General features: G+C 42.7%; 3 protein-coding genes across 3 annotated transcripts; all 3 read right to left on the reverse strand.

Annotated features, from left to right (window-relative positions):
• Positions 1-15,706: 15,706 nt before the first annotated feature.
• LOC134061746 (sodium/potassium-transporting ATPase subunit alpha-1-like) lies at positions 15,707-29,914 on the reverse strand. Its single transcript, XM_062517504.1, has 22 exons — positions 29,724-29,914; positions 23,907-24,020; positions 23,728-23,787; positions 23,331-23,534; positions 23,104-23,217; positions 22,845-22,979; positions 22,628-22,745; positions 22,181-22,449; positions 21,719-22,027; positions 20,938-21,072; positions 20,632-20,821; positions 20,249-20,424; positions 19,928-20,064; positions 19,650-19,800; positions 19,370-19,538; positions 19,029-19,183; positions 18,793-18,916; positions 18,164-18,309; positions 16,944-17,074; positions 16,731-16,832; positions 16,481-16,572; positions 15,707-16,052 (listed from the first exon to the last, which is right to left on the reverse strand). The coding sequence occupies exons 1-22, from the start codon at positions 29,733-29,735 to the stop codon at positions 16,024-16,026; spliced, it is 3,072 nt and encodes a 1,023-aa protein (XP_062373488.1). The 5' UTR covers positions 29,736-29,914; the 3' UTR covers positions 15,707-16,023.
• A 1,846-nt stretch (positions 29,915-31,760) lies between these two features.
• Positions 31,761-42,479, reverse strand: LOC134061747 (sodium/potassium-transporting ATPase subunit alpha-1-like). Its single transcript, XM_062517507.1, has 22 exons — positions 42,361-42,479; positions 42,120-42,215; positions 40,419-40,478; positions 39,547-39,750; positions 39,316-39,429; positions 39,089-39,223; positions 38,856-38,973; positions 38,435-38,703; positions 37,662-37,970; positions 37,069-37,203; positions 36,754-36,946; positions 36,243-36,418; positions 36,005-36,141; positions 35,749-35,899; positions 35,432-35,600; positions 35,191-35,345; positions 34,669-34,792; positions 34,401-34,546; positions 34,138-34,268; positions 33,743-33,844; positions 32,154-32,245; positions 31,761-31,934 (listed from the first exon to the last, which is right to left on the reverse strand). The coding sequence occupies exons 1-22, from the start codon at positions 42,370-42,372 to the stop codon at positions 31,906-31,908; spliced, it is 3,057 nt and encodes a 1,018-aa protein (XP_062373491.1). The 5' UTR covers positions 42,373-42,479; the 3' UTR covers positions 31,761-31,905.
• A 1,130-nt stretch (positions 42,480-43,609) lies between these two features.
• Positions 43,610-56,333, reverse strand: LOC134061737 (sodium/potassium-transporting ATPase subunit alpha-1). The gene is made up of 22 exons (XM_062517493.1): positions 56,322-56,333; positions 56,051-56,161; positions 54,836-54,895; positions 54,032-54,235; positions 53,834-53,947; positions 53,606-53,740; positions 53,409-53,526; positions 53,016-53,284; positions 52,484-52,792; positions 51,991-52,125; positions 51,670-51,862; positions 51,385-51,560; positions 51,147-51,283; positions 50,860-51,010; positions 50,445-50,613; positions 50,209-50,363; positions 48,682-48,805; positions 48,422-48,567; positions 48,158-48,288; positions 46,307-46,408; positions 43,942-44,033; positions 43,610-43,744 (listed from the first exon to the last, which is right to left on the reverse strand). Exons 1-22 carry the CDS (start codon positions 56,331-56,333, stop codon positions 43,716-43,718), a joined length of 3,072 nt encoding a protein of 1,023 aa, XP_062373477.1. The 3' UTR covers positions 43,610-43,715.
• Between the last annotated feature and the right edge of the window lie 15,505 nt (positions 56,334-71,838).

Here is a 71,838-nt window from a genome sequence, read left to right on the forward strand (position 1 = left end):
AGTTTTTGCCTATTGCTTACACACGTTTTGCAGAATTTGGCTCATTATTTCAAAACTCTACACACAGCTATATAACACATCACACTTGGGGATAAACAACTCACATCTATGCCAAAATTAAACACTGCAATCAAAACATAACACTCCTTTCTAAAAACTAAATTCTTGCAACAAAACTATACACACAAGCACCATTTGAATTACCCTTATATCACCAGTAACACACTGATGCACTCTATAGAAAACACTGCCGTCTGCGTTTCTATTTTTGTATTTTATTTGGTCATTTTCTCAGACCTCATCTTCTGTAAAAACTCAAAAGTAGATTTTCTGCAGTAATCAAAACAAGAGTTTTTACAAAAAACAAACATTCTTACAGATATAAAGATAAATAGAAAAGTCAAATATAGCAACAAAACAAAAGTAAAAAAAATGACTGGATCATTTGCGATTGAAAAAAAAAAACAAAATATATATTGGTTTTGTGTGTGTGTGTGTGTGTGTGTGTGTGTGTGTGTATGTGTGTGTCTGTGACTGTGTATGTCTGTGTGTGTGCACATGTGTGTGTGAGTGTGAGTGTGTGTGTGTGTGTGTGTGTGTGTATGCATGTGAGTGTGTATGTGGTGTGTATGTGGTGGGGGCTGGGGTGCAATATCATATACACATACAATGGGGGGGATTGATCCCCAATGTCTCCACATGCCTCTTGCCACATTGCCTGCAGAAGAGGTATGCAGGCGTGTGGTTGGCGATCATTTACTTTCCACCACCATGCAGAACTATTTCCTCAATTGCATTTAGGGGCTGTAAGGGGGCAGGTATACAACTTTTGACATATGAATTGTCTCCATGCTTGCAAAGTTCTCAAAATGGCTTACTGGAGGCCTATTTGTAGTGTTAAGGTTCAGACCGATTGGTGCTCTGTTTTCTGTGCACGTGTTTTCAGGTGTATAAGTAAGTGCCTACAATTGCCAGATGAGTTTTACATTTTGAACAAAGTGTTTTCCCAGTGATACCAGGGGATTTTGTTTTTGCACAAAGTGTCTTATGTAAGAAAACGTGTGTAGTGTTTCGCAAAAAGTGTTTTGCAGAATTGCAAACAATGTGCAAAGCAGAGAATGTGTTTACAGTTTTTGCCTATTGCTTACACACATTTTGCAGCATTTGGCTCATTATGTCAAAACTCTACACACAGCTATATAAGACATAGCACTTGGGGATAAACAACTCACATCTATGCCAAAATGAAACACTGCAATCAAAACATAACACTCCTTTCTTACAGTTTTTGCCTATTGCTTACACACTAAAATCAAATGCTTACACCAAAGCCTCAATACCTCAACCTCTTGTATTATACTTTACACACAATGTAACCATAGCTTAAACACATTCTCTGCTTTGCACATTGTTTGCAATTCTGCAAAACACTTTTTGCGAAACACTACACACGTTTTCTTACATTAGACACTTTGTGCAAAAACAAAATCCCCTGGTATCATTGGGAAAACACTTTGTTCAAAATGTAAAACTCATCTGGCAATTGTAGGCACTTACTTATACACCTGAAAACACGTGCACAGAAAACAGAGCACCAATCGGTCTGAACCTTAACACTACAAATAGGCCTGCCCTCCAGTAAGCCATTTTGAGAAGTTTGCAAGCATGGAGACAATTCATATATCAAAAGTTGTATACCTGCCCCCTTACAGCCCCTAAATGCAATTGAGGAAATAGTTCTGCATGGTGGTGGAAAGTAAATGATCGCCAACCACACGCCCGCATACCTCTTCTGCAGGCAATGTGGCAAGAGGCATGTGGAGACATTGGGGATCAATCTCCCCCATTGTACAGTATGTGTGTATGATATTGCACCCCCCCCCCCCCACCCCCCACCCCAGCCCCCACCACATACACACTCACATGCATATACACACACACACACACACACACACACACACACACACACACACACACTCACACGCACATGTGCACACACACAGACATACACAGTCACAGACACACACATACACACACACACACATACACACACACACACACACGCAAAACCAATATATATTTTGTTGTTTTTTTCAATCGCAAATGATCCAGTATTTTTTTTTACTTTTGTTTTGTTGCTATATTTGACTTTTCTATTTGTCTTTATATCTGTAAGAATGTTTGTTTCTTGTAAAAACTGCAGAAAATCTTGATTACTGCAGAAAATCTACTTTTGAGTTTTTACAGAAGATGAGGTCTGAGAAAATGACCAAATAAAATACAAAAATAGAAACACAGACGGCAGTGTTTTCTATAGAGTGCATCAGTGTGTTACTGGTGATATAAGGGTAATTCAAATGGTGCTTGTGTGTATAGTTTTGTTGCAAGAATTTAGTTTTTATAAAGGAGTGTTATGTTTTGATTGCAGTGTTTCATTTTGGCATAGATGTGAGTTGTTTATCCCCAAGTGCTATGTGTTATATAGCTGTGTGTAGAGTTTTGAAATAATGAGCCAAATTCTGCAAAACGTGTGTAAGCAATAGGCAAAAACTGTAAAACGAAATTCTTGCAACAAAACTAAACACACAAGCACCATTTGAATTATCCTACATATCACCAGTAACACACTGATGTGCTTTACATGAAACACTGCCGTCTTTGTATTTTTTAAAAAATCTTTTTTGGTCATTTTCTCAGACCTCGTCTTCTGTAAAACTCAAAAGTTGTAATCAATCAAGAGTTTTTACAAAAAACAAACATTCTTACAGAAATAAAGAGAAATAGAAACATCAAATATAGCAACAAAACAAAAGAAAAAAAACAATTACTGGATCATTTGCGATTGAAAAAAAACAACATACATATTTGTTTTGTGTGTGTGTGTGTGTGTGTGTGTGTGTGTGTGTGTGTGCGTATGTCTGTGAGTGTGTATGTGCATGTGAGTGTGTACAGTATGTGCAAGTTACTGTAGTGTGTATGTGGTGGGGGCTGGGGGGGGGGGATGGATCCCCAATGTCTTCACAGGAACTTTCCACCGCCATGCAGAAAATACTGTAATTCCTCAATTGCATTTAGAAATGGGCTGTAAGGGGGCAGGTATACAACTTTTGATATATGAAATTGATATGGTTGTTGAACCAATCTCAGACCAGAGCAGCGCTGATGTCATCTGAGACACATCTCTGCACTGGTCCTTGTCTTTGTCCTTGTCCTCTTCCACGTCCGACAGCTCTCTCTCCTTGTCCTCCTATACTTCTTACTCTCATTGGGTGCCTCTCATTTGGTCTTTTATACACCCTCCCTTCCTTCCTCGATCCTCGTCCTCACTGATCTAGATAAAGAGTGATGGGGTGACAACAATGGGATAGTCTATCCAGTGCTAGTTATAGATCAGTGGGAACGCCCCTCGAGGATCAAGCATCGAGGATCGAGGAGAGATGTTGAGAGGCACCCATAGTTCTCAAAATGGCTTACCTGAGGCCTATTTGTAGTGCTAAGGTTCAGACCGATTGGTGTTATGTTTTCTGTGCACGTGTTTTCAGGTGTATAAGTAAGTGCTTGCAATTGCCAGATGAGTTTAGCATTGCACAAAGTGTTTAATGTAAGAAAAAGTGTGTAGTGTTTTGCAAAAAGGGTTTTGCAGAAAGAAAATGTGTGTAGTGTTTCGCAAAAAGTGTTTTGCAGAAAGAAAATGTGTGTAGTGTTTCGCAAAAAGTGTTTTGCAGAATTGCAAACAATGTGCAAAGCAGAGAATGTGTTTAAGCTATGGTTACACTGTGTGTAAAGCATAATACAAGAACTTTAGGTATTGAGGCCTTGGTGTAAGCATTTGATTTTAGTGTGCAAGCAATAGGCAAAAACTGTAAGCTATGGTTACACTGTGTGTAAAGTATAATACAAGAGGTTGAGGTATTGAGGCTTTGGTGTAAGCATTTGATTTTAGTGTGTAAGCAATAGGCAAAAACTGTATTGGGTGCCTCTCATTTGGTCTTTTACTGTATACACCCTCCCTTCCTTCCTCGATCCTCGCCCTCACTGATCTAGATAAAGAATGATGGGGTGACAACAATGGGATAGTCTATCCAGTGCTAGTTATATATCAGTGGGAACGCCCCTCGAGGATCAAGCATCGAGGATCGAGGAGATGTTGAGAGGCACCCATAGTTCTCAGAATGGCTTACCTGAGGCCTATTTGTAGTGCTAAGGTTCAGACCGATTGGTGTTATGTTTTCTGTGCACGTGTTTTCAGGTGTATAAGTAAGTGCTTGCAATTGCCAGATGAGTTTAGCATTTTGAACAAAGTGTTTTCCCAATGATACCAGGGGATTTTGTTTTTGCACAAAGTGTTTAATGTAAGAAAAAGTGTGTAGTGTTTTGCAAAAAGGGTTTTGCAGAAAGAAAATGTGTGTAGTGTTTCGCAAAAAGTGTTTTGCAGAAAGAAAATGTGTGTAGTGTTTCGCAAAAAGTGTTTTGCAGAATTGCAAACAATGTGCAAAGCAGAGAATGTGTTTAAGCTATGGTTACACTGTGTGTATAGTATAATACAAGAACTTTAGGTATTGAGGCTTTGGTGTAAGCATTTGATTTTAGTGTGTAAGCAATAGGCAAAAACTGTAACGTGCATTTCTCAAAACAATTAGTGCAGCATGAGCAGTTGACAGCATTGTCGATTGTGTACTTGAAAATGTAAAATTGAAAAATGGAAAATAAAAGAAGACAGCAGACTATCAGTTGCATGGATGTCATAAAGCAGTCGCTGTTTATTAAAAATGGAGAATTTCAATTATGATCTGAAATATGCACTGAAGCAACTGAGCAAAGCTGTAATATGTACTGTAAGCACATTATTTTGTGTTTGGACACAGAACTACTGACTACGGAGTGAGGACTGTACGGTACCTGTTCCAGCAGAACCTTATCAGAACCACACTGCTCTAGTACTGGTTCTGTTGTGCCTGTAACAAGCCCGCTCTCTGAGCCCCCCCCCCCCCCCAGGACTCTCGCATCCGCTGGCTGTCTCTGCTGCTATAAAACACCACTCAAACACAGCCATCCCTCTTCCCCTGCTCCCAGTAATGAGGTTTGGGTGAGATTCTGCAGTGTCTATGCCTGTGTGTGTGTGTGTGTGTGTGTGTGTCTGTGTGTCTGTGTGTCTGTGTGTCTGTGTGTGTGTGTGTGTGTGTGTGTGTGTGTGTGTGTGTGTGTGTGTGCACGACGCGTGTGTGTGTGTGCGCGTGCATGTAAATGTGTGGACATAGCTGCTCTTTCTTCTGTGTACCAAATGATATCTCCATCCGTCCTCTCTGAAATTGTATTTCTGTGGGTGAATTGGTGTGTGTGTGTGTGTGTGTGTGTGTGCTCATACACATGTATGGTATGTGTGTGTGCGTGCTCGAAAAACAATACCGAGGCAGAGAGAAGAGGAGGAGGAGGAGGAGGAGGAGGAGGAGGAGGAAACACATTTTAATAAAATATTTCTGCCACACATTTCCTCATGCATAATTTACGCCTGATGCTCTGCAGTGCTGTCAGGCTCCCTGTTCTTTGACTACTCCTCCTGGAAGAGCTTGATCACTGGCTGATGGTTTCCCCCACGGAGGAATGATAAAAAAATAAAAAAAAAATACAAAAAAATACAAAAAAAGGAGAGGGGTGAAAAGATTGAGATTTATGTGGTGATATTAGGACTTCATTCACATTTTGCTGTGATTCAAGACCTGCAGATCTTCTCGTGCTTTTCTACTCTTCGATGTGCTTGCCTTTTGCTCAGCGGCCGCCACCACACATAGATCTGTTTTGCGTATGGCAGACAAACACACTGACCCACACCGCTGTTCTATCCTGTTCTAATTTAAACCATTTAAAATCAATGGGTAGGAGCTGATGCTCTTAATGTATGAGTGTATGTGAGTGTTTGTGTGTGTGTGTGTGTGTGTGTGTGTGAGTGTGTGTGTGTGTGTGTGTGTTTATGCTTGTGTATGTATGTGTATGCGTATGTGTGTGTGTGTGTGTTTGCTTGTGTGTGTGTGTGTGTGTGTGTGAGAAAGAGAGCGAGAGAGATAGAAGAGAGAGATTGTGTGTGAAGGGAGCAGAGGGCTGAGGGTCACAGGTGTCTCACAGTGGGATCTAAAAATAAACTGTCTCAGCATCATTGATCTCGCTGCTCTGGGGATGCATTGTATTCCTGTGCCTTGTCATCAGCGCTCACAGATAGTCCCAAGTCATTAAGGAGAATGGAAACAGAATTTGTTTCCTTTCGATGATGATATTACTGTTGAATTACCTTTATTTAATAGGATCAAATAAAACATATTCCTTTCTTGACTACATTAAGCTACATTATTATGTCATTATGAAGACTGAACTATATCTTTCTTTAACACAATAACATTATTGAATTACCAATATTTTGATATCATAAGCATATTAAACTGATTCGGTGCCAAGGCTTTCCTCCTTCATTCTGTTGAAAAAGGACACCAACAGTAATATTATCGCTCCTTCAATTAAGAGTCCGTTGAAATGACACCTGTTGATATGTAAAAAAATCACAGTCTGAGCTCTGCAGGTTTCACCTCAAAATAGTTGTGGTTGTAGTAAAAACATGGTTAAGGTCCGCATCAAATCCTACAATGAGTATGTCTGCGATCTTACTTGAAAGGACTCATGCACAAGGTGAAGCTTGGGCGAACAGTCGCTCTTAACCCTGACAGGGAGGCTACACCAGGTTTGCAACTGAAGTGCTCAGTGCACATAGTGTAATTTTTTTTTTTTTTGAAGTCCGGTTTAATTTGTTCAAATCACTATCACATCTGGTGCAGTCAGTTCCATTGATTATAGTGGAAGCTGGTCGTTCAGCAACTGAACATAGCAACTGAACACTCTTAAAATGAATGTGTTGAAAACAACACGATGGGGCAATTGCTCTGTCGCTAGTTTGGAGTTTGACACGGTTTTAAGTCTGGAGTTTGAGTTTGAGTTTAAAACCGTGTTAAACTTCAAACTAGCGACAGAGCAATTGCCCCAATGTGTGTTATTTCCAACACATTGCTTTTGTTATTTGTTACACAGTATGTGTTGAAAATAACACAACTTGTGTTGATTTTTTTTTAACACATCTCTGTGTCCAGATAGGGACAACAACCCAGTTTCTGTTGTTTCCAACACATTTGTTTTAAGAGTGAATGCTTCAGTTCCGTGTGTGTGTGTGTGTGTGCGCGCCCTGTGTATAGTCTCCCTGTGAGAGTAGGAGTGCTGGCTCTGGGCAGACTGTTTTGCTAATGCCTTCCACTTCACAGCCCTCGGCAGCATCTGAAAATGGATGGCAAACCTGATTTAAGGAATTGAATGAAGCGTGGGCTACCAAGAAACCTGGCCAACTTTCAGGGAAACGACAATGGGGGACATATTATCAAATGATGGACGAATGTTCCCTAAGTGTTTGTTTGTTTGTGTGTGTGTGTGTGTGTGTGTGTGTGTGTGTGTGTGTGTGTGTGTGTGTGTGTGTGTGTGTGTGTGTGTGATCATCTGTGGCAGCAGAGCAGAGGAGTCAGCCTGTCAGCTCAAACAGGTGAGTGGGAGTGTATTGGTTTCATCATTCTCTACTTTTCTTCGTTCCCACATTGCCTAGTTCAGCATATCAGTTGGTATCACTGACAAGGAATATCTTTCTCGTCAATTATGTACTACAGGAGTTATAGAAATCAGGTCTCTACCTTCCTATGTCTGTCTAAATATACTGTAGCCTACATCTTTCTGTCTCTGTCAGTGTAGAGTGGACATGTTCTGTACTCAACCCTGGGTACTGGATGGTCCTTAAGATAAAACGTGTTAATCCTGGTAGCTCTTAATGAAAAGCTCTAAATGACAGCTCTATAATGGCATCATCACTACTAATTCCCAATATAACATGCACTATACATGTTGCTTACTTTAAATTCTTTGCCCTTTACTGGCCTATGAGCTAATGTCTGGGTGTCCCCCCCCCCCATTTAAATTGTCTATATAGAAATGATCATGCTATCTTGGACCTATAAAGGATCTATCCCTTAGCTTAGTCATCAGTGGGGTCGTAACAGCCACAGCTCCCTACAGTCGCCTATTAGTAGTACATGCATGTGACAGAACATTTCCACATCAGATACGGGGCCTAATAAGGGACCTCACCATGGCCTCTGGTGAGGGACAAGGGTATCGGTCCTCAGCTTGATGAAAGGTCAGGCCTTGGGCACGTGGTGAGGGGGGGGGGGGGGGGGGGGTGGATGGAAAAGAGAACAATGAGACCAATGAAATTGGTTTCACCAGAAGGTCTGGATGGGCTGTTAGGGATGAGATTAAATGATCTAATCACGGCATTTTGACTACATGGCATTCCTCTTACAGAACTGTGAACGCACTGATGTCTTTTCAAGTGAGTCTGAATAAGCTACAGAATGGAAGATTAGTCTGAAAACCCAGCTGTGAGTCCATACTCAAATTGATCTGCTCATAGTTTGGTTGGATAACCACTCGTTCCTAATTGGTCCATCTTGAAGATCTCGGAAAACCCAGCAGCACAAGGTGTAATTTGACCAACTTATGATTCTGATACCAGCAACATCCAACATTTTAGTAGGATGGTATCCTGGATTTTGCTAAGAGACAGTGTCCAGAATGTTGCTAGGATGGTATCAGAATCTTCAATTGGTGAAGATAAAACGATTTTTCAGTGCACCATGTGGTGGATTGTCTTAGATCGCATCACATATTTCCTAACGATCAACTCTTTGCACACATCTTCTTTGTGACAGCTGACCTGCTATGCTCCCAGTCAGACTGGTTGTCTGACCATGTCGAGGCACAAAAAAAAAAGAGGTAAAAAGAGACTGTCTGGTCCGGAGTGCTGAAGGCTGGTCTCTTGCTCTGGAGCCGCTCAGTATAAGGCGTCTCGTTAGCACTGTAGGGAAGACTCAAATTAGATCTCGCGTCGTCCTCCTTGTTCCTCTCTTCCTCCCTTCCTGGCTGCGTAGGCAGAGCCCCTCCAGACTGAAGCTCGGCCGATCTGCTCCCTGACTTACTCTCTTCTGTGTGGCTCATTAAGATGGCCCAGAGTTGATACGAGCTGCCTCCGCTCTGCGCCTGTTCTGCCTCACTGCCTGACCCAGGCCCTTGAGGGCACTGTGTGTGTGTGTGTGTGTGTGTGTATGTTTGACAGAAATATATGTTTGGTGCGCTTGAGAGAGAGAGAGAGATAGAGTGTGTGTGTGTGTTGTGCAGCCTATATATCTAGATATTCCTTAACAAATTTGAGGGGGTGGGAGTTTCAGAGGTGATAATATTGATAAAACCAGCTCCCCTTGCAACGCAAGACCCTAGGAGACCAACCTTTGAACACACACCAGCTGGTGTGAAGGAGTGGATTTTGTGCACACTTAAACTCCTCATTTCTTTTCAGACCCTTGATTTTCTAGTATTTACTATTTCAAAATGGTTTACGTTTAAATGTTCCCTAATAATGTGTGCTAAATGACAAGTGCTGTTGGCTGTTACACTGTCTCCACCAACTCAAGTGCTTCCCTTAATAACAGCTAGCCAACATTTTTGGCAGTGCCTAAGATAAACAGATGTTAGTACAGCATGTGCAGCCACCACCTGGATGTGTGTCAGATACTAACAAGCTATCTAAAAGCCATACAGAAACCTTGCCTAATACAACCAAAAAACCCTGTTGGCGCTGATAGCAACGTGCTAACGTGCTAAATTGTGTTTTTTCATAATATGTCTAATTGACAAATGTGGTGCTCTGACAAAATGTCCTACATTTTTATGGGGTGCTCCGCCTTGGAACTACAGAGCTACACAGAGCATAGACTGGATGGCTAATGGGTATGAGTGAGACTATCTGTGCCACCAATACTTGAAGATTAGGCCTAGGCTACAACAAACAGCCGATTTTCCAATACAGAACTGTTTGTTGTTTATTCAATATTGGATATTTTTTAAGGAAAGCAATGTGTCATATTATATACTTATACATATTAAAGTCTTTTGTCCCAAAACTAGCTAGCCAACAAACTAATTAGCTCTATTGTTGTCCTTAACCTATACCATGACGTGTTACAGTATATGGTGTCATCCCTTGACTCATTCATGACACATTTCTACGCACCATTGTGATTTAAAAAAAGTTTTAAAAAGTGGTATCCTAAAACCCAACTCGTATAAGCTAGGCTACAGTAAGTGTGTGGAGAGCGTTAGTGGAGTGTGTTAGTGGAGTTGTGGGTCTACCAAGTTCATACACTGCCCAACTCACGTTGTGCACCATTCTGAATGCATGAAAGACCCAGGCAGCTCTTTTCCAGAATGGCGTGTAGTGTTTTTGCAGCCATCACCGAAGTCACTGCAGAGGATCATTGGCTTATTTCTCTCGCTCCTCTCCTCCATTAATTAGTGGCTTTCTTGGTGCACAAATGAAATGGCTGCTTTTGTCTCGTCGTTGGTGCAGATGTGCGAGCAGCTTTACGGGCCAGGCCCAGATGGGCTCATTACTCTCGAGCGCTGGCTCCCATAACGACCGTTCAGTCACGCCGACGACGACGGCTGTTGGCTGGCGGGCGTTTGTCTCCTGGCAATCTCGATTGGTCCCCTCGAGACGCGCAGTGACAACTGAGAAATGAGAAGAAATGGCCCTGTGGTCAAATGTTGACGGAGCTATTTTGATTTTTAATTGAGTTTGCCAAACCATTTTTAATATTGACACATAGGGTCCTTGTTGCTGCATATATATATATTTTTTACAACTAACATTCTGCCCTGGTCTTTGGGTGGGATTGGAAATGTGAATTGGTAACTTGGGAAGTGAATAGTAAAGGTGGATGGAAAAGGCCTCTCACAAATATTATGCAGAATTAAGAGTACAGACAGAAGTGTGAGTAGGCTACCGGTTCAGTATGTTTCCATTCTTACAGAGAAAAATGTCTGCAGGCTCCTGTCACATACAGTAGCCTACAAGATTATGGGGATAAACTTGGATACTATAATTGAGGGTTATATTACGATAGCAAGGTAGCGTACCCAGTTTGTCAAGGTAAATTCAGGAGTAGGCTGCACCACTGATCTCAAAAGAGCATGTCACTTTTGGAAAAAAAAAAAAAAAATAGACGCTTAGTGTCATATGTTCTTTTTTGAGATCAGCAGTTACTCCCAAAGTAACCTGGGTAAGCCTGTAACCTGGGTAGTAAGCCTGTAATCTCATGTAGAGCTCTCAGTTGGTGTTAACTTTTTTAAGCGGTTAACAACTGGATCCACTCTTCACTCTTACAGACCTGGAACAGAAATGCACGTAGGAAAATAGGTTCCTTATCAGAGGGCACTTTATGTTCCTTTAAATAACCTGACTAAGAGTTTTGTATATCAACTTTATGAATATAGTCCTCTGTAGAGCTTTTATGATCCGTTCAGTGAAGACAGGACCACAAGTATATGAAGGTATAAATAAAATCAGGCAAATTGCATGACAACTCCAGTTTGGAAGGCAAATGCATTTGGTTTATTGGTATCCATTCAAAACAGACAAGTAATAAACATATTTCCCTTGGACATTTCCAAAACAGAACGATGCATTTAGCTCTGCTCGTGTTGTCATTCGCTAATGGCAGGCTCTAACTGCTGTTGCCAGCGGTTCGCCGTAGTAGTACCACTTGCCTTTAGTCAGATTAAATGAGGCAGAGAGCATTGAGGGCAATCTGAACGCATACACTCCAAGCTTGTGGCCATTGCAAAGACTGCTGCACTCTCTCATCCTCTCCCGTCAGCCTTTCTCTCTCTCTCTCTCTCTCTCTCTCCCTCCACTCTGAAGAGCTCACTTGACTGTGGAGCCAGTGGCACTTAATGTACTGGAGAGAGGTCCAGTGTGCCCGTTACCGTGCCGACAGCCTCTGCACTCTCCGAAGTGACACTACAGAGCATTGCTGTCATGCAGAATCATGCACAGGTCACAAGCATGCCAGGCTGTGTCCACACGCACATAACACGTAACGAAGAGGAAAATCCAAAATGAGGAACGCGATACAAAACCAGAGAGCTCAGATTGTGTTGTCATCTATGAGTGAGCCCCACCCCCTCTACACAGTGACCCTTCCATGACCTTTGGGTTCAAACCTACACAGATGGTGTCAGCCTCTCAGTGACCTTTTTCCTTCTGTCCTTCCCTTGGGACATCATCGAGTCACTTCCCAAATCGCTTATTTATACATACATTGAGGGCTGCTGTCAGCTGGCCAAGAGAAAGATATGCTGGTTAATGCTTAACTGCCCTTAATCTTGGAGAAGTTGTAACATGTTGCTACTGTAAATGTATCCGAGGATAGACAGAAGTGATAGGGTTAGAGATTAAGCTCTCCCTAACTCTCTCCCTCTCTTTCCCTCTGTTGGCACTTGGCAGTTGTGAGAGATTTGTTTGTTTACTTGTTCGTCTGTTTGTTTGTTTTCCTCCTCAAGAAGAGGTGATCAGATGGCAAGTCCACCACTGGGTCGCAGCCAGACAGACAGACTGGACCTCAGGCAGTGTCAGCAGGTGGACAGACCCGGGCTTGTTTGGTGTACGTGCGGACTCTCATGACACCCTCTCAACCAGGGCATGAGAATCCAAATGAGTTCTGCTACCCTTCAGAGGACAAACCTCACTGTGAACTCAAGACTAACCTACAGGTACATATAAAGCTATTTGGTAAAACTATTTATCCTTCACAAATGCTAGCAGCATGTGCAATAAACAGTATAGATAGTACAAACATTGTATTCAGTGCTTGAAGTGGGAAAAAATAAGTGCAGGAACTCTAATTTTCCGACATTTAACATTTGTGCGGTGAAAAAAAAAACAGTTTTTAGGATGTGTTGGTTCAAAAGCTATTTTAATTTAATCATTCTTTCAAGCAATAACCTAGGCCTAGGCTACTTTTTTCTAATTCACAAATGGAATACTGAAAAACCATTAAAACAACATGAACCAGACCAGTGTGATAGCCTACTTAGGCCTAACAGACTGGGCTAAAGGCCCTAGAACCTTAAAGAAACCTTTGGGCTAAAGGCCCAGTTGAAGAAAACTGTGAAATTGGCTGTAGCCTACTTGTTACATTGATTTAATTAACAATATTAACAACTGGCCAAGAACAGAGATTCAAGATCAAAAGTCAGAACAAGAGAGTAAAGTGTCTGTAAGTGTTCTTTCTATTGCTATTTTGGGTCCTGAAATGGCAGCATCTGCCATGGCTGTACAGTATGACAAACACGGGGTCTGAATACAACTTCTGATATGAAAAATAAATTATTTTGAAGTGGGGGAAATGGGGAGGTATAAAAAAATGCAGAAATTTGATGTGATTTAAAAGAAATACTTTCTCGTGATTACCGCTATAACAGAGACATTCTATACGCCATTGGAATCAGTAGGATCTCCTGTTTATTTTGATATGTAGTTTGCCATAGGGCAGTTACGAAATTGTGAAATATTTCAGAGAAGAATGGGTATGACGCAAAACTGAATGTGACATTCATTTTTGTATGTAACTGTAATTTCCAACGCTAATTATCTCGCGAACCGTTCATCATAGAAACTAGCGGCTAACGCCATTGGAAAGGTCAGGTTCTGCAGTTTCATATGATATGCCTGTTACTTCTGTGCGAGAAATTCTTCGCGCAGCAATATGACCGAGAAGAATGGGTGCGGCCGCGGTCGAATGGTGCGTCTCTCGAAGAAGGCAGAGAGGGTCGGCCGGTGGTCCGATGGTAATTTCTCACAGGTAGGCTACAGGGCCGTGACCCATAGATTGATAGGGATAGGGCACTGGCGTAGCTCGTGGGTAATGTAGTCTTTCATCGGTCTTGTGATATTGTCTATTCTCGGGCCACTGTCGCTGCGTCGGATCAGTTTCAGTAAGTACCGGAACGCAGCAAAAAGTGGCGGAACCCAAAAGACGAAAATACAGAAGTTCCGGAACTGCGTTCCGCTGCGTTCCGGCCCACTTCAAGCACTGATTGTATTATTGTAAACCACAAAAGGACCGACAGCGCTTTTAACGAATACTACCAAAACAATAGCAGACCAATTCAATTTGCCTTCTTTAATGACATTTTCAGTCCACAGATAAATTGAATCCCAAAAAGTATCTAGCAATAAAGCAGTCATGTCCAGCTGCTACCATCACATTTCTTTTTGGGAAAAGGAAAGATTCTTCCAAGCTACCCTGTCCCTTCTATATTTCTTTCTACATATCAGGCCCCTTCTAGTGTCTGACAAACACAGTTCCAACACCATTTGGCAGTGTTAAATGCTTACAACTCACTCCAGTGATTATACAAGTATCCCAAGAGAGGTAAGAAGAGTACAAATGGACAATAAAGACTAGCTCCTATGATCCAGACAACTGGGAGAAGGTTCTCTAGAACCAGAAGTCCAGATTAGAACCTCTCCAGACCCCTTCTGACTTGCAGCATCTAAGCAGTTATCAGTTTTTACAGTTCTAAGGAAAAAGTTCTAAGCAGTCTATGTGTATAACCTTGGCAGGTTATTTGTTTTGTCCGCAGAGATAAATTCTTTAAGATGATAAGAAACCTTCTAATACAAATCTCTTCCAACAAATCTTTGAGACATTAAGCAGGACCTTTGAGAATTCATTTCTGAGGACAAAACCAAATTTTTTCCAAGAGGGGTCATCTCCTGCTGGCCTACAAAGAACAAGGGCTAAAGACAACAAGTCCCAAGGAGTAACATGATATGCAATATGGGAGCATCCAACTGTTTGTTTATCCCCCCGAGGCCAGCTTTGGATGTGTTGCTTCAGCTGGTCCTGAAGAGATATCAACTCATTTATTTTTGGCCGCTGAAGAGTGACATTCAAAAAGAGTCAACTCCTCTCAGGAGAAGGAACACTAGGGCTACAGCAATGGTTTATGTGCTTTCACTTTAAATACAGGGGGTTTTGAAAGACACTCATTTACAGGTTTTGTAGGCCTGTTAGTGCCAAAGCCTGTTTCAGCCAGGTCACTGCTTTGCACTTGTCAAGGCATGCCACAATGGACATTTTTTATATATATATATATATATATATATATATATATATATATATAAAGGAAAACTGAAGTATTGCACCAGAGGTTTCAAAAACAAAACACTTACAGCAACTTGAAAACTTTTATAACAGTCTTAACATTATTGAGTAGTGCTGACAACTTCACAATCGCTCTAGCCACAGTATGACCTGGAGAGTTGGTCCATGCCCCCTCCCAGTTCAGAGGAAGGTGGGAGGTTGAGAGGTAGGGGGCAAATGGTATGAGAACCGTGTGGGAGCAGGGAGGTCTAGGGAATGGGGTGGGGGGGAAGGGGCGCTCTGCCATACTTTCTTCCCTCACTCCAAATGAATAAACGACGCAGGATTAGGCATTCCAAACCTGCCGAGCATGCCCACTCTCTCTTTTCCGAGAGCTAAAACACGACTGCAGCTGTAACTTCACTCTGCTGCTTGTCCAGAAAAAACAGAAAAAACAATTCGAGTTACAGAGCGGAAAAGCAGAGACAAAGTAGACCGAGCGCCACATGCTTTTGTGATGTTATCAGCAAAATTCCCATGGTCCCTTTCAACTTAAAAGTAAAAAATTTACTTGTTTGTTATTTTTCTGGATATTATAATACAATTATTTACTGTTTAGCATACACCTAATACAATCCATGCACAGTGCTTGTGTGGTATAATTAAAACATCAATAAATATAAATAAAACTAAAGCAAACATACAGGCAGTATAACACGACAAAACAAATAAACTAACAAAAAAGGACACAAAATAAGAGACCTGACTGGGTTTTATTTTTGTCACTTCTAAAAACATGTATAAAATTGGTCCAACTTCAGAAACAAGGCACACAATGTCTTGGTTCAGGATTTCAGTGTTTGCATCGAGCATTCTATCCAAATATACCAATGTAATTTTTTTCCAAGCAGCAAGACAACCATGCAAAGTCATAACAGAATGATGCAGACTGGGCACTCTAGTAGTAGGTCTCTCTTTCCACCCAACCTGTAAGAAGAGATGAGGGGGGGGGGGGGGGGGGGAGAATGGTTTCAGACAGAGTCACATCAGAATCCATATAGATGGTAAAAAAACACACTTTCTGATCAGCAATCACCGATCAAACGACCATTCATCATGAATGTTAAAGGGATCAAGATGTTTATACAGTATATATGAATGAAAACACATTTTAAATGTATTAACTTAATTATTTTATCCAAATTGACTTACATAGGTCAGTTATAATATAAGGGTCCTTCTCCCCAGAGCAACTAGGGTTAAGTGCCTTGCTCAAGGGCACAAGAGTGAAAGCTGGGAATTGAACCCACAACTTTAAAGACTACTGCATGGTAGCCCAGTTAATTGCCACTATGTGACCAGCACCCTTAAAGACCACAATGACAAGAACACATAGATGGAGTTTTCCCCCTTACCTCCTGGGCTGCGTCGCAGGATAAGTTTACGGATTTCATCATAAATAAAGATAAGGAGTGAATATGGGAAGGCGCAGAACCACCAGTTTGGTCTAAAAAAAGGGAGAGATAAATGAGAATAAGAGATTTGTAAAACAACACAACAAATATCATCTTTGATGAAGACTGCAAAGAATTTGGCAATTCAGAAATGGCTTGACATTTTTTTTTGTTGATTCTGTTCAGAAGAGCAGATTTTGGCCAGACTTACTTGAGTGGGTACATTCTGAGGGCGACATCCATGCCTGGGCAGTATGACAAGAAGGCAGCCAAAGCTGTCTCCTCAAACAGGCCAAAGATGAGGATTTTATTTCTGGGGAAGGCAGGAACACACAAGATGTCAGTTCAATACTGTTCCCTTTTGCAGCACATTATCATTTTCATGAGACCTTTCACGGGGCCCGTTTAGTCACGCCCTACTTACTTCATGCCCTGTTGGAAGACTGAGTTTCTCCTGGTCTTACAGATGATCAAATCGGCCCATTGCACGACCACAATACTGGAGAAGAAGGCTGTATGGCAGGTGAACTCCACAATCTTCCTCTGTTCATAGGTCTGTGGCACACAAGTGACGCAAGTCAGGGGAGGATACAGGAGGCTGAACACAGACGGCCTGTTTTCTAGATAAAATGGGCTCTATGTTGGTGATTTTTTTTTTTTTTTGCTACTAACGAGCCAAATTTACTTTGCACTTTGGGCTTAATTTCTGACCCGAAGCAACAGAGAACTCAAATAGACTATTAGATTTGCCACAGGTTCTAATGAAATTGTACACTTACACATAACTCAAGTTGAACCACATAAAAAAGTCTCAAATGTCAGAAACATCAATAAAAGTTAGATGTGCTAAACAGCAATGCACTCTTTAAAAAATGGTTCTTGGAGTGCTATGTAGAACCATGCAGGCTTTTAAGAACCTTTAGGGGTTCCTTTGATGCACTATGCAAAATGATTTAAAGAACCATTTAGGGGTGCCATATATGAAGCATACAATAGAACCATTTTTGGTTCTACATAGCACCTTTTTTTCTAAGTGTGTAAGCAAACTTCTAAAGAATAAAAGTTCAGAGTTAACTTCTAGCCTAAACAGTATCCCAGGCTAGAGGCCATTTCAATCTGAGCTAACTCTGTTTTATCTCTTACTATGCAATAGGATTTAGGTCTGTCAGGGTTGGCTAAGTTGGTACGCCAAGAACCAGATATACATCGATGCCAAAATACATGTATACAAATATATTTCCACGCAAGTCAATTTTAAATTGCTACAGCAAAATTATTTCCATGTCTGGAATAGACCAAAATTCAATGATATTCCAGAAATTCCATAACCCATGGGAACCGTGCTCTGTTCAATTAAATTAAATGAGCCACAATATTATTGGTTATAAATAATATAGTAGCTCGGAAAACACAAATCCGTGTCATAGCCTCATATTTGTTCAAAGAATTATCATAGAATATTTGTCTGGATTGACTTTTGAGGTTTATAATGTGATGTGGCCATAACCTGAATATTAAACAATAACAGTATTTTTGCAATAATCATTATTTATTCTCACCATTTCATCATTTGCACTGATATACTGTAGAGAGACTGGTGGAGCTATGCCATTGGTAGTGGTACACTACAAACTGGACACTTACCCACTGCTGTCCATAACTGTCCTCCAGGTCATTAGTGAACTTGTCATCCCACCTCACTCGAATTCCGAGTAGTGTGGAGGGCAGGAACCCGTTTTCAGCCAAAATTACAAAATATGTGAAGAATCCTGCCAGGGCCTGGATCATACCTTTTAAAAATGCAAAAGATGGCGAAGATCAGTCCCTGAAGTCACAGCACATGAATCTTTGGCCAGAGGATAAGCATGACATCAGACAACCATTTAATACCATATGTCCTCAAGGGACACCGTATGGTAAATGTATGACCATCCTTAACTGGCAGATGGTCGCTTCTAAAGAGGCATTCATTGGTACATAGCCCAAATAAGAAGAATCATTTAAAAATGTGCAATGCTAACATCTGACCAGGCAGACTTTTAAATGGATCTTTTTAAACAAACAAAAACAAATAAATATGTATTTAAAGTTTTAACTGTATCTTAGGAAAATGTATGTCCTGATCCCATGTCATTGATTGAACTATTAGAATATAACTTCAGCTCACATTTTCCTTTCATGAGATACTATATAACAAGGCTGTACTCCATACAGAAATACACAGCATTTCACATTTCATCTTGAGTCAACAGCAAGTGAAACGGAGTTCTCACCGATCTGCCCATAGGCCATACTGATAAGCCTCTCGTTCACCAGCTTGTCTGTCTTTGGGTTTCTGGGCTGTCTCTTCATGATGTCGCTTTCAGCCATTTCGTATGCCAGGGAGATAGCAGGAACCTGGGAATTCACAAAGACATGGGTGAGATCTCCATTACTGTCAGAGAGGACCGATAGCTGGAAGGTCTGAAAACAATGAAATGACAGAGAAACAAAGAACAGTGTTCTTTACCATGTCTGTTCCGAGATCGATACAGAGGATGGTGACTGTGCCCAGAGGGAGTGGGATGTTGGCGATGATGAAGAAAAGGAAAGGTGTGATTTCAGGGATGTTACTGGTCAGAGTGTAGGCGATGGACTTCTTCAAGTTGTCGAAGATCAGACGACCTGAAAGACAAACATTTTTAGATGATTGGCCATTTTACCCAAGTCATGGTATACTATTCGAGCATGCAAAATCACTTGTTGATTTGGCAAGACATACACATTGGTGAATCACAGCATTTCACACATAAGCAAATACAAATGCCAAGAACAATGGAGTAAGGGCTAGTCTTGGAGAGAATTCCTCACCTTCCTCAACTCCTGTAACGATGGAGGCAAAGTTGTCATCCAGAAGGATCATGTCAGCAGCCTGCTTAGAGACATCAGATCCGGCGATACCCATAGCAACACCAATGTCAGCCTTCTTCAGGGCAGGAGAGTCATTGACTCCATCACCTGTCACAGCCACAATGGCACCCTGGAGAGCGAAAGAACAAAATGGATCTTCGTGAAGGGCAATACCATAAAGAAAAGCAATATGCCATCTGTGAGAATTATCAGCTTAGTGAAGACCATCATTTTGCATTACCTGTCGCTGGCAGCCCTCAACAATGATGAGTTTCTGCTGTGGAGAGGTTCTGGCAAACACAATCTCAGTGTGGTACTTCAGGATGTCATCCAGAAATTCAGGCGTCATGTCCTTCAGTTCAGAGCCATGGACAACACAAGCCTTGGCATCTCTGAAGAAAAAGAGAGATAACAGTGTTAACTGTTGTCCTGAACTCCTCATAAACACTGACATTACCACTATTAATATATGGATTATTAAAAAGGTTACACTCTACTGACAAGAGTGATGTGGTCTACCTTGGGTTGACTTCTGTAATGGGAATGTTCAGGCGAGCTGCAATATCTTCCACGGTCTCGTTACCCTCTGAAATGATGCCTACACCTTTGGCGATGGCCTTAGCAGTGATGGGATGATCACCAGTCACCATGATAACCTACAATGGAAAAAAAATAAACCAGACAAATGACTTAAACATGACTTTCATGGCCTGGAATTAAAACAATAGGCAAAAAAGGCAATCAAGCTTTGTTCTCAATCCTCATACAGTGTCTCACATGAATGAACAAACATGTACAGTAGACTTGTACATATTAAACAGGCGTTCTGCAATATCATACCTTGATTCCAGCACTCCGGCACTTGCCAACAGCATCGGGCACAGCAGCACGAGGAGGGTCAATCATAGACATGAGGCCAATGAAGCACAGATTCTCGGTGGGGAAGTTCACCTCCTCACAGTCAAAGGTGAAATCCTCAGGGAACTGGTCATCAGGCAGGTTGAAATGGCAGAAGCCTAAAAGGTCGAAATTAAATGTAAAAAAAAAAAAATCAAATCAAATTTGTGTAAACCAAACCATTGCTACCGATGATGAGTATGGGTGGCTATACAGTCAAGTCTCTGGAAAAACAAAAATACAGCGGAAACTGGCCAGCCACGAAGGCAGTTGTCTTTCACAACAACCAAGCAGTTTGATTAACTTCAAGGGGCGCAGAACCATACCGAGCACTCTTTCGCCCAGACCGCCCAGCTCCAGGTAGGCATTCTGGAAGGCTTCCTTCAGCTCTTCATCCAGCGGCTGCTCGTTGCCCTGGATCATGATGGATGAGCAGCGGTCCAGGATCCTCTCTGGGGCTCCCTTCATCACCAGCAGGTGCTTGGTCGCGCCACTGGGGTTCTGGTGAATGGAGAGCTACCAGGAAAACACAAAGCCACAATGCTTTTAGCAGTGCAATGACTCATGGACATGGACAATGATGTTTGCACTGCTAAAGTAGGTGGAGGGTTTTAGCCAAGTGTTCCAAGTACCTGGTATTTGTTGGTGGAATTGAAGGGGATCTCAGCAATCTTCTGGTTCTTCTCCCTCATCTCCTTCACAGAGCCACAACACAGTTCAATGCACTTCAGCAAGGCAGACTCAGAGGCATCTCCAGCAACATCTCGCTAAAAATGTAAAAAAGACACACACGCACACACACACACACGTTATTGTGAGGAACCAAAAGCTGCACTTAAGTTTCTGCCCCCACAGATCTACATGATATTCCCTTTAGCGGTTGTCACCAACTTGTGAGGGAGAGAGAGTTGTTAAAGCAAGCTGTGATGCCACCATGCCTCACAAATAAGCATGATACAGGGGAGTGGGGGTGGAGGTGTGTAAGATACCACAGAGGGTATGTAGAATTTCATTTAGTGAAATGGAGGAAGTAGGGCTTGTTTACAGCTAGATCATACTGGCTCTAGGGAGGAAAATGACGCTTGATGATTCCCTAGGGTAGTCAGAGGGAGTCGGAGCAGAACATGGAGAGAATAACAAGCCCTATGCGGGGGTAAACAACACTGAAGACAAACAGCTCAATTATACGCTAAATAGCCAGGGCAACTTTACAAGATTTTTTAAACTGGTCAGTATGGGTTGTAGTGATGTGCCAGAAAAAAACTCTCCAGGGCTTTCATTATGGTAGCAGACTAATTCTACCCTTTCATTTTCAGGAGAGGGAGAGGCTCAATGTACAACCACTGGACTTTATTGCAAAAACAAGATGTCAGAGGGGGGGGGATTTCCACATTGCAATCTACTGCTAGTCACCTTGAGAATGGGGACATTCTCCTGATCGGCCAGGAAGACAGCGCGATTGCAGAGGCCGGCCACACGTGCCAAGTCAGTCCAGGTGGCAGATGTGCGGTCAAAAGAGGTTCCAGTCTGGTTTTCCGTGGTGTCGGCTTCATGGATCTGGTTGTCAAACCACATGTGGGCCACAGTCATGCGGTTCTGGGTCAGAGTTCCGGTCTTGTCAGAACAGATGGTGGAGGTAGAGCCCAGAGTCTCCACAGCTTCCAGGTTCTTCACCAGGCAGTTCTTCTTGGCCATGCGCTTGGCAGTCAAGGTGAGACACACCTGAAATTGGAATTGTGGTGCCAAAGTTCAGTAAAAGGAACCAGCTGCACAACATTTACCTCAAAATTAATCTGAGATAGATGGTATGCTGACAGGAGTATTGAATTAACAACATGAAAAAATGACGCTGAACTCCAGCCTCGGTGTACTTACAGTGACTGTAGCCAGGAGACCTTCTGGCACGTTGGCAACAATGATCCCGATGAGGAAGATGACCGCCTCCAGCCAGGTGTATCCAAGGATGAGCGAGAGGATGAAGAACGAGACACCCAGGAAGACAGCCACGCCAGTGATGATGTGGATGAAGTGCTCAATTTCAATGGAGATGGGTGTGCGGCCAACTTCAAGGCCAGAAGCCAGGGTGGCAATACGACCCATGACTGTGCGATCACCAGTGTTGATGACAATACCCCTAGCAGTACCTGACATAAAAATAATAATAAAAAAAAGTCAAATATGACAGTCAATATGATAATGTTCCTGCACAGTATGTAAACTTCACTTCTTGGGTTGAAAGATGGGAGAAATGGTTACAAAACGCATGGTTTGTTATGTTTTGTATGTTAAATTGGTTGCTAAAATATATAAAACAAAATATACCTTCAACACAATTGGTGGAGAAGAAAGCAATGTTCCTAGTTTCCAGGGGGTTATCATTGGAGAAGTCAGGTGTGCGTGTCTGAGGCTCAGATTCTCCTGTCAGGGAGGAGTTGTCCACCTGAACAGAACACAACGAGATTGAATAAAACAGAAAAGATAATGCTGTCTATGCTGAAAATGGCATGCACACAGACAGAATACACTCTAGAATATCCACCTTGCAGCCATGAGCGGAAATGATACGCAGGTCAGCAGGGATTCTGTCTCCACCTTTCACCTCCACCAGATCTCCAACCACCACCTCCTCAGCATTGATGCTCATCTTCTCACCATCACGTACAACAAGGGCTTGCTACAGGGTCAGTCAAAAATATATAAATTCAGACGTTTCAAGACATGTATACAAAAGTATGCAAAAAGAAATAAATAAATAATAATAATAATACACCTCATAAAATATTATGACCTGGGGGTACCTGAGGAACTAGGTTCTTGAAGGAGTCCATGATCTTTGAGCTCTTAGCCTCCTGGTAGTAGGAGAAGCATCCAGTGATGATCACAACAGCAGACAGCACAACACCCAAGTACAACTGCACGGGGAAGCAGAAAAAGAACAAGGTTAAGTTAGGTGAAGTTACCTGCTAGAGAAATACATTTTCCCAATGGATCTGAGGCCTTCCTATACATAAAGAATTATCCTTACGTTATCATTTGCTGGTTCATCTTCTGAGGCAGCCTGAATACCGTAGGCCAGGAAGCAGAGGATGGCTCCAATCCACAGCAGAGTGGAGAACCCACCAAAGAGCTGCTTGCAGAACTTCACCCACTCTGGGGTGGTGGGCGGTGGAGTCAGAGCATTAAGACCATCACGAGCAAGGATCTCCTTTGCACGAGTGGAAGTCAGACCCTGCAAATTCAACATGGAGCCATTCAGGAACTTTTGCCAAGTTCAGCAACCAGCAAACAACAGGCAAGGCTCCCATAGCATATGTGATACAACACAACAAAACATGAGGCTATGTGTTGTTTTGTGTGGATGTTTTGTGTGGACCACCGTGTTTAACATGATTAAGATTCAGCCAGGATCCTCAGCAACTCACCCTGGTCAAGTCAGTGGCATATTTGCGGTTGAGTTCATCAAGTGTTAGCTTGTGATCATCCTGAAGGAGTAAAGGACAGGAGGAGATATCAGAGGAAAAGGCCCATTTGGGTTGTAAATTATAAAGTTACACATCAGCACAGGCCTTTTTTTCCACAAGGAGAGATAAAGTTGGCTTACCAGGTCCACCTCTTTCTTCAGCTCATCCATGTCCTTTTCTTTCTCCTTCTTGGCCTTGGCCTTCTTGCTTCCCTGCTCTGAAGTAGCAGCGAGCTCATATTGCTCCCGTCCTTCCTGTGACACACCAGAATAGAGAACATTTAGCTTCAAGAAAATCGCTGACCTCCGTGGGTGTTATTCCGCAGAATAAATTCATAGTGCTTAGCCCTGGAACAGATTTTCCCCTTGTATTATCATGTTAGGCCTCTTGTCTGCCTTGGTTCCGGTTTTCAGTAAAGCTGCTTTGTGACAATGTTGTATTGTTTGCAAATACAAATGCTAACTTGGACAGAACCGATCAGTTTGTGGCAAAATGTGTGGCACTTTGTACCATTATGCCCCCAGATAAACATGATGTATGGACTAACGTTAAGCTCTTTATGATGGCTGATTGTTTTTTTTCTGCCCATCCAAACATAGACTGGATTTGAGAAGTCACCACATCACCACTTTACATCTGAAGGATTGCTTTTTACAGAGAATTTAACCAACATGTAATATATATATATATATGAATGAGAGAGAGAGAGAGAGAGAGAGAGAGAGAGAGAGAGAGAGAGAGAGAGAGAGAGAGAGAGAGAGAGAGAGAGAGAGAGAGAGAGAGAGAGAGAGAGAGAGATAGCTTGTGGGTGTTGTATAACTTAAATGAGCAGAACTTAAAGAGCAACTTGCAGGTTCATTTCAAAACTGAATGTTTACTTCATCTTGACTGAAAACGTTTACAAAACCTACTGACAGTAATTCAAAAGAAAGCGTATCTATTTTAAACAGGCTCCTAAATATGCCTCTCCGGCCCACACGTGTCATATTACGTAGGAGAAGGTAATTATTAGGTCTTAATTTGCCACTTAAGCTCTGCTGTCATTATGGGCGTAGATACTAGTCTGAGCAATGGTGGGAGATGGAGTTAATAGATTTTTGGGAAAGTCATAATGGTTAATCATTGTGTTTGTGGTGGTCACACTAATTCCAGCCTGTCAGGACATCACGTCCACCATTTTCCTAACAAGAAAAGCAAAGGTTTTTCATGCTTGGGTGTGTTTTGAGCAGGTAGCCTAAATAGAGCAGACTTCACCGCCTCATCTATCACAAAACATTTACATGGACATTAATATTGACCATATTAAGGATAACACAATATTGCGAAAATGGTGTTTACATCAGTTGTTAATTTCATTCTGTAAATGTGTTAGAACGTGAGTGTTTGTTTACTGACCATGAACGCATATGCATGCCATGTAATAATAAATAGGCTGCGGTTATGTTATGCCTAGCTACTTGTAGGCTACTGCAAACAACACTTGTGCTTGTAGTTAATGTGGCAGAAGCTCGCTATACTGCCCCTTATGCCGCTATTAAGTGGTGTTACATGTGTTTCTTTCATTCCCAACATCTTTTCTGAAGCTGTAGCCTTCACCGCTCATGAACCTTTCCACCAGAAGGTTGCGACAGAGAAAACATGGGCCGTCAAACTATTTTTCATGCTGCCCAATTGTCGAGAAATCTTGTGAACATTCCAATATTTTCTTACAGTATGTTGTTTCTGGCATAGTTATCATATTTGTTCTTTCTGAGAATCTAGTTTCTTCATCGTCTGTATCTACATGCTTTATAGGGGTTTCCAATGCAAGTTGCTCTTCAAAGGTCACACTCTTGACTTCTCACATTATATAATCAAATGATGTTGGTGATGGTGCTACACAAGTCTGAAACTATCCAGTTTAAAAGTATTTTAATACCATGTCCAACTTACCTTGAAAATTGATTAACACATGGAATTGTTCTACACATAGAATATGATGCAAATCAAGTAAAAAAAAAAACATTGTCCATCAGCTCAAGTTGATTGGTTCTCCCAATAATTGATTGAAAATGTTGCATAAGCAATACAAAATACAGTATCTGTTGAAGGAGTTAATTTTCTGGAAGGAGAATGATTACAGGCTTTATGGAAAGGTGGATGTGGATTCGATACTTAAAGTAAAACCATTGACAGCCACTCCAGAATCTCATCTCATACTTGTCCCTTGTGTCTAGACGCTGACACTTTAATCCTGGAAATTTATTTTGCACGCTCATAGCTCAACCTGCCGTGTCACAGTGCCACAAGTCACAGTGCTGTATTGCCATCATCCAGACACTGATCTTGTTCTGTGGGCTGCTATGCCGCACATGTGGAAAGGCAGCAAAGCCACCGCCCTGACTGAAAGCAACAGATAAACATCCACTTAAAGCCCTGCCTCATGTTTTATTCAAACATTTCAGACTTGTAGATATTTTGACGATCAGCACTTCTCGCTATAGCTCTCTCGAACAACCCCGAACCCCCCATGTCCAAATCACAAAACAAGCGGCTGCCTATTTCAAATGTATGGATCTCTTTTCTGCTTTTGTGTGAAGGCAGCCGCAGGAGCTCAATGTTCATCATTTACCAAGCGTTAAACACCAGCCGTTTCCTCTCGAAACTAGTGGAAAACGGAGGAGGGGAGCGGTTCAGCTGATCGGCTACTCCGCAGACTATCTCGGCCCCTAGGGGCATACAGGGCCCCCTGCAGTCTTTCCATTAGAAGGAGAAGGCAGCGCATGCTGAAAAGCAACAGCGCGAAGTGCAGCCGTCCGCTATAGTGGCACACACTGAAGACAGAGAGAGAGACAGAGAGAGAGAGAGACAGAGAGTGAGTGAGTGAGTGAGAGAGAGAGAGAGGGCAAAAAAAAAAAAATCTGGAATTTCACAGGCGGCTCTCAAGGATACGCAAAGTTTTTTCGCCTTGGTGTAACTACTCAAAACAATGATCCTTTGTTGCTTACGCTTTTACCAAAACGAGGGGAGGGAAGACAAAAAAAAAGAAAACAACCGAGAAGAAGGCCGTGCTTGTGCACTACATAAACGCCGGCAAGTCACACCTCGTCGCTCGTCTGTGGACGAAAATGACATCAGGAGGGGCGCTGCTCAGCACAGCACAGAGCCGAGTATTATGTCAGAGTGCGAGAGAATTGGGCTATTGAAAGTGAAAGAGCACACATGTGCATGTCGGAGCTGAGCGTCCTTCCACGTGCAGTGCCTCAAAAACACGGAAGGAAAGCAGTCACAAAAAGGCTACGACCAGATCACCACCTTTGGATGTATTCACTGATAGTGAACTAGGCAGGCTTTCTTACAAGTCAATATTTCTCCATGCGCTCTGGTAAGAATGTGTTGCTCACCCTCTCTAACTCTCACCCTGTTCCTTGTGCGAGGGCCAAAAAACAAAAGCACTCACTCAACCATATCACCCCCCCCCCCCCCCCCCCCTCTTCCTCTCTGGGACTTTGCCCTGTTGCCATGGGCGATAGAGCCACACCTCTGGATATCTCAATGGGTGGAGTCACGTGTTCCACCCCCTCACTTTCCCTCTTTCCCTTTGTTGCAGAAGGAGCTCATTAAAAAACATTGACACTCGTTACCTGCTAACCTGTAAACCTGTAATGGGGGGGGGGGGCATTACAACAACCCAGGTCTTGTCAAACATAAATAACTGTAACATGACAGTAACCTCATACAGTTGGGAGTTTTTCCCCACAGGTTGTGGAGGAAAGGTTATTTAGCTTGAGAGGAAGCTTGTTTACTTTGCACAAGTGGCGAGAACACAGACACAGCAGCACTCAACCTAGGCTCCATTCTGAGCCCTCAAACCAGCTAGGGAATGGATGATGGCGTGGCACTGAAGCATAACACACAGGGGGAGATGGGTTAAGGGTGTGGAGAAAGTGCCTGGAAACTTAATGTGTGTGTGTGCGTGTGTGCGTGTGTGCGCGTGTGTCTGTGTCCAGTCATGGAGATGCGATCGTCGGTGACAAAAGGGCTTGCTAACGCACAGTGACTGTTGAGCGGAAAGAATGTTAAGTCCTTGGGAGAGCAGCGACGGTCTCAGACAGGCATGCACCCTTCTGGGATGGAGGGGGTGGGGGTTGGGAGGCAGAGAGGGCGGGGTGAGAATAGCCAGCTGGGGCCGACACCTGATAAAAGTTGAATGGATCTGACGCGTGCTGGAATCAGACACCTCATCCAAGTAGTACCCCCAGGGCTGGAACTTTACTGTTCACAACATACTGTTCCATAAGTAACGCCCATTTTAGATGATATTCACTTGGAGATTGCGGAGGACAAGAAACCCTGTGTGTCAAATTTGACATACATACAGCTATGACGAAATCAGTCTGGCGAAAGGCACACAGCTGGTGGAAAATGCCCTCTTGTGCTCACCGTATCCCCTCTGATCAAAACATCAACTAAACAAAGCTGCACTGGGAGTCAAAAAAAGGGGTGAACTACTGCATTCCATAGCCTACATGAACACCTCCTCTCTAGACCTCTAACCTACCCAGCATCATTTCAACTCCAGTGCACTGTTACTATTAGGAAGAGGGAGTGGTGTCTGTCTACAGTTGGATACCTGACAAATGCAGCTCAAAGGGCACACACATTCTCTTCACTCTGACAGTGTATCTGTCCTTTTGCCCAAATCCAAGTGAATGGACTCGGATTAATCGAAATCTTTTCATTTGTTTGGAGATAGAGTAAATGTCATTCCTCTGAGGTAAAGTCGCCATAAACGCACACACAACATACTGCGATGTATTTGTCTTGAAATTGGCGGCACATTCTTCATCACCTGAAAAAGATGAATGCACCGATATGCAACCGGACTGTAACTATTTCAAATAACGGCATTACGAACAGTATTATAAAATATTACTTAGCTATCAGTATTCTGTAATAATCTTAAACCAGACGTGTATTTACACCGCATCTGTTACAGACCACCACCCACCTCAAAAATACCGTTTAAAACGCATCACCTTCCGTTTCATTGCGGCATCAGGCTAGTCCTGAAGTAAGGGCGCCATGAGACCAACTTCATGAATTTTACGACGTCATAAGAAACATTTTCACATTTTTTTAACCTAACTTCCCTCTCCTAAGTTCTTAAAACATTTCACTAACCGTGTAAGATATTTTGTAACACTTACTTCGAGCCCATCATCTCATCCCATCATAACGCAATTTTGTATCAATCCATTTCCGCTAAGAACGCTTAGAAACATGTTGCATTAACTTTCCATTGATACAGTATAGGCGACAGCTTCTGGATATTCTACATCGGATTCCACAATTCAACTCAAGACGACCGCGCATCTACCCTGCATAGACTTGCCTACTTGTTATCCTTGGTTGCAGGATCAGTTCAGCGTTTTCCATCTCAGAAAAAGAAAGAACACGCCACGGTGAGGTCGAGCCATGTCAGAGGAAGTTTCCACGCATGCTTCAGTTGAGCAATCTTTGGGCTACTTTTTGTCATTCCTCTTCTGAATTTTCTGACATTAAACTAGTCTTGAGAGGGCTGTCAAAAACTTCACTCATACCCTTGATATGCAATGCTTATATTTTGGTTGTCCTATTCACCCCTTTACATGAAGAAATATCACATCAACATAAAACAACAAAACAGTGGCTAACCCGCTATGCTCACATAGCATGCCCCAATGAATGCCACTTTCACAAGGGGGATTGCGGAAGTCTTCAAACATAGCAGGCATTTTGAGAGTTTTGTCTATTCATTTATCTGAGGCTAACATATGAGTTTGAAATCGCCCATTCCTTCTCTTCCTTCTTTAATGACCACCTGTAAGCGTCAGAACTAGGCCTGCAACGCATCCAGCATTTAAAGTCATATAATAATGGGTAAAAGCACGTTTTCAATAAAAAGGCTTAGGTTGAGAAAATAAGGAAATACTTACTCCGCGTCCCATTTTGAAATACAAAAATCTGTACAAGACTTCACAAATGTGCCGATTACTGTCTCCTGGACCGTCAATTAAAATCAGATAAAAAAATGAAGTTTTTAAAAACCCTGGATGCGTCCTGGCCACACGCGTCACATCACCCGGACACGCATCCAAGTTCCCTGGCCGTCACAAGGTCCCAATTCTTATATACAGTGTGTCTTTTCCTCGTGACGTCTACTGCCTTTGCCATGGTAACATAGAAGTGAGGGGCGGGGTCTTATTGAGAGATTTACAGTAATCACATATTAAAATGGCCTCTTCGCTTGACAGTTTAACATCTAATTCAGTTTAATCGGTTGGAAAGCAACTGGTCCTGGCCTTAAATTCAGATTTTATTATGGAAGATTTCCCTTGGCCTACCCAGTTGGAGAATACACATCATTAGGCAAACATATTCTGAGCTGTCTAATTCTTTGACTTAATTGAGATGATACAAATAATTGGTTGATGTCTTTTCCAAGCAGCCTATTTCAACGGGTCACTCATTGCTACTATTAAACCAGATTTACAGCTGTGTGTTGCCTATTAACTTTGGTTGCATGCTATGTCCTTAAAGGCCTACCTTGACACTACGTAGGAAGCCTGCAACTGGTTATTCCCACATGAGCTTTATTTGTTGTTGCTTTAAATCCTTTTCAGTTGTCATCAATTGATATTGCATCACATTATGTGTAGCCTAGAACCGAGCAGAGATGTTAATGTATTGACAAAAAGGCTCTGGAATAAATTTCTTGAGTTATGCACATCATGAGAGATAAGGTTGTTGACAGCAGTTGTAGATACTCTGATAGAGATGCTGGGCTCTATGAAATAATGTGATGTAATGTCCCCGAATTATGATAACAACCATCATGAACTATGATAGCCGTGTGTCAGTGCAGCGTCTTTGGAACTGTCTGTGCGTCTACCCTCTTGCATCTCTTAAATGGCAGCCATACAGTCACTGACAGACAGTGGCTTCCTGTAACATGCTGTTTTTTTTGTCTAATTTTGTAATGCAAGTTGCTAGATGGATATGCAAGAAGACCTGTGGCTAAAACCGAACACTGACCACTGCACAACTGGCGTGCGCGTGTCTGTTTCCGTGCACGAGCACATATGTGCATGTATGTGCTGAAGTTTGTCTTCAAAGTGAGAGCTAAAAATATCTTGAATTTTATTTACATGCTGCTGCCTCGATCCTATAAATGTGTTTCCATGGAAACTGTCATGTTCCAACCCTCTCTGTGTGAATGAAGGCACTCAGAACCAGTGCAGTGCCCCCTGCTGGACAGCCATGCTACAACGCCTAGGGCCACGAACACAAAAACATGTAAGTTTGGACTGATGGTCAAATACCATGGGCATTCAATATAACTTTTTTTTTTTTTTTTTTTAAACACTTTTGTTTATTCAATGATACATACAGATTTTTGTATTTTTAGTTGTTACTTTTCTTTCACTCCAGGTAGACCTAATCATCTCATTAAAACTATTATTTGTTTGCTTTTACATGCACATAAATTGTCTTAGGAAAGTGGACAGTACATTAATGAAATGTAAATATCCTGAGATAGCAGAAGAAAGGGACGCCATTTAATTAAGTTTGTATTTGAATGCTTCAAACGAAACGACGTTTGTTTGTGACAGATTCACTCAAGGACTCTTGAGTAGGTCAGTGATTAATGTCAAATACAGAAAATGCTAGATGTTCTGCGGGAAAAATGTAACCACATTATTCAAATAAGATTAAGAGGAACACTATCTTGTCTCTTGAGGAGTGAGGGATGTTGCACTATCTCCTTTTTTCTTGAAAGCCATAGTGTGACCATGGGAGATAGTATTACTAAAGATTTTTAGAGTGCTCCAATCTAAGATCTTTGGTTTTATTATGCCTAAATATGTTCAGAGATCATGATGATCCAACAATATTTCCTCCATCATGAAAAGCGTTTTTTGATTCTGACATAAAGTGACAACACTTGTATGAAAAATGTCAGACACATAGAATTCAGTTGGAGTGATATTTTATTTTAAGTTATAAGCAACGTCATCTCAACATCTTACACTTATTGGGAATAGAAAATGCATCTGCATCACGTAGGATACAAATGATGCACGTGAGTGTGTAAGGTGGTGTGCACTGGTGTGCACACTAATAGTATGTTTCCATTTCCACCCAGCCTGACAGACAAAGAAAAAAAATCTAATTACTAATCACAAAACAAAAATCCAACATAGAATCTACAATCTGAATCCAATTTACCATATTCAATTTGCATGCATTTCAATTCTACCTAAATTTAAGTACAGTCTGATAAAGTTTCAAATCGATTCAGAATAATTTCAGCGATGAGGTGAAATGTTTACACAATTGAGTTTGACATGGAGAGAATATCTTACCTCCTGGGTTTCTCCGCAGGAGATATCTTCTGCCCTCATCATAAAGGAAGATGAGAAGGGAATAGGGGAAGGCACAGAACCACCAGCAAGGTCTAAACACATAGGTAAAGAGAAAACCTTAGACATTTCATATAACTATACATTAATGTTCTCTGTTTAGGTCTTGCATTCTAGATTAGCTGGGAGGCAGAGTGACATTCTGACATAATATGGATATTAAAAATATTTTGTGTGAAATGAAACCAGAGATAGAACCATTTTATCACACTCTTAGTTTGATCTCATTACCATGAAAATATCATCAATTGTACATCATGGAAGGGTTGAACATGGAGGGCCGGTTCTCCCTATACGCACACTACGCAAGTTGTGTAGGGCCCCACAAGTAAATGAAGGCCCCCTCCCTTCTTGCCCCTTGAGTCAAGCTAGCGACACAGTTATAGTGACAGGTATTACCCTTCAGGGCATGACAAGCGTAAGAAGAAACAATACGAGAATAAACAGCAGGAACAGCAGTCTGAGGAACTTTGTTGTTTGTTTGTTGGTTTGATGTCAACAAATAATTTGAGTGGCCTTTGGCACCGTTACGTTAATCTGTTTATTTGCATCTCTCCACTGTGTGCTGCTGGCCTAGCCTATCCAACAGGGCAGTGAACCCCTTGGCTTGTCACCCTTTTCCCAGCCAGAGTAGGCTAATTTGCAAAAGTTGTGCAATATAACTGCATAACTGCGTCTGTGTTTTTTTTTTTTTTTAATGCCAGCAAGGACATGTGAGGACCCAAATCAGTGATTTCACTCCTCCCATACATTTTTAAAACAAGTAAATGGTTTCAATCAAGCTTTAGTTAGTTTAGATACAACTGAAGATTTGGAAAATGGAAAGTAGCCCAATGAATGTATTAACTTTGATTTGCTGTGCTGCATACTGGACACTATATGCACATAGTAAATTAGGCCTGTATGAAGTATTCAAATGATTGTTTAAAATATGTCTACGCTTGACATAATATTGAAGGGAATAAGGGGGAAGCCAGTCCAGTAGCCTGTCTTTGGCAAGAAGCCTACTAAAGACACAGGTGAGGAACAGCCAGCCTCAGCCAGTGGGTTACTAGCACAACCGTACAGCAAGCATCAAAAGCAAGCAGTCCAGACCCCTAGAACTGAGCATTTATGGCATTTACAGATTATTTTTCTTTCTCCTAGTCCTTCATGGGGCTAAACACGATATTTGGTAACTTCCGTAGACAACCGAAATGGGATGGGATGATTGTATTGGGAGCACTGAGGTGTCAGGCGTGGCTGTAAAAAAGATTACATTTTGGCCCTCAGAGTTCAGGTAGGAGAGCCCCTTAGAAGGATTTTGCTTAGGGCCCCATGGAGGTCTGATACCGGCACTGTGAACATACTACAAATGTTGCTGTTCAAGGATATCCATTAGCCCCGAACAGCTAAATCCTCATTGTGCATTTGCTGTCAAAATATCCTCTTTATCTGCACGATAATGATGTTTCATTCAGGGTGTGTTACTGTTGAATCTTGCTGAATTACTAATAGTAGATGTGACTGAAGAATATGTTCAATGAACTTACTTGAGGGGGAACATTCTGAGGGCAACATCCATGCCTGGGCAGTATGACAGGAAAGCAGCCAGGGCTGTCTCCTCAAACAGGCCGAAGATGAGGATTTTATTTCTGTGGAAGATGGAAATGAAATGGGGTAAACATACAAGTACTGAATGTCCAACATGGTTACTCTGCTATCACTGAGGTCAGGTTCAGGTCAGGTCAGGTATTCATTCAACCGACACTTTTATTCAAAGTGACCTACATATGTCAAGTATATTACAAGGGCCATTCTTCCCATCGTAACTCGGGTAACTAAGTGCCTTGCTGGAAGTCGGGAATTGAACCCACAACTTTTCAGGCTACTGCATGGTATATAGCCTACCCACCACACCTACACGAGTCTTTTTCGATCAACTTACGTCATTCCTTGCTGAAGGATGGAGTTTCTTCTCGTTTTGCAGATGATAAGATCCGCCCACTGCACAATCACAATGCTGGCGAAGAATGCCGTATGGCATGTAAACTCCACTATTTTTCTTTGTTCGTATGTCTGCAAGAGGAAGCCAGAAATGAGAGATCGGAAAGAGTTAAATACTGCATCTTCCGCTTTTCAATAAGCCTCTGCTTAATTCAATACACATTATTTCTCTCTAGTTACATTACGGGCCACTGGAACACTTACCCACTGCTGGCCATAACTGTCCTCAACTTCATTGTTTGATTTGTCATCCCATCTCTGTCGTATACCTATGAGATGTGATGGCAGGAATCCATTTTCAGCCAGGATTACAAAGTAGGTGAAGAATCCTGCTGTGGCCTGCATCATACCTTGAAATAGAAGACAAACATTTAATTTAGAAAAATGCACATGCGTCTATGGTTGGATTATTCTTCAGTGCTTTTTTGACCGTGTTGTCTGTCAGTAGTGTGGGGCTGCAGTGTGATCTTACCAATCTGCCCATAGGCTATACTGATAAGCCTTTCATTCACCAGCTTGTCTGTCTGAGGGTTTCTGGGTTGTCTCTTCATGATGTCACTTTCAGCTTTTTCGTAAGCCAGGGAGATAGCAGGAACCTGAAATATAGAACAGACAATTAAAACCTCAACCAACAGTGTTCAGTGACCAGACTGTGCCCCCCTCAACCCCCCCCCCCCCCCCCCCCCCCACACACACACACACACTCACATTCACTCTCACACACATGCATGCAAGCTTGCATACGCGCGCACACACGCACACACTCCTGCAAGCTTGCGCCCGCACGCACACACACACACACATTACGTTTTCAGCCAAATGTCTCGATTGCCAAGGAAGTTGTAAGGCATATCATATGGAGAAATGTTATTTGCAACTAAATAAGAGTCTCTTGTCCAAGACTCACAGTATACTGATGCCAGCTTTACAATGACAAACAAAGCTTGAACAACAACAGCGTCTGACCAGTGTGGAGTCAAATAAATATCTCTACCATGTCAGTGCCGAGGTCAATACAGAGGATGGTGACTGTGCCCAGAGGCAGTGGGATGTTGGCGAGGATGAAGAGGAGGAAAGGTGAAATCTCAGGGATGTTACTGGTCAGAGTGTAGGCGATGGACTTCTTCAAGTTGTCGAAGATCAGGCGACCTGAAGAAAACAACAAACCCAGTGGTCAGAAAAATCCAAGCGCAGCACTGAAATATTTGTATTTGACTTAAAGGAGTACAACATACCTTCTTCAACTCCTGTAACGATGGAGGCAAAGTTATCATCCAGAAGGATCATGTCAGCAGCCTGCTTAGAGACATCAGATCCGGCGATACCCATAGCAACACCAATATCAGCCTTCTTCAGAGCAGGAGAGTCGTTGACACCATCACCTGTCACAGCCACAATGGCGCCCTGTAGAGCAAAAGAGCAAAATGTAAAACGTGTCCGTAAGGGAAAATAGCAACAACAACAAAATAAGATGCCATATATGGAGACTATTATGCCATCTCTAATTATTGTCAAGTTGGTTGAAAGACGTTAAATTTTTATTTTGCATTACCTGTCGCTGGCAGCCCTCAACAATGATGAGTTTCTGCTGTGGGGAAGTTCTGGCAAAGACAATCTCAGTGTGGTACTTCAGGATGTCATCCAAAAATTCAGGCTCCATGTCCTTCAGTTCATTACCATGGACGACACAAGCCTTGGCATCTCTGAGGATATATAAAGAGCACTGATGTTGAACTTTTCATTCGTATTTGAGTTACCAATCAAATACCTTACAAATATCTTAGTTCATAATCAAAGAGTGACCATACCTTGGGTTGACCTCTTCAACAGGGATGTTCAAGCGAGTGGCAATGTCCTCCACAGTCTCATTTCCTTCAGAGATGATACCCACACCCTTGGCAATGGCCTTGGCAGTGATAGGATGGTCACCAGTCACCATGATAACCTACAATGGAATAACAAAACCACCCAAACTACTTAGTTATGAGCATTTAAGAGGGCGTGTATAATAAGCATTGGGCAAATTTGGTAAACATATCACTCTACCTTGATGCCAGCACTCCTGCATTTGCCCACAGCATCAGGTACAGCAGCACGAGGAGGATCAATCATGGACATGAGGCCGACGAAACACAGCTTCTCAGTAGGGAAGTTCACCTCCTCAGTATCGAACTTGAAACCGTCAGGGAACTGGTCATCAGGCAGGTGGCAATGGCAGAAACCTGACCACAAATGGTTGTGTAAAGTCATGTTTGCATGTCACATGTTTTTCATTTTGGGATTTTGGGATTTTTTTCTTTACACAGTTAGGGCTGTTTCATAGTCTACTCAAGCTATGCCGACGCAGTTTGAAACACAAAGCTTCCACATGTATTTAAGAGCTCCCTTACAGTCTACTATGTGGACAATGCACGACTGTGGGAATGCCATGACATCACAAAACATTTTGCTACATCATTATCGTAAATTTGCAAATGGTGTCTACTGACATAGCCCCATGCGTTCACGTCTGTGTAGCTTGAAACAGCCCTTTATCTAAGTTCAAGTGTCTCCTTACCCAGCACTCTTTCCCCTAGACCTCCAAGTTCAACGTAGGAGTTCTGGAAGGCATCCTTCATCTCATCATCCAGGTCCTGTTCTTTGCCCTGAAGCAAGATGGATGAGCAGCGGTCCAGGATCCTCTCTGGGGCTCCCTTCATCACCAACAGGTGCTTTGACTCTCCAGGGGTAGTGTTTTTGTGGATGGATACCTTTTAAAGAAAGCAGTTAGCAATTAGTGGTTAGCATATAGACAATTGTTGAGGTGACTTAAAGGTAGTGCTGACCAGTTATTTTTTGTTTCATTTGGGAGAATTGACATATAGTAGCGTACCTGGTATTTGTTGGTGGAGTTGAAGGGAATCTCGGCAACCTTCTGGTACTTTTCACGCATCTCTGTCACTGAGCCACAGCACAGCTCAATGCACTTCAGCAGGGCAGACTCAGAGGCATCTCCAGCTGTGTCTTTCTGTGAGAGGCAATTAGAACGACTTTAGGTTTTGGTCTGTGGACTGCTTTCATGACATGAACCACGTTCAGCCATGGACTAAATAGCGTTTTTACATTGTATGTGCAATTCAATAAAATCCAGACCAGGGGCTATGTCTTGTCTGAGAAAATTACTTCTTCAAATCAAATATAGCCTATCAATGTATAACAACTTTTTTTGTTTTAGAGAGTAAAATAGGTTGAGCTCCTTATAGGATTTAATTACTGCATAGAAGACCAAAACAATTAAAACGTCTTTTGTTATTTTCCACAGTGAAGTATTTTATGACCACACTTAATTCCTACGATGCTTAGAAATTAATGATCGCATCCAAAACGTACATTGAACAGTCCTCTTCAAGGTGTAATGCATGGGATCGTCTTCTATTCTTACACCCCAAACAGCAAAATGTACAAGTAGAAATACTGCTCACACACCTTGAGGATAGGGACATTCTGCTGGTCAGCCAGGAAGACAGCACGGTTGCACAGACCAGCCACGCGTGCCAGGGAGTTCCAGGTTGCTGAGGAGCGGTCAAAAGCGGTTCCAGTCTGGTTCTCAGTGGTATCGGCTTCATGGATCTGGTTGTCGAACCACATGTGGGCCACCGTCATCCGGTTCTGGGTCAGAGTTCCGGTCTTGTCAGAGCAGATGGTGGAGGTAGAGCCCAGAGTCTCCACAGCTTCCAGGTTCTTCACCAGGCAGTTCTTCTTGGCCATACGCTTGGCAGTCAGGGTCAGACACACCTGAATGACATTAAACAGGTCATGAGATCAAACCATCCTAAAGAACATTGCAGGTTACTATCCAGACCTTGATGTTTCACATAGGGATCACAAGGGGCAAAGGAGTAGCTATCTGTCGGACGCAGCTATCTGTCACCCTTCCATTGAACAGTGCTACAGTACATATGGTACATAGTAGTATTACAAGAGAACTGGTGTGGCGCTAGCTGGTTTGGTTGCTACATCTATTTTATTTGATGTTTTATCCTATATTTGTTTCCTTTTTATACTTCTAAAATACAAACGTTCAGGGTACTAGACAACACCTCAAGAGGAACTTGAAGAATATATCTTAGTGTTAAAAGAATTGTGTGACTGAGGTAGTCTGAAGCTATGTCTGTGTAATGTCATGTCTTACCCCGCCCCCCCCCCCACACACACACACACACACACCCCTGTCCCAACACAGACGCTGATATACTCACAGTGACAGTAGCCAGCAGTCCTTCTGGCACATTAGCGACAATGATACCGATGAGGAAGATGACGGCCTCGAGTGCGCCATATCCGAGAACGAGAGAGAGGATGAAGAAGGAGACTCCCAAGAAGACAGCCACGCCAGTGATGATGTGGATGAAATGCTCGATCTCTCTGGCAATCGGGGTTTGCCCTCCATCCAGACTTGAGGCAAGAGTGGCAATACGACCCATGACAGTACGGTCACCAGTGTTGATCACAATTCCTCTAGCAGTACCTAGGAAAACACAAGTTTGATATCAATCAAAATGGAGGGATCAGAGGTGCATATGATTTTTTTATCTAAAGAAATGCAAGATCAACAACATCTATCTGATTTATTTTTACACATTCATTTATCATTTTCCTGAAAAGTGCACTTGTGTATACCTTCAACACAGTTGGTGGAGAAGAAAGCAATGTTCCTGGTTTCCAGAGGGTTGTCATTGGAGAAGTCAGGGGTACGCGACTGAGGCTCAGATTCTCCTGTGAGGGAGGAGTTGTCCACCTGACCAGACAGAAGAGAAAGCGTGAGCACAGGAGAGAATACCATAGAGTCTGTATTCTAAAAAATAATAATAATACTGAGTGCATAAATGAGATTTAGTCAACTCAAAAATCACCTTGCAGCCATGAGCAGAGATGATACGCAGGTCAGCAGGAATTCTGTCTCCACCTTTCACCTCCACCAGATCTCCAGCCACCACCTCTACAGCATCGATGCTATTTTTCTCTCCGTCACGGATAACCAGGGCTTGCTGTGTTCAGTGTGCAACACGTTAATATCACAGGCGGTCAAAGGTTGTACACATAATAATAAGCTAGCAAAAAAAGAGCTATTTTTATGTACCTGAGGGACCAGGTTCTTAAATGATTCCATAATCTTTGAACTCTTGGCTTCTTGATAGTAGGAGAAACAGCCAGTGATGATGACGACAGCTGACAGCACAACACCCAAGTACAGCTGTGGGGAGAATGTGGAAAATTGACCATTGAACATTTAAGACAGTGGTCTTAATAATCTGTCATTGACATTAAGAATTTGATATTACAGTATTTTTATGCAAGTCAAAATCCTTACATTGTCATTTTGTGGTTCATCTTCTGAGGCAGCCTGAATACCGTAGGCCAGGAAGCAGAGGACGGCTCCAATCCACAGCAGAGTGGAGAACCCACCAAAGAGCTGCCTGCAGAACTTCACCCATTCTGGGGTGGTGGGCGGTGGGGTCAGAGAATTGGGACCGTCACGAGCAAGGACCTCTTTTGCACGAGAGGAGGTCAAACCCTGGTAACATAAAGATACAACAGCATTCACACACAAGTCATTGAACAATCTCAGTGTCAATAAGGAAAGCAGCCAATAAGTGATTACTTTTACTTAAATAACAAATGGTTGTTCTACAAGTTAATATAATAGACGCCAATAAAAGTTCCAGAATACCAATTTATACCAAAACAATGTACCAAAACATATTAAACACTGCTTTTTAAGAATGTGGGGGAGGCAGAATTAAAGATAATAGTGAAACTCTGGAGTCTACTATAGCACTCACAAGCTGTTTCTTTGGCAATAGACAGTCTTTGTTTATAACATTATTGTTATCCCTTTTCTGAGAATACATACGCAAGATAATTGTCTGATGTAGTATACATTTTCCACCTATGAATCAATATGCAAAACATGAACTTCTTGTGGTCATACTCAACACTGACTATCTTAGTCCAAAGTTCAAACTTCAGCTTCCTAATTAAAATGATTTAACTTGATAAAAGTAAGTCACAGCCAAGGTGTGCCTTAGGATACTTTGTTCCTTGCAGAGATGTTAACAAGAACACAGTGTAGCAGTTCCACTGATACAACTGAGTCGTTGTGAGTTTGACTGTGAGATATATCCACTGGCCTTGAAAGCATTTTTTTCCCCCTTCCCTCAAACCAAATTTGCACAAACTCACCCTGGTCAGGTCTGTTCCATATTTGCGGTGAAGCTCATCCAAGGTCAGTTTGTGGTCATCCTGTGGGGGGAGAGGAGTGGTATTTCATACATGCACATGAGAGGTGTTACATTCCTAGCGCTATAGGCAGGGGATTTTCCCACAGCTGCCAAAAAAACAACCAAGCCTATTTACCATCAAAAAACAAAATCACCAACAAAGTAACCTTTGTGGGAAAAATATAGCCTATTCGAGAGCATTCCACTAGGTTTATCGAGCAGGCAACTTTCTTCATCAGTATTTTGTTGAATTAGGCCCATGACACCTTCAGAAGGATCAACAGTGGTGTCTGGCGTCCAAGAACCACCTCTTTCCATACTCATGATGGGTTAACTACCATTGAATACTGACACATGCTTTAGTCTTTCCTCATGCTGTGGTCGTTCATGAGCTGATCAGCAACATAACCAGACAAACCGCAATAACTTGACACACCCACAAATACCAACACTATCGACTCATGCAGACTGTTTCTCATGTCCCCTGTTCTAGCTTGTGTTATTGACTACTGTCCAACACATTTGTATCAGTTTACAATAAGAGTTCAGTTTTGCTTCAGTAACACAATAAAGAATGAGACGCACTGTAAAGTAAGATAATATTCTTGAATTGTATGCTAATAGAGCACTAACAAGTTATTCAGCCTGGTTTGACAACATATGCCAACAGCCAGAGTAGACATTCCACACAACTGCAGAAATTTTCTGACAGTCTTCAGTCAGAGATAAGGCCTAGGCTACGGAAGGCTATTTACTTTCTTTTTCGATAGCCTAGGTTTCTCTCTTCTATGGCTGGGGTGGTATGGATTTTCTTCGTACTGCGTTTGAAAATCAAGAAATGTCCGCGATAGGACCTCTTTAACTCCCGTGCAAAACACTTTTGATTGCAGGTTATACATTATGAATTTTGTACCGCGATCACACCCAATTAAATGTATTATAGCCACATCATCTTCAAATAGGCCTATCACTGGGCCAAATGTTTCAGACATGGAATAAATAAGCAGTTTATCAACAAGCTATGACGATTTTAGCACTGTTACATTCATGACGTTTATGCTACTGTTACAACGGGGCTGCCGCACTTTCCTGCGCCAGCAGGTTGTAACAAAGGTACCGGTAGTAGGCTATGTCACTGTTAAGTTAAATTCGTAATAAACTAGAAAATATTTTGAAATTATGTTTCAACTTTCATGGAGTATGCTAAACATGTAGGCCAGTGACTCCTTTCTGGCCAAATTTCACAGCTTTCAAGTCTATCGTCTTTGTGTAAGAGTTTGAACGAGAGAATAGAGAATACAAACGTGTTCCGCTTCTCCCCAAGGCCTACTTTCGCAATGTAAAGTTTTAAGTTTTGTTTCGAAAAACTTGAAGAATAGACGTCCTTCGATGATAGACTACCGCACATAACACATCACGACATAACACATTGACTGTGCACTCATGAGCAGGCCAATGCTTCACTGATTTTCTTTTTTTCCCCTTTTCTTTTTTTTAACGGTGATCACGGTGCCGAGCTCAGACCCGCGGTAGGCGTCACATGACTGCTGTAATACGGTTACTATCCCAGCCCTGCTCGTAACAAAATATGTTTATCAAGGTTGAGCACATTCTAAGTGACTATAACAGAAGTTTAATGCAAGGATGTGATAGAGGGACTTACCAGATCTACTTCTTTCTTCAGGTCATCCATATTCCCCTTTTTCCCTTTTTTTCCATCTTCAGAGGTTGCGGCCAGCTTGTATTTGTCATTTCCTTTCTGTATCAAACACAGCAAAGTGATTATGTAGTTCTAATCATAAAAAAGAGAACGATATACCAACAAAATGTCCGTGTACTGCGAAATCAGGTTCAGACCACCAATTATGTGTGGAGAAAAAAACGCGGCCAAATAATTCACTTACACCCAAGCCCATTTTTGCGGGCTGCGGTTGTATCTGGGCTCCAAAGATCAAAGATAAGAAAGGGCAGTATCCCCAGGCACGTCCTGTTGTGTCACCCTGCCGAGCCAAGTGCCCACTGGCTTATATACCCCCGTCTTTGCACCTGTGTATATGGGCGGATGTTGGGAGGAGCACAGAGAAGAGGGGTTTGGCCTCAGACCTTTCTCACTGTTGATAGTGATTCATTCAACCTTCATTTGTCCTTTAAGGTCATTAGACGATTTCTGAATGGTGCGTTAGCAGAGGATGTTTAATGATTGCACTTAAAATTAAAGTGGAGTATATTAGTTATTTTTTTGTCACACCTAAACTAAATGCAATGTGTGTATGTTTAGACAATATTGGGTACACAATTGCTTAAAGTCAAGTGTAAATGTAAAGATTTGACCCCAAAAAGATTTGAAAGAACTATTATGTTTGCTGCTAGACATGTTTCCGTTAATTCCCATTCAAATAAATTAGACTTGAATAGACCTTCCACGGTGCAGCCTCAAGAGATCCACTGTGAGAACCGGTTTGTCAACTTCCCTGTCCTCTATCTACCACAGAAACCTCAGAGTTAATGAATGTCAAAGACTATGGGGCAATAACGTTCCATATTAAAGTGTGTCCACATAGGGAAACAATACCTAAGCCAGATTTTAAATATTTAACTCTGTGGGCGTATATAAATTGTGTCTGTGCATGTCTGCATGCCGCTTGCCAGTCCTTGAGGTATGCGTGCGTTTGTGTGTGTGTGTCTGTATGGCGATGTTGGTGGGGGATGGGGGATAGGGGATGAATGAAGAAGTGATGCAGAAGTAACAGCGTTAGCATTCTTTTATGAAGATCCCACTTATGAAATAGTCTGTCACACTGAATCAGCGACTCACTGGCAAGAGACCGGACAGGCAAGAAGGCGATAGTCAACATGGTAGCCTAATGCATGAAAAAAGCAACGGGTCAATGCCATCTCTGGGTAAATTTACATGCAAATGACCTTTAACACCCCAGAGTTTTTTTCCCGCGAGGGTGTGGGTGTCAAAACAAGAAAGTACTGTTTCAAAGCCATCACCACTGCTTGACAACAAAGAGCAATAAGATGGCCCATTTCAAACGGCCTTTACACATAACATTTAAAAGCATTTCCAAAACAATTACTGAATACAGTCTTGCTGACTTTAGTGTGGGAAAATCAGGTGAGAAAATGACACAGTAGATTCAGTTGGATATTTTATTTCAATTTAAGTTTTAACTTAGCTTATATGCAAAGGCATCTCAACATCTGCATTAAACAGGCATACATGTGAGTATGTTATGGTGATGTGACTTGCACACTAATAGTAGGTTTCCTGTTCCACCCAGCCTGGAGGTCAGAAGAAAAGTTAAAAGTTACAAAACAGAACAATAAAACATGAAGTCCAATTTACCATACAAAATTTGTGTTTTAAATCTATATAATTTCAATCAACTGAATTTGACTTTTCAATTGATTTCAAATATATCTAAACAACTGAGGTGGAATATTTCCACAGTTGGAAGTGGACACTGAGAATGTCTTACCTCCTGGGTATTTCCGCAGGAGAAATCTTCTGCCCTCATCATAGAGGAAAATGAGTAGGGAATAAGGAAAGGCACAGAACCACCAGGAAGGCCTAAACACATAGGAAATGAGAAAACCTTAGACATTTCATATGACTACACAATAATATTCTGCATATAGGTGTTGCATTCTGTTCAAATTAGCTTGACAATCCATAGTACTATTGACATAATATTGGCCTGCAGAAGGCATATACATTGCCATTTAACAATAGAAGGCATATACATTGCCATTTCATCACACATTCAGCTTGATCTTTTCACCATGAAAAGGCTGAACAGGAATGTAAACACAGTGTTCATGTTTGGGATGAACACACTACACATGTTGCTGCTGCACAAGGTTCTTCATTAGCCCCAGAGAGCTAAATACTCATTTTACATCTGCAGTCACAACACACCTCCTGGGCACTATGTTTTTTTTTTTTCATTCAGGATCAGTTGAAGTTATATATTCATGAATAATGAAGAGTTGACATTAAGTTGATGTGACATGTTCAGTAAAATCACTTGAGTGGGTAAGCAGATCTCCAGTAGCTATAGGCTGGCAGAGGCAGACCACTGTCAGCCCACTGGGGGCAGAGTTGGCGGTCCACTGGCGTTTTGCTCATTGGTTCTCAGGGGGTCCGCTGGCGGGTTGTCAACAAATACCCCGACTGTTGGTCTAAAATCTTTTTAATTTATTCAGTTATACTTCATCCATCATATTTAATAATATGTCATGTCTTTTCTTAATATTCATGACAAGTTAAATTTAAAGAGATGGAGGCAAGCGGCACATACTCTACCGACGGCATGCCACAGTGTTCCTCTGTCTACCAATCTGATTTCGCTACCTTACAGTTGTCTGTCTCCGCCCGTATTTGTACTTCTGCTCAATTTAATTTCACTTCCGTATTAGACTTGCACAGATTTCAACGGATTTCTCTTGTAGATAACCCAACCGAGAGCCACCAACCAACCAGCGAACAGAGGGCGTGGCTGAGAGCGATTACATCACACTGGCATGGGAAAAGCAGGCCGCCTAGATGGAATGGAAACCGTTGGAGCTGCCTAAACCTGGGGAATAAAAAGGGCTCATTCTTCTTTGACCAAACATGAATAAATGGCACAAAATAAGGTTGCTGTGAGAGCTATCTGTGTGTATGTGGGATTTAGGTGACCATCACATGTCGGCCCAGATGGCAGGAAAATAAACTCTGCCAACGTCACTCTGCTACTTTCCATATTCCATTGTAGCCTCTGTAGCTCCTAGTCTGCCATGCAAAGTAGTTAAACATCAGGATCAAATCATGAGGCTATGTGTGGTGTATTTATTAGCTCAAACAAACTGAACAGCCACATTTGCTAGGCCTACTCAGGCAGGAACAGACAGATATCCCAGCATTCCCTTTTTACACTAGATAACTATGGCACATGTTTCCAAAATACCAAAACTCAAATATTTATACATTGCACCATGCAAACAGGACCAAACAGGACATGCAAAAAGAGGAAGTGAAAGATCTTGTTATTTCTTAATGGCAATTATGTCATAACACCAATCATTATACTTTTATTATAGGCCTATAACAGAGCTTTGTTTATTCAGCATAGGCCCCTGCAATGGCCCTCAAACACCCACTAACATGCGGTGGAGCGTGAGAAAGCAAGGATTAGGACCTCTCTGTCTGTTGGTGGCTGTACAAGTTTCTTCTGTGTTTGTCCTCCAAAGTTAGCAATATTTCATTAATCTTAGCGTTATCACTCGTTAGGTGCTGTCAGACATATGCCTATAGAGTGGATGTAATTCAAGGAGGGGCAGTAACATACATAATAGACTTTATATTATTGGCTGGGCTAGACTGGTGTGTGTGTGTCCACCAAGGCGGAGACGAAACCTTGATTTGAAATGATTGCAAGTGTTAGCTACGAGCTAAACTCATCCTCTAAACTAGGGTATTGGAAGCAAATTAGGTTGGTAATATAGTTTTATTAGTCAGTTTGTCAGTTACTTATACATATTTATTCATAACCGTTGCTGTCTTGCCCTTTGGAATCAATGATGCTAGCAGAGCCCATTTACGAAATATTTGATGCTAGCTTGCTTGCCCCTAAAAAGATGTGTGGCGTACAAAAACACACTGATTGTTAGTAATTGGTTTAAAGGAACTCTAATGATTTCACACAAGTGTCCACCTACTAGGAAAAAGACAGCTGCCATTGACAAGTGACTAGACTCTTTGCACAAAGTGTAACAAAGTCAAGAGTCTGGTTCACGAGGCTAATGTTACCTATTCATGAATAACAAAAAAGTTGATGTGAAGAACGCGTTCAGTGAACTCACTTCATTGGGTACATTCTGAGGGCGACGTCCATGCCAGGGCAATAGGAAAGGAAAGCAGCCAGGGCTGTCTCCTCAAGCAGGCCGAAGATGAGGATTTTATTTCTGTGGACAAGAGGATGGGAATGGAATTAAAGCAACATGCCAACATTTTGGGAAATTAGCTAATTCGTTCTTGAACCAGTACAAGTAAGTCACGACGTAAATAGGAAAATGTTGGAGTTCCTTTGACACTTTTGGAAGCTGTAGGCTAGTTGGTGCGGTAACGGTGGACTGAGTCAGACTGAGTTACTGCACGCACAAAGATGAGAAGGGTATGTATCATCCTATCTAACTCTGGAGGAGATGATGAATAAGCTACTTCCCCAAAATGTTGGTGTGTTCTTTTAACAAACAAAAACCGGTGCAAATACAATTGTCCAAAATGTTCACTGTTTGTAGTTAAAGCCCCCAGGACCGGTTCTCCCTATACGCACACTATGCAAGTTGCGTAGGGCCCCACAAGTAAATGAAGGCCCCTTCCCCTGTCTTCCCTTGAGTGAACCTATTGACAGACAGGTAGGCCTATATAGGTACAACGACAGTGCTTCATAGGCTACATTAAGATGAACATGAACATGAAAACTAATGACCATTCAGGGCATGAAAAACGGAACAAACAGCGGAAAACTTGTGGTTGTTCCATGGTTTAACATGCAAGCCTATAGGCCAACTGAACAGGGAAGTGAATCCCCTGATCTGTCTTGCTTGCTAGCCAACGTTTCCCAGTCACGGTATGCCTACTTAGAAAAGTTGTGAAATATCATTGCATGTTCCGTTTTTGAATGCAGGCGCCTGTCTACATTAAAAAAACAACAACAACAAAAAAAAACAATCTTTATATGCACTCATGATAACGTGCAGCTCGGGATGAAACTGTTTTTCAGCGGAAACATGCGAGAACCCGTCGAAACTAGTAATTTCACTCTTCCCATATATTTTAAAATAAGTAAATGGTTTTACAATATTTCAGTCAAGAATTAGTTGGTTCAGATAGCCTACAACTGAATGTATGCAAAATGGAAAATAGCCTAATGTACTGTAGGCCTATTCACTTTGATTCGCTGTACTGCATGGGCAAAGATGCATATCGTAAATTAGACCTATATGAAGTATTAAACTTATTGTTTTACATAGTCTATGTTTGAAAAAAAAGGGGAAGGGAATCAGGGGAGCCAGTTCAGTAGTCTTTGGCAAGTAGCCTACTACAGACATACAAGTGAAGAACAGTCAGCCTCAGTCAGTAGGCTACAAGCCCAACCAGACCCTTACAACAAAAATAACTTAATTACGTCAAGTGTCAAACTGCAGACTTCTTAGTAGGCTATCAAAACAGGTTGGAGGAACTATTTACAGCTATGCAGGGTCACAAAAAACTGCATAGTACTGTAATTTACTACAGGAATGCAGTACTTTGGACATGAAAATACTGGGCTGAACTGAACTCTACTTTCGAAAAAACTGCAGTTATTTTTTTGAAAGGGGAAATGTAGGCTACAGCAAGCATTAACAGCAAACAACCAGACCATAAAACTGGGCATTTATAGCTCTGAAGGTCCTTTATGGGGGGGAAAACTGTATTTGGTTACTTCCATTGGGCTGGGATGATTGTATTGGGAGCACTGAGGTGTCAGACAAAATATAAAATGGTTAAGTTTTGACCCTCAGGGTTCTGGTAGAAGGGCCCCTTAGCAGGAGTTTGCCTAGGGCCCCATGGATGTCTGAACCGGCACTGAGAGCCCCATAAAGGGACATAAGCTTTTCGAAAATATACACAGACTCGAATTCAAGTCCTCTTCTGTTTGATTGACTTACGTCATTCCTTGCTGAAGGATGGAGTTCCTTCTGGTTTTGCAGATGATAAGGTCAGCCCACTGCACAATCACAATGCTGGTGAAGAACGCTGTGTGACATGTAAACTCCACTATTTTTCTTCGTTCATAAGTCTGCAAGAGGAAGCCGGATATGAGAGATCCGAAACAGTTAAATGACTGTATCTTGCCGTTTTCAAAATGCTTCTCTTTAATTCAGTACACTTTATTTTCCTCTAGTTACATTACAGACCACTGAAAGGCTTACCCACTGCTGACCATAACTGTCTACAACTTCATTGTTGGCTTTGTCATCCCAGTTAACACGAAGACCTATCAGATCTGTGGGCAGGAATCCATTTTCAGCCAGGATTACAAAGTAGGTGAAAAATCCTGCTGTGGCCTGCATCATACCTTAGAGTAGAAGACAAATATTTGATTTAGTAGAGTGCACTTTTTTAAAATTTTTGATAGAGGATGGTGTTTCGATAGGCGATAGTGAAGTGCTGTAGTAGGCTTTGATCTTACCGATCTGCCCATAGGCAATACTGATAAGTCTCTCATTCACCAGCTTGTCTGTCTTTGCATTTCTTGGCTGTCTCTTCATGATGTCGCTTTCAGCTTTTTCGTAAGCCAGGGAGATAGCAGGAACCTGAAATATAATCTTAGTCATCAAACCCTTAAGCATCAGCGTTTAATAAATCAGACCAGAGTCCCTCTTTCACTCTTACAGGGATGCTACACCAGGCACCAATGAAGTGTTCCATTTGCAACGTGTAAAATCCATTTTAAGTATATATTTTGGGGGGGCTTTTTTGCTTTTATTTGTATAGGACAGTGAAGAGTGAGACAGGAAGTAAGTGGGAGAGAGAGATGGGGTGGGATCGGGAAATGACCGCAGGCCAGACTCGAATCTGGGTCCCCGTGGGCACTCGGACCCATATGTGGTATGAGCGCTCTAGACTTTTGCGCCACAGCGCCCCCTGTACAATCCATTTTAGAGGGCTGGTCTATTTTTTCCGAACTTACGTGCCGCTATCACGTCTGGTGTAGCTACTTCAATTAATTACAGTGGAAGTTAATTGTTGCAGTAGACACAACGCGAACGGAGCGCTTCATTTACAAACCTGGTGTAGCTCCCTGTTATTCAAGCCTATACGTTTATAGGTTTGCATGCAAGACAATAAAATTTAGTAAAAAGATAAGAGATGCAACCAAAAGATACGTCATGTGGACAAGCATTGACTTTGTGAATGGAACACACCAGCATCTGTAATTTCCCCTTGGGGATGAATAAAGTAAATCTATCTATCTATCTATCTATCTATATATTTGGGGAAATATTAAATTATTATTATTCACCATATACTGTACCCTTGTCATCTCCGTGTGTACAGTAATCCACCGTAGCTTAGTTTAGCATAGCTCATTAGTCCTTTTTCCATCAGATTTTCAAGCGCATTAACTCTTAAAGCGAATTATGTTTTAGCGATATAAGAAGCGCCAAGATGGTTTTCCATTCAAAAGAACAATTCTAGCGATTTAAAATGATGTCATCAGAGCCTTGTTAATGCGCATATTTCTACTGCGCTAGATGGTTTTCCATCAACACTACTAGCGAATGGAACACTTCTAGCGAATTAATCAAAGGTAGCAAGTGGTACACCATTGTGAGGTAAACGTCTTTGTATGCACGAGACAGAACTCAATTTTTTGCGCCGACTTTGTGAACATTCTGAGCAGGCGTCACAGTAACTTATATCGCTACAAACCTTTTCCATCACATTTATATCGATTTAACTCTCCTTAAACCACCTCTGGCGAGCGAATTAACTTATCACGACAAAACCGAGGTTACAGCGATATAAGCCATTTTCCATCACATTTGTCGCACTAACTTTTGATGCGCATCGTTTTTTAAGCGAATTAACTTTTTAATGGAAAAAGGGCTATTGAGGTGTGCTGCTAGCCAATCTCCCAAAAGTGACAAAAGAACTCAAACATTGTTCTATTGACATGCTGTGACTCTATGTGAAAGGAAATAAATATCTCTACCATGTCAGTGCCCAGGTCAATACAGAGGATGGTGACTGTGCCCAGGGGCAGTGGGATGTTGGCAAGGATGAAGAGGAGAAAAGGTGAAATCTCTGGGATGTTACTGGTCAGAGTGTAGGCGATGGACTTCTTCAAGTTGTCAAAGATCAGACGACCTGAAGAAAACAACAAACCCATTGGTCAGAAAGATCCCAGCATGGTGATCATTTGCATAGACCTTCAGGATTATAATGTACCTTCTTCAACTCCCGTAACGATGGAGGCAAAGTTATCATCTAGAAGGATCATGTCAGCAGCCTGCTTAGAGACATCAGATCCAGCGATACCCATAGCAACACCAATGTCAGCCTTCTTCAGAGCAGGGGAGTCGTTGACACCATCACCTGTCACAGCCACAATGGCACCCTGTAGAGCAAAAAAAAAACAGCATGGATCTCCACATCGGCCAATTCCGTAAGGGAAACCTATATGTCATCAGTAAAGCCCAATTCACTTCAAAGATTCCCGACGTGACAAATGTTGCACGTAGTTGCAAGCCATCGCGGAACATTCAATATGTTAAGTTGCAGTTGCAAGGTTTTAGAACGTCTCATGGGAAATCTTTGGTCGGAACCCTACTTAAGAATTTATTAAAGATGAAGTCCGCATTACCTGTCGCTGGCAGCCCTCTACAATGATGAGTTTCTGCTGGGGGGAGGTTCTGGCAAAGACAATCTCAGTGTGGTGCTTCAGGATGTCATCCAGCTGCTCAGCTGAAATTTCCTTCAGTTCATTACCATGGACGACACACGCCTTGGCATCTCTGTGAATATAGGAAGAATGAAGAGTCGGACACTTTCAATGGGATTAAGGTTGAAGAATAACAATTATTCTGAATGTTGCTATAGGCTAAAAGCAAGAAAGAAATATCTTGATTCATAATCAAAGAGTAACCATACCTTGGGTTGACCTCTTCAACAGGGATGTTCAAGCGAGTGGCAATGTCCTCCACAGTCTCATTTCCTTCAGAGATGATACCCACACCCTTGGCAATGGCCTTGGCAGTAATAGGATGGTCACCAGTCACCATGATAACCTACAATGGAAAAACAAAAACACCCAAACTACTTAATTACAAGCATTCAAGAGGGCATGTATAATAAGCATTGGGCAAATTTGGTAAACATATCACTCTACCTTGATGCCAGCACTCCTGCATTTGCCCACAGCATCAGGTACAGCAGCACGAGGAGGGTCAATCATGGACATGAGGCCGACAAAACACAGCTTCTCAGTAGGGAAGTTCACCTCCTCAGCATCGAACTTAAAACCCTCAGGGAATTGGTCATCAGGCATATTATAATGGCAGAAACCTGACAACAAATTATCATGGAAAAAGTAATGTCATGTTTTTCAAATGTTCCATTTCCAAAAATTGTTTGGAAAGATTTTTCTAAGCTCAAGTGACTCCGTAGTCCTTACCCAGCACTCTTTCTCCTAGACCTCCCAGTTCAACATAGGCACTTTGGAAGGCTTCCTTCATCTCATCATCCAGGGCCTGTTCTTTGCCTTGGATCATGATGGATGCGCAGCGATCCAGGATCCTCTCTGGGGCTCCCTTCATCACCAACAGGTGCTTTGTCTCTCCTGGGGTAGTGTTTTTGTGGATGGAAAGCTTTTCGGAAAAAAAGTTAGCGGTTAGCCAGCAGCATTTAGCATTTAGCCAGCTACTGTATAGCGGTAACTTAACACAAATGCAGAGAGATCTTTTTTGTTTTAAGAGGAGAACTTTGGGATTCTTACCTGGTATTTGTTGGTGGAGTTGAAAGGGATCTCAACGATCTTGTGATACTTCTCACGCATCTCTGTCACTGAGCCACAGCACAGCTCAATGCACTTCAGCAGGGCAGACTCAGAGGCATCTCCAGCTGTGTCTCGCTATAGATGATAAGATGAAATTACTTAATGACTTTCATGGCCCACAGAATTCGAACCATGGTCTAAATAGTGTTTTTGATGGGAAAATGTCCATCGGCAAGTTGAAAAAAAAATGGCCTACGATGGCAACCCACGTTATTGCTGACACTGATTTAAAAAACATCTTGTTATATGCAACCTAGGGTATTTTTGTGAATGTACCCGAGTTTGGCGAGAGTTACGCTTTATTGCTGTAATCTATCTATCGCTTTGGGCAAAGGTGTCTGCCAATTAACCATAACCACATCAGTGGGATCATCTGGACAAGTATTGACATGTTGAAAACAGCAAATGTTATGTAAATAGTGGTTCTGCACACCTTGAGGATAGGGACATTCTTCTGGTCAGCCAGGAAGACAGCGCGGTTACACAGACCAGCCACACGTGCCAGGGAGTTCCAGGTGGCTGAGGAGCGGTCAAAAGAGGTTCCCGACTGGTTTTCGGTGGTGTCAGCTTCATGGATCTGGTGGTCGAACCACATGTGGGCCACTGTCATGCGGTTCTGGGTCAGGGTTCCGGTCTTGTCAGAGCAGATGGTGGAGGTAGAGCCCAGAGTCTCCACAGCTTCCAGGTTCTTCACCAGGCAGTTCTTCTTGGCCATGCGCTTGGCAGTCAGGGTCAAACACACCTGAATGACATTAAACAGCTCAAGAGATCAAATCATCCTAAAGAACATTGCAGGTTACGGTCCAGATCATGATGTTTTCATGTAAAGGTTTCAACGGTTTACTTGATACACTCTGAGACATTTTAAGTAACTAGTGAACACTGAAATAGTCTCTGAAATAGAACCCTGAAGCAAACAAGGCTGTCCAATGTCACATCCGGTTTTGTGACAGTGATATACTCACAGTGACAGTAGCCAGTAGTCCCTCTGGCACGTTAGCGACAATGATACCAATGAGGAAGATGACGGCCTCCAGCCAGCCATATCCGAGGATGAGAGAGAGGATGAAAAAGGAGACTCCCAGGAAAACGGCCACGCCGGTGATGATGTGGATGAAATGCTCGATCTCAATGGCAATAGGAGTTTTCCCTCCTTCCAGACTGGAGGCAAGAGTTGCAATCCGACCCATGACAGTGCGGTCACCTGTGTTGATCACAATTCCTCTGGCAGTGCCTGGGGAAAAAAGTCAGGTATAATACAAAATGGCCAAATGGAATTAAACGGCACACTTTCAGGTGGCTTTCACGTTTAAGTAATGCAAGGTTAACGCTGTGCATGGGGTATAATATGTGTGTACCTTCAACACAGTTGGTGGAGAAGAAAGCAATGTTCCTAGTTTCCAGAGGGTTATCATTGGAGAAGTCAGGGGTACGTGTTTGAGGCTCAGATTCTCCTGTGAGTGAGGAGTTGTCCACCTGACCAGGCAGAGGAGAGAGTGAGCTACAAAAAATAATACTGAGTGCATAAATGAGATTTGATCAACTCAAAAATCACCTTGCAGCCGTGAGCAGAGATGATACGCAGGTCAGCAGGGATTCTGTCTCCACCTTTCACCTCCACCAGATCTCCAGCCACCACCTCCACAGCATCGATGCTCTTTTTCTCTCCTTCACGGATAACCAGGGCTTGCTGTGTTCAGTGGACCACAAATAAACATCACAGACAGTTGAGGTGTATGCATGGAATGAGCGAGAATTTGTCTAAAAGCAATGTCTATAGTACCTGGGGAACCAGGTTCTTAAAGGACTCCATAATCTTTGAACTCTTGGCCTCTTGATAGTAGGAGAAACAGCCAGTGATGATGACGACAGCAGACAGCACAACACCCAAGTACAGCTATGGGAGAAGCCAAAACGGAGAACATTTTAATGTAATTGCGATGGCAATTGTTCAGTTATTTCTGTCGGTAAAGGTCCATACATTATCATTAGCTGGTTCTTCTTCTGAGGCAGCCTGAATACTGTAGGCCAGGAAGCAGAGGATGGCTCCAATCCACAGCAGAGTGGAGAACCCACCAAAGAGCTGCCTGCAGAACTTCACCCACTCTGGGGTGGTGGGCGGTGGGGTCAGAGCATTGGGACCGTCACGAGCGAGAATCTCTTTTACACGAGAGGAGGACAGACCCTGATAACATGAAGGTACACACAGTATTCACACAGCTCAGAGAACACATTTGACCCACAATAACAAGTTCCCATCTAAAAATTATGATTAAATCACCTTGAATAGCAACAGATGGTATACACCAAAAATACATGCATGTTGTACAATGCAATATACTATTTGAGATAATACCATAAAATATAGAATGTGATACACAACACTGCATAATAAGGAGATTGAAGAGATGGAGCGATTTATTGAATTATATAATTATTTCTAATTCTACTGACTCAACAGACTGTTTTAATCAACTTCTAACATTTAACTTAGCCTTTCTCCGGGGAATGTACAGTATGCACACGTGTCATCTTATTAAAGTTGTGGATGTTCCCAGCTATGAATGGATGCATAATATTAACCTGTTGCAATGAATTTGGAGTTTCGAACAGTGAAGGCTTCAGTCAATGAAAGCACTTGAGGTGCATTTCAGGACACGTTGGTGCATGCTGAGCATTTTGACATAAATTGGTTACAGTTGCACTGATTACCACTGAGCAGATTGTGAGAATATCCCCCAGACTTGGCAGCAGTTTTTCCCTCAAACCATATTTTCTCACTCACCCTGGTCAGGTCTGTTCCATATTTGCGGTGAAGCTCATCTAAGGTCAGTTTGTGGTCGTCCTGTGGGGGAGAAGAGTGATAGATTTAACTCTCGACTTTATCTCATGTTTACAGTTCCCCTTATAATGCATTGGATGTTCTATTTTGGGGTGTTATCATTCTGGATTCATTCGATTATGATCACCTGCTGTGCCCATTGCTAATATTAGTGCTCGTTAATCACCCTTGTCTGATTTTGTTAATGCCTTGACGAGCCCTACATGTTTGTGTGTCTGTCTACCAGTCTTGTGTGTGCTATGTCAGCAAAAGATGTCCATCAGGTTTCAGTGTTTCTGTAATGGTTCAGAAGCCAATACATGCCACTCTCAAGATTGTGAGTAACATGCATGGGATTCACAGGACCCTGACATTTAACTAGATCTCTGTGTATCCAGCTGTGAGTTCTCTCTGGGCAAGCTGGCCACATTGGTGTCAGAAGTGGTGTCTTATTTAGAAATGATTGTCTCAGGTAGAAGTTGCTCCTGATTGGACCGTGCTGACCTCCTGCTCTCCAAAGTGCAATGAGGTCATGCCAGTTGCCAGGCCAACGATGGTGCTGGGAGAGACTGCTCCTGTTGGTCCTGCCAAAACCTCAGGGACTTTGTCGGATTGGTTTCTGTCTTCTTTCCACCATTCCGCAGCCTGTGCCATTTCCAAGGCCTGTGGGAAGGCTTGGGCAACCGTGACAGATTGTCATTCCATCATCTTTGGGATGGTGTTTGGTTCCATATATCCTGGAGGCTGTGCGTGTGGTACTGATGTGAATGATGACACTGCAACTATGTCGACTCATGCTTTGGCAGTGGCACTGTTAGTATTGGTATTCATAAATAATATCATAATTACCATATTATGCCATTATTTGTTTGTGTCCGGTGAGGACCTGCTACTATTTTGTCTGTGTGTGTGTGTGTGTAATGTTTTCAACGCCATAATTTATCCCCGCCTACTGCATGTGTGTATATCTGATGTGTGCTTTGTCTATGAGATATGCCTAGTTTTTCGGTGCTTGAAATAGGACCCTGCCATTTAAACCACATACCTTTCTGCCCCGGTTCCTCTGGGATAGGTTGCCACAATGTGGTTATCAATGTTTAGGGATTGGAACACACCAAGTGTTATCCTAAGACTAAGAGGAAGAATACATGTTTTATGTTTTAGGATTCAGCAACTTACCAGGTCAACCTCTTTTTTTAGTTCCTCCATATCTTTTTCCTTTCTCTTCTTCTTCTCCTTCTTTCCTCCTTCTTCAGAGGTGGCTGCCAGCTTGTACTTGTCATTACCTTTCTGTGTCAAACACAGCAAAGATGATAAGATGTATAGTGCCAATCCTCAAAGGAAAATAAATAACCTCAAAGTATAACATGCAAAATTGTAGTACAGTGCAAAATTGTGCCTTTTAGCAACAAATCAACATGTAAATAAAGGAAATAAACAAGTCACTTACACCCAGGCCCATCTTTGTAGGCTCTGTCCTACGTTTTGACTCCACGAATAAAAGGCTGCTATCCCTAAAAAGGTCCCTCTGGGTTGAGGAGCCTTGTTCTCTGTAATTTATATACCCTGACCCGTGCAATGGTTCCACATTTTGGGAGGAGCGTGGAGCAAGCAGGTGGGTTGTGGCATCAGAATAAGGCCTGTATATGACTGTGCCAATTTTTGGATTATAGGTTGCTTAAAGAGGAAAAGCACTATTGATGTGCAACAAGACGTCTATGCAAAAACCTTTATTTCACTCAAAAGTATATTTCACTGACAGTTTAGGGGGGGGGGGACTGTATTAGTGAGTACTTAATCTTGGCATCTGGTAAACATTCCTGCAGTCAGCATGTCAGCATGCCAAGTATAGGCATGGGTTCACCAAGATAATGTAACATATTAGTAAACAACATTAGAGGAAATCATCATAGAGGAAATATCTTTTACTTCAATTTATAAATAAAATATGTGCTATGAAGTGTAGGAAGAGAGAGAGAGAGAGAGAAAGAGAGTTTGTGTGAGAGAGAGTGTATGTGTGTGTGTGTGTGTGTGTGTGTGAGAGAGAGAGAGTGAGAGAGAGAGAGAGAGAGATACTGACAGACAGACAGAGTGAGAGACAGACAGTGAAAATATCAGACATATTTGTGCTACCTTTGCTCTTATATTTAGCCTACCAACAACACAGATACAACAACACAACATGATATCCCAGATGAAAATATTGCTGCTTTCAACAGTCTTGTCTTTGTCTGACAGAAATACATCAGGTATTAAACCCCCTTCAGGAGAAACATAAGCAAAAGAATAACAAAAGAGTATCTTAAGTTGAACTTTAGTTGAACTTTAGTTGAACTTGGGCTGAGACAAGAGGGAGGCTAGAGGGAGACTACATGAGAAATGTTAGACAATATGAAACATATGGGTCAAAATCATTAATGTAAAATAAGCGAAAAAGCTTAATTGTGTCTTGGAGAAATTGGGTAGACAAAAAAAAGATGTTATTTTGCTTTTATCCTTCCTGTGATCTTTAACATGTTTAAGGTTTTAACACACAAAGAAACATCAACAGCACAATGTTGGTCAGTTTTATGTAAATGTCCCACATGCTAACTGGATGCTAACCATGCTAGCAAGTCATATATGAGTGAAGATGACCCATTAGCCTGTGGGACAAATTGACAAACGTTGCTGCTGATGATTCTTTGTGTGTTAAAACCTTAAACACGTTTATGATCACCGGAAGGAAGCCTATTCCACACATACACCCATATTTTTGCAACAACATAATTTTAGATTTATATATTTACGTAACGGTTTAGGTCACTGATAATTGACATTTTACGAAAAACACTTGTTGACGTCAAGTGTGTGGCACTATCCCCTATGAGGAGGTTTTGTGCAGTCACAGTGACTGCATTTGTGCTGGTTTTAACCTTTCTAATGGATCTTTTTACATGTTCACAGTCACGTTTTTATCAATAACTCTCCCATTATATCTGAAAGCTGAAACAGGCGGCAGAGGAGTGTTGGGAATAAAATTATTATTTTTTCTTTGAGTTAATTACTGTTTGACTTTCCTTATGTAAACTGGGATTTTATGAACAAAGGGAGGACATCCCTGCATGGTCTAAAAAGCATGCATGCACATGTGGACCTGGCCTAGAACTTTATTCTCACATTGATACTTCACAGGGCTTCACTTGTAACTGCAAACTATGTTTTCCTTACAGTGCCCTTTGCTAGGCTGGATGAACCCTGCGGGCTAATTTGAATTTCACCTGGCAGCTCAGGCTGGAAACCTGCACATCTATCTCCCCTGCTTCCTGTCTGCACCGGATCATTGATCTGATTGGTTGAAGGACTATCCAAGTGTACGGAGTCATTTGAACGATGCCTATAAGACCACGCTTCTTGTGCAGTAGAAATAAAGTGCAGACTCCCCATACTAATTTTCAAGATTGAATTTAGTCTGGCGATAGCCAGACTAGCCCTTTGCTGTTTGGACAGCTCTGTTCCTAATTCTACCGTCTAGCCATTTCTACACTGGAAAAGCCAAGCCCTTCCAGACCCTTTTACCTGTCTACCACACAACCATTTTGCATTGTGTGAAAAGAGATATAGCCTGGAATCCTCCTTACTGGATATATTCTACTGGGGGGTGCTTGCTAAGGATTATTTGTACTGTACATCTTCAACCAACGTGCATCCTTGCGCGACGTGGAACCTCTGGAAGTTCAGGAATTCACTAGCTGTCAACGCATACTCATTACTCTGGGTTGTATTACGGTCACAAAGTCATTAGTGTACAGGAGAAAGTGATCATGCTTTGAAAACATGCCAAGTTCAAGGTCACATTGGACCTTTCTTCACCCACTTTTGTAATAAGTTAATAAGTCGTAAAGGAGTTTATAGCTTCCAAAGGACACATCAAGGTCGATGACTCAGGTCATGATCCTACACTGTTAAAACGAATGTGTGGAGAACCAAAAGTTTCCTTTTTTATTTGTTACACAATATGTGTTGAAAATAACACAACTTGAGTTTTTTTTTTTTTTTTTTTTTTAACACATCTCCACATTGATTTGTGTAGTGTAGTTGAAGAGTGTAGTTGCTAGTATGTTGGAGTAAGCCAGACTTGAAATGGCTGAAGTAAGCACATGCAAGTAAGTACATGCATAACGATCACTGCTTGCGGCTATGTTATATACTTTACTATGTTATTTATTTATTTATTTTATGTTGGTGGCCTTGCTGCTGTTGTTTTGTGTTCTTTGGTAATTTATACAGATTGTCTTATAAATATGAATGAACAATACTGTAAACAAACACTTTTACATATAAAAAAGCACCATGTTCATTACTAGATTTTGAGACTGTGAAATTCACAGAATTCACAGAATCAATACACAATATAGTATGACAATGAGCATAACATAAAAGCTTTCAGTGAGTAAGAGACAAACATTTCAGAGAGAACATATAGCTTTCTTAGTGATTTTGCTTTATCATGGATTAAGAATAGCGTATGGACATAGATGTATGAGGTGTGTGTGTGTGTGTGTGTGTGTGTGTGTAAGCTGGGTGGGGCTGAACCTGGCAGTGTTTAGTAAACATGTCATTGTTTGTTTGATGAGATGAGAACTTTCCTCACACACCATCCTGATGCCTGACGCTCTGTTATATCACCACTGGGTTGATTTACACTTACTGGAACCTTTAAGTAGACCTACATTTTTATTTTGAATTAGATGATTGATGGACAAAGTGTTGCACCTGGAGACTGAGCGGCACCAGACAATACCTCACAGAGTCTGCATATTTTGGCTGCAGGTGCTTTTATATTTGGCTTACCAACAGTGGAATGTATATCTTAACCAATTTAACCTTTTTAGCTCGGCACAGTTGTATACTAGTTGCATACCAGTGGCTTTAGTACACCAACAAACACATAGGTTTTACAAGTTTAATGTACTAAATGCCAAATATGCCAACCATGTCAACCATGTATTTATCAAGTGATGCCAATGACAAGAGTAGATCTGAAAGTGATGCACTTGATGAAGATGAATTCATAATTTCAATTTCAATTTATTGTCACTTATAGAGTGCCAAAACATTACACATGTCTCATGTCTCATGAGTGTTACACATTCAGAGAGAGCCCGTGAGTAACAAGGGTAAGGAAAAACTCCCTAGAATTGGAGCTGTATAGGAGGAAACCTCGGACAGATCCACGACTCAAGGGCCTGACGTTTCTGCCTAGGGTCAGTTACAGTACAGTAAGGTAAGGGCAGGGTCAGGAGGGCCCTACTGAAATCACACTGCCGCTAACACCCACAAATAAATGATTCTCTAAGTACTGTAAATCTTAAGTCTCAAAGGCCACAGAGTTTACTGTGGGTGTTAGTAGCGGTGGTAGCATAGTGGCTAAGGAGCTGGGTTAGTTGTGACTGCCACCTTTAACCTTAACCCCTAGTTGCTATGGGGAGACTGCCCGGTAGCACTTTACTTAAAGGTATCTACATAAGAGTGGCATGACACTGTCATGACACATGAACCCTAACCCTAACACTATCCCTAACCCTAAGTTGTCATGACAAAAACCAAATGACTCCTAATGACTGAAGCGCTTAGTCATAAATGTTTATGACTTATTTATAATGTTCATGACACCTTCATGACAGTGTCATATCACTCTTATGTACGTAGATACCCTCAAGGAAAGTGTAATCGTCTGTCCCTTGTTATAATTGACACATGTAAGTTGCTTTGGATAAAAACAGGTTTTTGGGTTTCTTAGGTTCAATCCAGGACATCTCAAGGTTATTCTGGCGCTGGAGTTGCATCCAGCTGTTGTCACAACAATGTTCATTCTTAAGCACTCACTTAGGTGTGAATGCAGCTTTGACAGTAATAGTGAAACCACACCCTTCACACTTTAATTTTTGGTGTGATATTGATGTACCTACATCTCTAGGGACAGTGGGAGGAGTGGAGCATGAACTAACTAAGAGCAAACAACTTCAGCAAAGGCTGAATTTCTTTCTTGAATTTCCCCTTGGGCATCAATAAAGTATCTATCTATCTATCTATCTATATAGATTCATACATTGTTCATACATTGTTTGTATATTACATAACCATATTTATTCTGCTCTTATGAGGTGTATAACTGCTAATACACTACACAATATTTATATTTGAATCATATTACTCTAAACCACCGCCTGTAAACCCAATATATACTGTCTACACTGTATATTTCTGGTCCTGTCTATACTTTATATATCACATTGGGCTTTCTGCTTTTTTGTACTTCTGGTTAGACGCAAACTGCATTTTGCACTGTACACTGCACAATGACAATAAAGTTGAATCTATTCTAATCAAATATAGGGATATGCAAGGCACAAGAAAAACTCCTCAGTCTTTGACCACACGGGCCTATTCTTGGCCAAATCAGAATGGCTGTGTGACTGTGCTAGAACCTTTCCTGCCTGGATAGCAGTCCCTCAAAAAGAATATTAATGTCCAGAGAATTTGTCAAGTCATTCTCCACTCTTCAGAATGTGGAAAATCATTAAAATCCCCTAAAAACATTCATAGTGAGATATTTCCTTTGAGAAATCCCAGAAAGTGTAAATGCTTCCGGGAAAAGCTTTGACAAAGAACTCATAGAGGATTGTTGATGAGCAGTGCTGTTAGATTTACAGCCTCTTTTTGGGATTGTTGTCTGGATACTTTATCTCTTATCTGTGTTGACACCCACATTCCCTCAAGACAGACTCCATGGGTCTTACAAATAATTTGCATGGGCCTTGCTAGAGCTAACTCACTGTTTCTTTGAATGCATTTCCATGTTGACTACCAATGGCCTCTCTCCAGTTTCTCTCCCTCAAGGTCATAATGGTTGCTGATTCTATGAAGCTCATTTTTTTGGGGGGTGAAGTGTGGTTTCTACTGATGAATACTAACATTGTGGTCTGGCTTTGGTATTGTTTCTGTATGCGGACACACAATTTAATATGGAACAATATTGCCACAGTTTCAGACACTCATTAACTCTGAGGTTTGCTGTTGGAGAAGGGAAACTGGAAGTGGACCGACCGGTTTTCAAAGCGGTAGTGCAGAGGCTGTATGTACCCAGTAACTCTATGCCTTTCCTGGAAGAAAGGACACTGTTGTTCAGTCACGGTTGTAGCTGTTTTAGTAGCTCTGTCCAATGTTTTTTTTCTTTTGCGTTTCTTGCTTCATCCACATACATTGAGTCATCCCTCTTTTTAGATGCACAATAAAAAATAGTTCAAATGAAATGCAGAACTGTGCAAAGACGCAGGAGCACTGCACATTACTTTTGGGCTTTTTTACTGCAGCTCAGCCAGGAAAGGCATAACCTTACCATTGACAAGCAGAGCAGACTGGAGTTGAGCTGGAAGAGAGGGAGTGGGGGATGGGCTCAGCCTAGCGTGTGGGTAGTACTAGTGGAGGAGGGGAGGGGTTGATCATTCTCCTGCACACTGGCTGATGTAGCTCTAACCAGCATGAGTACAAGCATGAATTCTGTGAAGAGACTATTTTTTTTTCGTCACTTTTTTGTCCCCTCCCATCCTTTTTTAGTGTTTGGTTAAATTTAGTGCAGCCACTTGGCCATGTTATTGTCACTTTCTCTCTCTCTCTCTCTCTCTCTCTCTCTCTCTCTCTCTCCTCTCCCTCTCTCCACTTCTTCCAATTCCTGTTCTGTCAGTTGTTTGTGAAACTTGTCTGTTTTTGTCTTTTGCGTCATTTGATCTCTGTCTTCTGGCTCCCAAGCCGTTGACACAAAAGAGCTGAAAGAGCTGGCATCGAAGAACGCTCCCCAGGGAGAGAAGTGAGATGGTAGACAGTGCTTGAAAGCATCACTTTTCCTGACTGCTGTTCTCGCTCCACCCCCCCCCCCCCCCCCAGCACAGCAAAATGTCAGTGATGAAGGGACAGAGAAAGCGGGTGGAGGGAGGAGAAGAAGAGAGAGGGACAGCAAATGACAGAGTGATAAACACAAGGACGGTGAAGGAGACCAGAGCCTCGCTGAAGTGGCCGTGCCGATAGCAGAGGTGTGCCCTGATGTTTTGGCCCTCCAAATGAATTCCATTCTACCCTCGGCTCTACCACACCATATCATTCTGATACTCAATAGAGTTTAATGGTTAACCCAAGAGCTGATATTAGCAGAAAAGTAGCTGAGAGTCTTTTGGCTCAGGTTCAGCGTATAGCGTTGTCCTTCTTTGCTGCACAAGGCAGGTGTGAGAAGGCAGACATTAGAGCCGGGTCCAACTGGTGCTAGTGGGGTGAAAGTTCTTCTCAAGGCAATAACACAGCAGTAAAGAGGCCATAAAAAAGGGGAGAGGCAAACGTTTTTTACTGTTATGAATGAATGACAGAGACTACAAGTCTTCCTGGGAGAATCCACCAACACCTATCATTTACCTGGCATATCCAATGTTTTGCCTTTGGCAAAATGCGGGTGCAGCTATGTAATTAAGCCGCCCCACTTTTCACTTGGCCAGATTAGTTTAATTACAGCATCTCCGATAATTATTTGTTGTACTTTTGTTCTCTCTAACCCCCACTCTCTCTCTTCCCTTTCTCTCTATCTCTTTCATGTGCTCTGTCACTCCCAAAGTCCAAGTCACACGTTACACCAGGGGCCCGCACACATTGGCGCCATTGTGAGAGCTCTCAGCGCTGCATGTAAGATGCCATTGTTCTCTGAGAGAGAGAGAGAGAGGGAGAGAGAGAGAGAGAGAGAGCCAAAGGGATGGACATAGAGAGAGAGAGAAAGAAAGAAAAAAAGAAAAAACGAAAGAAGAAAGACAGTGATAGAGGAGGAATGGGTTGAGAGAGGCACCTAGCAAAAAAAAAAAAAGCTTCAAAAAAGCTTTTGCAATATGATGCCAGTATAAAAAAAAAACGCCACTCAACAGTTTCCTTGTGTACTGTATGTGCCCCGGCTGGCTATTCTTTCCAATTTTCCACTGGGCTCTGCACATATCTATCTTGCAGCCTGTTTTGGGTCTTCCTATCTCTGCCCTCATTCTATCTCCACTGTCCCCTGACTCCTCAGCACCCTTGGGTATGGGGTTATTGTGGTGGGGGCCCACTACATTCATTGTGCCTCAACTGGATCATTTACTGGAAGAGAAGATTGTACAAGTATCAGTCAGGCGCATCTGGAGCACTCTGGCAGGGTATTCTAGTTTTTCCGAGCTCTACCCGGCGTAAGTGGAGGATCAACTCAAATCGTTTAATCTCAGAAGAGCTGGCCAACCGCAGAGCGTTAGCAGAAGATACGCAAAGCAAAACAAATCAAATCAAAACAAAACATGTGGGCACGGAATAAGACATAATGGATCCCTCATCCCAGAATCCCGGCGTCACATGGGGAGGGATCGAGAGGGAGGGAGGAGAAGAATGAACAGAGGGAATGGATGAGAGAAAAAGAGAGAGAATGTGAAAAGAGAGAGAGATGAATAGAATGGTGACTGGAGGAAATAGCCAATGAGAAAGAGAGAGAGAGTGACGAGAGAGAGCGTGTGTGGGAGAAAGCAAGAATGAGCTGAGCTAGTGTGTGCCATCAGTAGAGGTTCTCGGGGGCAGATTTTCAGGGCAATCGGGCATGTGGAGCTTCGTGGCTGGAGTGCGGTGCCTTAAAATGTCTGCGCTGACCCCTGGCATGCATGTGTCACGTTGTCACCGCCAGCACACAGCAAGCGATAGCCCGTGACGACATTACCCTTCAGGTGCAATTTGTGCCCAGTTGGGTGGACAGAGGAGGCCGATGAATATGAGTGAAGGAAGAAAAAAAATGAGTAATCAAGAGATGGAAAGAATGAAAAAGGAGAAAAAGGGGGGAAAAGAGGAATATAATGAGCTATGCCAGGCTCCACTGGCGGAGAGCACAAAGGGGGCCACTGTCCTCATGCAGCGAGGGGACAGAACACCAGAACAAACTGTACACTGTGGACACTCACTCATGCAAAACCATAACACACACACACACACACACACACACACACACACACACACACACACACACACGCACACACACACATGCACACATGCACACACACACACACACACACACACACACACACACACACACACACACACACACACACAAAGAAGAATGTCATTCTCTAGACATGCAAGGGAATTACGAGATGCAAGCAGTGACGGGAAAAAGTCACTACAAACATATCCTAGTGGGTCCAAAATACAAATTCACCCACTGGGGACTAAGTAATGGCATGACTGTTTAATAGCATGCAAAATAGGCCTCTTTTCCTCTCAGCAAATAGAGCTTATCCCACTTTGCTTCCATCCCAGAATAGTTTTTCTTGCGTTGCCATGGCCGGCGCGGCTGCCAAGGGAGCAGCAGCCTCGCAGCATGCCATCTGAGTGATGGAGATGTTATTTAAAGTCGCAGCGAAGGAGCCATTCAAGTCTCCTCGAGTCGAGACGGCGCAACGTGCAATCGCCGGCCGGGCCAGAATGAAACTTTACAGCCCTTCGCCACAATAAAAAAAAGGCCCTCGCTGGCCCATGCCCTGTGATCTCAATCTCGGGCTTAATGTCCTCGTTTCTATTTCTGAGGCTTTTTTTTTTACGGCCTTCTCTAGCTCTCGTCTCCTCCGCCGGACGTTCTTTCCGGAGCGGACTTTGTAACGAGCGGAGCCGTGCAGAGCCGCAGGATATGACAGTTTTCTTCTTTTTTTTTTGCTGACGCCAGCGTGCAGAGCATCGTCTGGGCTCCGGGCCTGGTCCGGTGCAGAGTCCACTCCTGAGTCGGCTGCGGAGCTGTGTGTGTGTGTGTGTGTCTGTGGGGGGGGGGAGGGGATGTTGGCGAGGAATGGAGAGCAGAGATGAGCAGTCTGTTGCAGGTGAACTTGGAACGCTTGGTGAACGCTTGGAAATCGTGGAGGGTAAAGGAACAGCCAGCATTACGTTAAACGGGATTAGTGGGTCGTTTTTTTTATTTTTTTCTCGTTTTTTTCACGGTCTTCGCCGAGTTCAACACCCTTCAGCGGCTGCCAGAACACCAGCAGTGTGAAGGAATGTGGTGTCACACACACTACGAGCCACCTACAGTACAAACCAAAAGAGCGACCAGAACACTGACCAATCCAGCGTAAGCAACACTCATTCATCGCTGGGCTCCTCGCCAGTGATGCTCATGGACACGGGATTCATAATTAATTATCACTTTGTTATGCAAGTGGAATATGCAGCTTTGGGGCTCTTTAAACCACTCAGAGGGAGACGATGAAGCTCGTTTTTTTTTATTATACATTTTCCTCGCATTTTCAAGTCATGAAAATCTTATGCTGATGGCAACTGCTGTGGGGTTTCATAAGAAATGCATGGCAATGCATTTTGAATGCACCTCTTCCTGATCTGCGCCCCCTGTGTGAATTTTTCATGGCAAATACAAGAGTAGGCACCCGTTTGAAGTTGGAGTGTATTTAGCACCGCGTTTGAGAGGGCATGTGCTCCACAACGTGAGTTGCAGTCAGGCTAACAAACCTCTACTTCCAAATATTTGGACAGCAAGGGAGAGAGAGAGGAGCCGTCACTGGGACAGTGTGCGTGCGTGTGTTTGTGTGTGTGTGTGTGTGTGTGTGCGTGTGTGTGTGTGTGTCTGTGTGTGTGTGTGAGTGAGAGTTGGGACATGTCATGGAGAGTGTGATTTCTTACACAGAACAGGCCCATGTGAGGAGTCTCCCTCTGGCTGGAGAGAAACTACTTTGATTAAGGGAGAGAGTGAGGAAAGGGAAACAGAGGAAGTGAGAGTGAAACAGAGAGAGAGAGAAAGAAAGAGAGAGAAACTATATTCCAACAAACAAATTCCATATATTTTATAGGCAACAGTGACATGGCCATGCCATTAAAGCATGTTTGGTTTTGGAAAAGCCTGATAGAGACAGAGAGAGACAGAGAGAAAGGGGGGAAATGAAAGGCAACAACTGGTAGACTACTCGTACAGTGCTAATACAACAGACTTGTCTGTTTGTTTGTGTGTGTGTGTGTGTGTGTGTGTGTGTCTCTGTGTGTGTGTGTGTGTGTGTGTGTGTGTGTGTGTCTCTCTCTATGTGTGTGTTTGCGTGTGTGTGTTTGCCCACGTTTACAGTACACTGACGCACGGGCCCAGCTGACATCAGGATTGCCCGATGCCCTGCATGTGGAGGCTCAGGCTGTTGTTGGTGGACAAACAGAGGCGGCGGCAGCAGCATGGGGAGGTCACGACCTTCCTTTTGCGAGTGCGGGATCTGGGAGGTGCCTGACCACTGAATAGATTCCCTCTGCTCTCTCCAGCCCACAGAGGAGAGGAGGGTTTGCCGTTCGCAAGGCTCTGGTCAACTAACAACCCAACCCACAGACTGAGTCAGCGCGGTGTCCAAGTACACAGGACATATGGAAATGTATTTTTTACGGGTTAAACATTCATGTGTCTCTCATTCATTCTTCTCTCTCTCTCTCTCTCTCTTTCTCTGTCTCTCTCTCTGTGTACCTGTGTGTGTGTGTGTGTGTGTGTGTGTGAGAGAGAGACAGAGCAATGATTTATAGCTCCGACTATGAGGAAATCTGCCCTTTCCAAAGATTCCAGCATCTGTGACTGACACAGTTGCTTGACCCTGTAGTAAATTTACAATGAAATGAGTTCAACTGGTAAATGTAAGGGTCAGAGAGGTTATCTGGAGATTGGCAGAGGGGAGTGCTTGACCGATTTTTTTCATTTGGGTGGAGTGAGAACGTTCATTGAGTCATCCCCAGCTCCCTCACACAGTGATTCATCTCCACTGAGAAGGGAAGACATGCATGTGTAGCCGAGAGCAAGGGCAATTAGTATAGTTGCTTTCAGACATAGATGTCAGTCTGCATGTTCTGCGGATGTCAAACAGTTCTATCCGTATATCTGAACAACATAACCGGACATTTGGAACTCCGAACTTAGCTGACTCGTACACTTACTCCCCTCCTAGTATTTTCCAACGGACAATATGTAAATGAGCTCGTTTCTGAACGAAGCGAAGAGCATGCGGAGATTCTATTCATGTGCGTGTTCGACCACGTTCAACCTGTTCAGCCACGTGGAGATTCTGTACATGTGCGTCGGTGTCGGTTACACATACGACCGCAAAACGTCCGCATCTTCGCATCATATCTTAATCACGTTTGAAAGCAGCTAATGTGACAAAGAGAGAGGGAGAGAGAAAGAAAGAGAAAGAGAGAGAGAAGACTGATTAGAGCATAGGTTGAAACGAGGGAAAGAGAGTGTCAAGGTGAAAGTGAGACAGGGAGAGACTTTTAAAAGGAGACAGACAGTCGGGAGAAAGTGATAGAGATAAACAGAGAGAGAAAGTGGTGGAGAGAAAGAGAGAGAGAGCTAAAGAAGACGGATTAGAACATACATAGTTTAAAGAGAGAGAGACCATTTTAAAAAGAGAGACAGCCAGTCGGGAGAAGGTGAATACACGAGAGACAGATAAAGAGAGTGAGAGTAAGGAAGTGGGAGGAGAGAGGAGCAGAGAAAGAGAGAGAGAGATAGTGTGTGTGTGTGAGAGAGAGAGAGAGAGAGAGAGCAAGAGAGGAGTGGAAAAGTTTGAGCCTTGGCAGGTCAGTAGATAGTAGGAGGGACAGAGAGAGGAGCTGCGTAATCAGACACACCCCCTGCCCTTGGATCCTCTGCTACGCGACCCGCTTGTCCTTGAACAAAGTCGTTCCTCTGCCCCCTCTTCTTTTTTTTGTTCTCTCTCTCTCTCTCTCTCTCTCTCTCTCTCTCTCTCTCCCCCCTTCCTGTGTTTCTCAATCCATAGTTCTGCTTTAACACAGACGTCACTTGCTGGTGGGCCTGTGACTGTGAAGAAGAAGGGAGGCATGGGGGGGGGGGAAAGAGGAGGCAGCTGTTGCGCAATGTGCAGCGCGGCACAGTGCATGTTCACGCCTCCACTTTCATGCGTTCCGACTGCATCTCGCTCAATCAGCAGGTGCTTGTTAACACCCCTGACACACACTCATAAACTCACACACGTTCACACACACATTAACACACACGCACACACACAGCACAGACACACACACACATACATACTCTCTCTCACACACACACACGCACATGTGCAGACACAGACACACTGTTGCCCAACATGTACACCCTGACACACACACACACACACACACACACAGAAACACACACACACACATAGAGAGAGCGTGGACGAGAGAGTAGAAAGAGTTAAATTCCAGTCTCTCTCAGCACGTGAGGGATTGACAGGTCTGTGCATATGTCTGCTTCCTGCATGGAAAAGTACAGGGAGCACGCTGACCTCTGTTTAGATAAAGACAAGTGAGACACAGAGAGAGAGATAGAGACAGAGAATGAGAGAGAGAGCGAGACACAAAGAGAGAGAAAGAATGAGGGAGAGAGAGAGAGAGATAGAGAGACAAAGAACAAGAGAGAGAGTAGAGAGAGTAGCGAGAGTGTGTCATGACGAAAGACACAAAACTGGAAGTCGAGCACACAGACACACACACACACACACACACACACACACACACACACACACATACACACACACACACACACACACACACACAACGACTCTTAACGACCTCAGCAGGAATGCATTTAAAGACCATGAGAACCAATCCAACGACGACACAGATTTAGGAGAGAAACAGCACCTCCGTTCACACTCCAATCTGTAACAAGCTAGTGCATGCAGTGTCATTTCCAAAACCCTTTTATTGATTCATCTCAACTCCAATACAACGTAAGCGCCTAGTCTGGAGCTACACTGGCTTGTGATTGACGGGAATCCAGCACATGTGTGTGCATGAGAGGTGGGGGCAACCATGTCAGTAGGAACATCTGTAACAGCAGAGGCAGCGGCAGCTGCTAATCTCCTCTCTCATGTGTAATCAGATCAGGGCCTGGCAGTGAAACACTGATGCTCAGATGACCTGAGATGTTATGGTACATGCTTAGATGCTTAGGGTCACTGAGTATCTGTGTGTGTGTGTGTGTGTGTGTGTGTGTGTTTGTGTGTGTGTGTGGGTGTGTGGGTGTGTGGGTGTGTGTGTGGGTGTGTTTGTGTGTGTGTTGCTTAGATGCTTAGGGTCATTGAGTATCTGTGTGTGTGGTGTTTGTGTGTGAGAGAGAGAAAGTGTGTGTGTGTGTGTGTGTGTGTGTGTCTCTCTCTCTGTGTGTGTGTGTGTGTGTGTGTGTGTGTGTGTGTGTGTGTTTGTGTGTGTGTGTGGGTGTGTGGGTGTGTGGGTGTGGGTGTGTGTGTGGGTGTGTTTGTGTGTGTGTTGCTTAGATGCTTAGGGTCATTGAGTATCTGTGTGTGTGGTGTTTGTGTGTGAGAGAGAGAAAGTGTGTGTGTGTGTGTGTGTGTGTGTGTGTGTGTGTGTGTGTGTGTGTGTGTGTGTGTGTGTGTGTTTGTGTGTGTGTGTGTCTGTGTGTGTGTGTGTGTGTGTGTGTACATAGAGCTAAGTATGGCTTGATTAATAAATGTCCTGGATCTAAGGATTGCAAAAAAAAGCTTATCGGCATACAGATCGACAATAGATCATGAACAGCCTGTAAAGCTATGTGAGATTAAAAGCCTTTGGGAGCCTCAAGAAGCCCCAATGACAAAAGATGTTTGCTGTAAGAGGCCGAGTAAAGAAAACACACCCAAGAAAACAATAACAGACAAGAATGATGTAAATCATTCCGAATGGAGAGAGGGCGTCATGGAGAAAGAGAGAGAGAGTCATGGGGAGAGAGAGAGAGAGAGAAAGGTGAATACAGTATAATGGAAGGCAGGGGCGTTGCACAAACCATGTTTTTGGGTGGGCGCTGAGCTGAACTGCTTTTTTTTTTTAAAACCCTTTTCAAGATCAAAACAAAAATTAGGCATGTCATGTCAAGTGGGATTTTACTGAAGGAATGTATTCTTTAATCTCATAACCTAACCTACCACATGACAGTCCCTTGCTGGAGCATGAAGCTGCCCGAGTATCTTGTAGGCCTATTTGATCTGCCTTGTCTTGCCATTCACTGCACACAATTGTGATTAGGCTATACCTTGGGATAATTTATTGTAGGCTAACTAACTGTATTCATGCTTGTCAAATAGATATCCATAGTCTTGATTTAGGGAGTCAATCTCTCTACCAAATCAATCTAAGGGGGCAAGAGCACTGTTGTTACCTGTCCACTTTGCATCGTGCTGTCTGCCTCCTTGCCTGCTTGGCCAAAGTCTTGCTAAGTCCCGCCTATCGATCAGAGATCAGCCAGTTCATACTTTGCAGTCACGTGACTACCATACCTGGCGGGCAAGAAACACTGCCGGCGATTAACAGCTTGATAAGTAGTTTTAAAGAATAACATCAATAAAAAAAACATAACCCCGGCTTATACAATCACACAACAACTATCTGGCATGTTGTTTTCACCTCAAAACACCAACTTTCGTATATAGTAGAACTGGCGACATCCTGGCAAGATCCTGGATTAGTTTTCTGGGTTTCGCTGCTGAAGAATGATGTTCTTGCCTGCCAGCCAGTAGCTGTGACGCCACGTGCAAAGTATGAACTGCCAGATCAGAACCAGCACCAGCTCTCAAACAGCAACAAAAATGTGCTGAAATAAAGCACCGCTTTGGAAAAATTTAAATCTTATGATTTTGGGCGGACGGGCGGGCGAACGGACAGAGGGGCACGTGCCCATCCTAATTGTATGGGCACAACGCCACTGATGGAAGGGTAGAAGTAGAGGTGGAAAAATCCAGCTTCTGAAAGTAAAAGTCCTACAGTACTACCACATATCAACGTGAAGGCTGCACATATGTGTGCCAACCATTCAAACCGGCTGATTCTAGTTCACACAACTCTTCAGCCAGGTATAGAGCAGCTACGTGATGAGATCACCTGCAGGAGAGGTACAACCAAGATTGGACTTTCTG

Source organism: Sardina pilchardus, chromosome 17 (genome assembly GCF_963854185.1).
Source record: "Sardina pilchardus chromosome 17, fSarPil1.1, whole genome shotgun sequence".
NCBI lineage: Eukaryota > Metazoa > Chordata > Actinopteri > Clupeiformes > Clupeidae > Sardina > Sardina pilchardus.

Coding starts and splice junctions, on each gene's coding strand:
- LOC134061737 (XM_062517493.1), bottom strand. Junction 53,948..54,031: donor AAGAACCAGCTAATGATAAT/GTATGGACCTTT, acceptor CTTCTCCCATAG/CTGTACTTGGGTGTTGTGCT. Junction 51,561..51,669: donor TCTAGGAGAAAGAGTGCTGG/GTAAGGACTACG, acceptor ATTTGTTGTCAG/GTTTCTGCCATTATAATATG.
- LOC134061747 (XM_062517507.1), bottom strand. Junction 38,974..39,088: donor TCTCTGCTCATGGCTGCAAG/GTGATTTTTGAG, acceptor CTGTCTGGTCAG/GTGGACAACTCCTCCCTCAC. Junction 35,601..35,748: donor TTGAGGGCTGCCAGCGACAG/GTAATGCAAAAT, acceptor TTTGCTCTACAG/GGCGCCATTGTGGCTGTGAC.
- LOC134061746 (XM_062517504.1), bottom strand. Junction 16,573..16,730: donor CTCAGAATGTACCCACTCAA/GTAAGTCTGGCC, acceptor CCCTTTTTTTAG/ACCAAACTGGTGGTTCTGCG. Junction 16,053..16,480: donor CCTGCGACGCAGCCCAGGAG/GTAAGGGGGAAA, acceptor CTCTTCTTACAG/GTTGGGTGGAAAGAGAGACC.